The sequence below is a fragment of the Haliotis cracherodii genome, unplaced genomic scaffold (assembly GCF_022045235.1).
Source record: "Haliotis cracherodii isolate W230 unplaced genomic scaffold, xgHalCrac1.p SCAF_18, whole genome shotgun sequence".
Lineage (NCBI taxonomy): Eukaryota > Metazoa > Mollusca > Gastropoda > Lepetellida > Haliotidae > Haliotis > Haliotis cracherodii.
In genome coordinates this window covers 9,820,322-9,875,826 of record NW_027266273.1, presented here as the reverse complement: position 1 = coordinate 9,875,826, position 55,505 = coordinate 9,820,322, and the positions used below count along the sequence as shown (strand labels likewise).

General features: G+C 41.6%; 3 protein-coding genes across 5 annotated transcripts; 1 reads left to right on the top strand and 2 right to left on the bottom strand.

Moving 5' to 3' along the window:
• Nucleotides 1–12,557: 12,557 nt before the first annotated feature.
• On the bottom strand, nucleotides 12,558–18,470 carry LOC139465246 (E3 ubiquitin-protein ligase TRIM56-like). The gene is made up of 2 exons (XM_071246922.1): nucleotides 18,425–18,470; nucleotides 12,558–14,154 (listed from the first exon to the last, which is right to left on the bottom strand). The coding sequence occupies exon 2, from the start codon at nucleotides 14,131–14,133 to the stop codon at nucleotides 12,742–12,744; it is 1,392 nt and encodes a 463-aa protein (XP_071103023.1). The 5' UTR covers nucleotides 14,134–14,154; nucleotides 18,425–18,470; the 3' UTR covers nucleotides 12,558–12,741.
• Nucleotides 18,471–27,588: 9,118 nt separating this feature from the next.
• On the top strand, nucleotides 27,589–36,615 carry LOC139465245 (snaclec 3-like). Its single transcript, XM_071246921.1, has 5 exons — nucleotides 27,589–27,629; nucleotides 28,990–29,231; nucleotides 32,118–32,147; nucleotides 33,007–33,201; nucleotides 36,140–36,615. Exons 1-5 carry the CDS (start codon nucleotides 27,589–27,591, stop codon nucleotides 36,340–36,342), a joined length of 711 nt encoding a protein of 236 aa, XP_071103022.1. The 3' UTR covers nucleotides 36,343–36,615.
• An 887-nt stretch (nucleotides 36,616–37,502) lies between these two features.
• LOC139465244 (uncharacterized) lies at nucleotides 37,503–54,318 on the bottom strand. 3 transcript variants are annotated; one of them, XM_071246918.1, is made up of 4 exons: nucleotides 43,524–43,597; nucleotides 41,771–41,796; nucleotides 41,438–41,549; nucleotides 37,503–39,513 (listed from the first exon to the last, which is right to left on the bottom strand). In XM_071246918.1, exons 3-4 carry the CDS (start codon nucleotides 41,541–41,543, stop codon nucleotides 38,747–38,749), a joined length of 873 nt encoding a protein of 290 aa, XP_071103019.1. In that variant the 5' UTR covers nucleotides 41,544–41,549; nucleotides 41,771–41,796; nucleotides 43,524–43,597; the 3' UTR covers nucleotides 37,503–38,746. The 3 variants fall into 3 exon arrangements, with proteins under 3 accessions (XP_071103019.1, XP_071103021.1, XP_071103018.1); XM_071246920.1 differs by lacking the exons at nucleotides 41,771–41,796; nucleotides 43,524–43,597 and adding an exon at nucleotides 54,255–54,318; XM_071246917.1 differs by lacking the exon at nucleotides 41,771–41,796 and having other exon boundaries at nucleotides 43,524–43,610.
• Nucleotides 54,319–55,505: the final 1,187 nt, after the last annotated feature.

Here is a 55,505-nt window from a genome sequence, read left to right as displayed (position 1 = left end):
TCTCAAAGAAGGATTAAAATCCTAAAGATATCCTAAAGATATACGTGGTATAGGTACTCACAACCTCTAATAATAAACTGTTACGTTTGGTATCCCCAGCAATACTCACCATGGTCATTGGGCAAATGTAAAAATCACAAACCCTAACGAGATTCTGTCAACATGGTCACACCCGGTGATTGTGAAGATCTCAAATTCTATCAACTGTCAGACAGCATGGCTGTTCATATTCATTTACAACATCCTCTTATAATTAGTATAAAAGTGTCCCACACAAAACCTTCTTTTATTTATTCTTTCAAAATACAACACAGAAAGTGGGGTGTGGGGAAATGGGACATATTCCTACGTGAAATAATGAGACATTAGTAGTGGTGACGGCTATATCATAATTGTACTGTCTAAAGCATAAATTTGGCGAACGAAAAACGTTATATTTGCAATCAAATGGAATGACTCGTGTGGGCAAATGAATATGTTCGCAATCCACAAACAATCATTTTATTAATGGCGAACATTTACCAACCCGCGACAATCGTGTCAACACGCGGGTTCCCCTAGCAATAAACTCGCATCTAAATTCACTACTGTTCTACTGTCGGCTAGCCACAATGGCTAGACTGGACCCTAGTGGAATGGTTCATGCCATAAAAGTCTAGCAACCGAACACTAATTAAGATGGGCCGACCTTGTATTTACGGTCTGGTGAGCACAGCTCAATGGCCGCTCATTAACTCAAATTTCACATCTCACTGTTTTGTTTTATCTCACTATTCATTTGATAAATTTGTCAACTTCAACTGGAACCCGGTCCCGTGTTACACGCGTGGCACACGCGTGTGCAACGGGTTGCACACGCGACGCACACCCGTTGCACACCCGTGTCCAACGGGTGCTCACCCCGTGTGCAACCCGTTGAGCACCCGTGTCACATGCGTGTTACACGCGTTCTCAACGCGTGTTAGGGGAATGAACTTTTAGGCAGTAGTGTATGTCCCAGAGAGTCTCAATAGGGCTCATGTCAGGGGAATTACCAGGGGCTGTGGCCATTCCAATAATGGTATGTTTCTAACAGCCAAAAAAACTCGAATGCTCTTGGAAAAATGGGCAGGGGCTTTATCTTGCTGAAATAGGAATGTTTTACTCGGAAATACAAGACATTCACACTGTGTTTTGAGGTCATTGATGATCTCAGTCTGATATTTCTGGGAATTAAGAGTACCATGCACCTTTTTTAAGAATACCGGTACCATTTGCTGACATGAGTCCCCAAACATGAACCTGAGGTGGGTGTTTTACGGTCACCTGTGAACAATAACTGCGGTATCTCTCATTTTGGAGACGCCTTACTTTCATCCTACGCCTATTACTAAAACATCTGAAATAGATTCATCGGAGAAAAGTACACGGTTCCAATCTGCCACTCTGAAATGTGCGTGTGCTCTTGCCCAGCCCCGCCTTGCATTCGGGAGGGGTTTTCTACAAGGGACGTAACATTTCAACCCAAATTGTTGTAGACGTCTTGAGACGTCTGATCCTCAAACCAACACTTTTCCGCACAATACCCCTCAAAATGTTGAGAGTTGAGAATCTGTTTATCATACACTGTTTGCGTATCAATCTGTCTTCTCTTTCTGTTGTGCATCTTGGTCTGCCAGACCTGGGTGCATCAATAACATCTCCTGTGGCATCAAATTTTTTCATCAACTTTATCATACCATGTATTGCGACACTGCAATTGTATTTTTCGGCCATCACTTTCTGAATTTCCTTCCATTTCAGTCCAGTGTGCCTGAGGGTGACAATCCGGGTTCTTTCACTAAAAGTTAAATTTCTTTGCTTTGTCATATTTGCGGCAGCAGATATTGAAAAAATCCTTTATCTAAGACAATTCTGCAATAATAAACAGATAAAATCTTTTTTGGTAATGCCAATTTTTAATGGCACCGGACATCAAGTCATGAAACCCTTAGTACAGTGTAGGAATTTTGTAAGTATCTTTACATTAGATTCCAAACTGAGTAAATCACATTCTAAAGCAATTAATGTTTCGTAGAAATATGCAGTTTAGTTGTATCATAAACATTAGAATATACTTATACAAAAAGAATGTACTCACTGAGACAGACTGGCGATATCTGTAGCAATTACCTTAGCAACTTGAGCGGTAAGTATAATGAATCCATAATCTAACTTAATGTTCTGCATAATACCAACATTTGTTTCGCCTTATTTGCATGTAAAATGTGTGGACTATCTTATTTTGACAAGAAAAGACCATCTTTAATACTTTTGGGGGAAACGAATGCAACAACTGTTACAAAATTTGTGAATGTAACAAACTTTTGTTCAGCAGCTGTACTGACTCCGAGCCGACCAGTCCTTGTTTTAGCCCCTTAATGCCGAGCGCCAGACAGGGTAACAACAAGTACCATCTTTTAACGTCTTTTGGTATGACGCGGCCGGGGATCGAACCCCGGACCTTCCCTTTTTCGGGCGTGGGAGTACAGTGGGAGTAACGTGGGAGTACAGTGCGAGGAAAGTGGGAGTAACGTGGGAGTACAGTGGGAGTACAGTGCGAGGAAAGTGGGAGTCACATGGGATTACAGTGGGAATACGTTGGAAGTAAAGAGAATATATTTGTAGCTGGTGACACAGCTGGAGTTGAAAAATCTTCTTCATACAAAATGCGTGACACATATGCCAGTCACAGCTGTGGTAATCAGATGGATATAATTGGGTCTTTTTTAAGATGTTCAGGAAAGACTATTTTCATCATCTGAAATCTTAAAAAAAATCCTTTGTCTGATAAAATTCCAACTAAAGTAATATTGTTAAACTATAAACTGTGAAGAATGAAAGTTCTTGATTATGGTCAATGCTCGGCAGTATTCTGAGAACTACTTCTGAATCCTTACTTCATGTACATTGGGATTGCAAGCATGTTAAAGTGTTTTGCGCTAGAGAATAATGTTTTAATAATGCACAATTTTACGAAACAATATACATTTACAAAATGCTCTATTCTACTTGGGCACAACTCTTACGTTCTTTTAAATCACGCCATATTGGCAGACAAAACATATATACATGTATCATGTATTAAGAAAATACAATTGTCGTTTGAAAACTTTATAGATATTTTAACTGATATATTTTGCACAGAGCATGCTTACAAAAACAATTATGCACTAAGACAAAACTGGGAAGATTTGGCAAATAAGTTGTCCTAGTTAATATTTCTTTCTATTTTAAACAGAACCAGGTTCCGAGCCGACCAGTCCTTGTTTGAGCCCCTTAAGGCCGAACAAGTACCATCTTTTAAGGTCTTTTCATTGTGACCCTTATAAATTACCTCATCCTCATCAAATAACACTCTGCTCATTGCTACCTTAGTCGACTCGTCTTGATATTTAAAGCCCCTCTAGAGATAGTCTTGTCAACTGAAAGGCGTATCCCGTCTACTGGGTATACCGCCATCTGAGCTGAGTATCCTGTCTACTGAATATCCTCTCTACTGAGTATCATCTCTACTGAATGTCCTCTCTACTGAGTATCCTGTCTACTGAATATCCTCTCTACTGAGTATCCTGTCTACTGAATATCCTCTCTACTGAGTATCCTGTCTACTGAATATCCTCTCTACTGAGTATCATCTCTACTGAGTATCATCTCTACTGAATATCCTGTCTACTGAATATCCTCACTACTTAGTATCCTGTCTACTGAATATCCTCTATACTGAGTATCCTGTCTACTGAATATCCTCTCTACTGAGTATCATCTCTACTGAGTATCATCTCTACTGAATATCCTGTCTACTGAATATCCTGTCTACTGAATATCATGTCTACTGAATATCCTCTCTACTGAGTATCCTGTCTACTGAATATCCTCTCTACTGAGTATCATCTCTACTGAGTATCATCTCTACTGAATATCCTGTCTACTGAATATCATGTCTACTGAGTATCATGTCTACTGAATATCTTGTCTACTGAGTATCATGTCTACTGAACATCATGTCTACTGTATATCCTCTCTACTCAGTATCCTCTCTACTGACTATCCTTGATATTTAAAGCCCCTCTAGAGATATTCTTGTCAACTGAAAGGAGTATCCCGTCTACTGGGTATACCGCCATCTGAGCTGAGTATCCTGTCTACTGAGTATCATGTCTAATGAGTATCCTTTCTACTGAGTATACTCTCCAGTGAATATCCTCTCTACTGAATATCATCTCTACTGAATATCCTCTCTACTGAGTATCATGTCTACTGAATATCATGTCTACTGTATATCCTCTCTACTGAGTATCCTGTGTTCTGAATATCCTCTCTACTGAGTATCCTATCTACTGAGTATCCTGTCTACTGAGTATCCTGTGTTCTGAGTATCCTCTCTATTGAGTTTCATATCTCCTGAATATCATGTCTACTGAATCTCCTGTCTACTGAGTATCATGTCTGCTGAGTATCATCTCTACTGAATATCCTGTCTACTGAATATCCTCACTACTGAGTATCCTGTCTACTGAATATCCTCTCTACTGAGTATCCTGTCTACTGAATATCCTCTCTACTGAGTATCATCTCTCCTGAATATCCTGTCTACTCAGTTTCCTGTCTACTGAGGTGACTATCATGTCTACTGAGCTGAGTATACTCTCTACTGAGTATACTGTTTACTGAGCTGAGTATACTTTCTACTGAGTATCATGTCTCCTGAATATCCTGTCTACTGAATTGAGTATCCTGTCTACTGAGATGAGTATACTGTCTACTGAGCTGAGTATCCTGTCTTCTGAGCTGAGTATCCTGTCTCCTGAGCTGAGTATCCTGTCTACTGAGTTGAGTATCCTGTCTCCTGAGCTGAGTACCCTGTCTACTGAGATGAGTATACTGTCTACTGAGCTGAGTATCCTGTCTTCTGAGCTGAGTATCCTGTCTACTGAGCAGAGTATCCTGTCTACTGAGTTGAGTATACTGTCTACTGGTCTGAGTATACTGTCTACTGAGCTGAGTATCCTGTCTACCGGGCTAGTGTCCTGTCTACTGAGCTGAGTATCATGTCTACTGGGCTGAGTATACTGTCTACTAAGCTCAGTATCCTGTCTACTGGGCTAGTATACTGTCAACTGAGTTGAGTATCCTGTCTACTGAGCTGAGTATACTGTCTACTGAGTTGAGTATCCTGTCTACTGGGCTGAGCATACTGTCTACTGAGTTGAGTATCCTGTCTACTGGGCTGCGTTTACTGTCAACTGACTACCCTGTCCATCTGAGAAACATTGGTGCAATTCGTCATCTGATCACCAACGATGCAGCCGCAACTTTGGTAGGATATCTTGTTTTCTTCGATAATCGACTATTGCAACAGTCTGTTGACAGGAATGTCAAGTCATCAGCTGTACCGGCTGAAGAAAATCCAAAACACTGTTGCAAGAGCCATGTGCCGGACTAAAGTAAAACATCATAATACGCCAGTTTTGAAGCCTCCACGTTGGCTGCAAGTTCGTGAGAGTGGTGATTTCAAGCCCCTATCTTTGGCATATCAAGCACGACACGGAAAAGCCCCTCTACACCTTGAAGATCTCACAAGCCACTGTGTCCCTCCAAGACGTCTAGGGTCAAACCAACAGCTGCAAGTACCAACATCGAAGTTGAAGACTTCAGAGTATCTGTTTCAAAGAGGTGAGTATATGTCTACTCAGTATCCTGTCAAGTGAGCTGAGTATCCTGTCTAGTGAGCTGAGTATCCTGTCTAGTGAGCTGAGTATACTGTCTACTGAGTTGAGTATCCTGTCTACTGAGTTGAGTATCCTGTCTACTGAGCTGAGTATCCTGTCTACTGAGTTGAGTATACTGTCTACTGAGATGAGTATCCTGTCTACTGAGCTCAGTATCCTGTCTACTCAGTATCCTGTCTACTCAGTACCCTGTCTACTGACCTGAGTATCCTGTTTGCTGTATCTGTCTACTCAGTATCTTGTCTACTGAGGTAAGTATCTGTCTACTCAGTATCCTGTCTACTGAGGTGAGTATCAGTCTACTCAGTATCCTGTCTACTGAGGTGAGTATCTATCTACTCAGTATCCTGTCTTCTCAGTATCCTGTCTACTGAGCTGAGTATGCTGTCTACTGAGGTGAGTATCTGTCTACTCAGTATCCTTTCTACTGATCTTAGTATCTGTCTACTCAGTATCCAGTCTACTGAGGTGAGTATCTGTCTTCTCAGTATCCTGTCAACTGAGCTGAATATCTGTCTACTCAGTATCCTGTCTGCTGAGGTGAGTATCTGTCTACTCAGTATCCTGTCTACTGAGGTGAGTATATGTCTACTCAGTATCCTGTTTACTGAGCTGAGTATCCTGTTTGCTGAGCTGAGTGTCTGTCTACTCAGTACCTTGTCTTCTGAGCTAAGTATCCTGTTTGCTGAGCTGAGTACCTGTAAACTCAATATCCTGTCTACTGAGTTGAGTAGCTGTCTACTATGCCGTCTACTCAGTATCCTGTCTACTGAGCTAAATATCCAGTATAATGAGTTCAGTATTCAATCCACTCAGTTTTGTATCCAGGGCCCACTTGCACAAAACGATCTTAGCGCTAAAACTATCGTAAGGCTTTGTTAAAGTATGGGAGTTAGATCATCTTAGTGCTTAGATCGCTTTGTGCAAGTGGGCCCTGGTCTGTACGTACCCAACTGACTTCTCAGTCTCAAGTGTATTCAATTGAATTCCCCGTCAACTGAGCTGAGTGGGGGTGTCACGCAATTCGGAGAGCCACCCCGTACCTAGTCTAGCCGGAAAGTCGCCCTGACACGCCACTAAGAGACTGTCTGGAACATTAGGTATGACATACTGACAAGCCCGACCTCTTTACTGTAAGTACTCTTGTACCACACCCGTACAACAGGCTGAATGCGTTCGCATAAACCAGAGTGCAGCGAGGCATGCCGATTGACCTGGGCGGGTACCTATATTGGGTTGGTAGGTAGGTAGGTAGGTAGGTAGGTCGGTAGGTAGGTAGGTAGGTCGGTCGGTCGGTCGGTCGGTCGGTCGGTCGGTAGGTAGGTAGGTAGGTACATGTAGGTAGGTAGGTAGGTAGGGTTGTGTTGGGTTAGTAGGTAGCGAGGCATGGTAGGTAGGTAGGTAGGTAGGTAGGTAGGTAGGTTGGTAGGGTTTGGTTGGTAGGTAGCGAGGCATGGCCTGTAAATTATCGAGTCTGAACCAGACAATCCAGTGATTAAAGTCACGTGCTACGATCCACGCAATTTGGTAGGTAGGTAGGTAGGTAGGTAGGTAGGTAGGTAGGTAGGTAGGTAGGTAGGGAGGGAGGGAGGCAGGCAGGCAGGCAGGTTGTTGGTTGTCGGTAAGTATGTTTGTATGTCTGTACAGAGACACGTGCGTGTGGCACATGTTAAACAATATATAGCTTTCCATAACATACAATTACATTTAGTCACACATCCAAATAATTATATTGCACGCTGCATGTTTTGCTAGGAAAAAAATCTATAGTTATGGAATAGATTCAACGCAATAGTTTCATGCGCATAAGTGCATGGCATTACTAACTCAAACAATCGGGCTGTATTAATATTTTTATTGTTTGCAGGTTTGATACAGGGACACACAAGTCATTACGGCTTAATGTCGGTAAATCGTGTATTGTCAATACCCCCAACAAGTACGTGTTCTAATTAATTTACATACGTCCAGTCAGAAGACATAGACTTCAAACAGTGTTGATGTCTGCAGACAACTGCCTGGCGTTATCTCCAACTTATGTACGCTATTATCTGTCTGGAGACACAGTGTCTTCGTGGTACTGTCACGTGTAACCTTCCTGCAGTGATCATTGAATTCGGTCATCAGCACTCAAGATTATTTTACTCAAGTGTGTGTGTGTGTGTGTGTGTGTGTGCGTGCGTGCGTGCGTGCGTGCGTGCGTGCGTGCGTGTCCGGATTTATGTCGGATTATCAATGGTACCCCTCTGAAATACCATGACGCAGTTAAACATTAATACCCAACTCAGACACACTTTGTTGACTCCGAACCAACCTTGTCCTTGTTCTATCCTCTTAATGTCGAACATCACCGACTTTCCGCACACCGGGGCCGCAAGACGTTCTATACACTACGCCACGGGGCGGTCTCCAGGTAACCGCTCTATCCACTACACCCCGGGGGCGGTCTCCAGGTAGCCGCTCTATCCACTACAGAACGGAGGCGGTCTCCAGGTAGACGTTCTATCCACTACACAACGGAGGCGGTCTCCAGGTGGACGCTCTATACACTACACCACGGAGGCGGTCTCCAGGTAGACGCTCTATCCACTACACCACTTAGGCGGTCTCCAGGTAGACGCTCCATCCACTACACCACGGAGGCGGTCTCCAGGTGGACGCTCTATCCACTACACCCCGGGGGCGGTCTCCATGTAGACGCTCTATCCACTACACCACGGAGGCGGTCTCCAGGTAGCCGCTCTATCCACTACACCCCGGTGGCGTTCTCCAGGTAGACGCTCTATCAAATACACCACGGAGGCGGTCTCCAGGTAGACACTCTATATACTACACCCCAGGGGCGGTCTCCATGTAGACGCTCTATCCACTACATCCCGGGGGCGGTCTCCAGGTAGACGTTCTATCCACTACACCACGGAGGCGGTCTCCAGGTAGACGCTCTATCAACTACACCCAGGGGGCGGTCTACTGGTAGACATTCTGTCCACTACATCCCGGGTTCGATCTCTGTGTTGCCGCACTATCCACTACACCAAAGGGCGGTCTCCTGGTAGACGCTCCATACACGACATGCGACTATGTTTGTCGTAAAAGGCGACTAACGGGATCAGGTGGTCCGGCTCGCGGTCAGGCTCGCTGACCGCCGTCCTATAGCTGGAATATTGCTGAGTGCGGCGTTAAACGAACCAAGTATTGACAGAATTTCTTATCACATGGTAACGTGAGAGGAATAACCACAAAGCCATATTCATAGTTCATATTCATTTATGAATAATTAAATTTTCGTTCTGTTCCTTGAAATTCCTGTATTCTGATTAGCTGAATTGGTCACGTGTTATTGCATTCATTTCCCAATGAATGTAAAAAAATTAAGCCACGCCCACCCTGGCACACTATTTTTATTACTTCGGAATGTCGGGGAATCCCAATATTACAGCCGAGGGAAGTCCCTTTCTGCTCACGTGTATCTTCATGCACAGGACATTTAGCGACTTTCATGCATATTCATTGCCCAAACAAACCTTTGAAACTGAAGGCCGAGAATGTATGAAACAGCAAACGTGCAGGCTCGATCGCCTGTTTTTGTTCTGCTCGCCTCGGTTCAACTTTCATGTCTTCGCGACTTCGGGTTTCCTTTTTAACTAGCATTTTTCCAACTGTGTTTTACCGTAATCAGGGAAGTAATGTTTGAATCTGGCGGTAACTGACCATGTCATTTGAAACAGCCGCCTTCTCCCGGACATATTTCTTCCAGTTCGTTACAGTCTGACTGTTGCAGTTCTTTTCGCAACTTGTCTTAACTGACAGGTCCAATGAACATTGTTTTGATCCTGCTCTCCGTTGATTGGCTACTGACAGTGTAGGCGTGTCAATTTATGTGCATAAATTAAACAATCACCTGATTCATGTCACGCCACAGTATGTATTCCTACACCTGGAATGTTTATCAATCTCGTCATTTTTGTCTGTTTTGATATATACAACTGGTTTTGGTTAAACTATTGTAGATAAAACATGTTTTATGCTGTCGAATTTAATTTTAAGCATTGACTGTGTATTTTGCTACGCGGATTCATACAGTTTGCACAGTGGTTTTTCGATTCATACCTCAATGAACCGAAAAAAAATACACGACAATCCTTAAATCATATGTTTCTTCAGAAGATCAATTTCATGCATATCTGTAGTTGTAAAATATAGAAACATAACATTAAGCATTTATTTACACAATTGCAGACCCGTGAAAATCCGGATAAGTAACCCATGCCTGTCGTAAAAGGCGACTAACGGGATCGAGTTGTCAGGCTCGCTGACTTGGTTGATGCATGTCATTGTATCCCAATTGCGTGGACCGTCAGTCACTGGATTGTCTGGTCCAGACTCGATTATTTACAGACCGCCGTCATATAGCTGGAATATTGGTGAGTGTGGCGTTACACAACAAACAAACAAAACAAAAAACATATTTGCAGTGTCTGTTGATCATTACACAATATGTGTCCACAGTTTGAAAGAGTTGTTCAGCACTATCAATAACCATATGTCGACAAAACCCTTCCCGTATTCATAAGAAAACTCTGTCAAGAAAATAATAAAGTTATGTTAATTAATATTAATTTCACATATACACATATTTTCTCCTGGGCATTTCTCTTGTTAAGTGCCAATGTACACGAATCGAGTCTGGGCCAGATAATCCAGTCATTGATATCATGAGCATCGATCCACGCAATTTGGATACGAGACATGCATCAACCAAGTCAGCGAGCCTGACCACCCGATCCCATTAGTCGCCTCTTACGACATTACGACAAGCATAGTCGCCTTTTACAGCCAGCACGAATAGCTGAAGACCTATTCTACCCTGGATCTTCACGGGTCTTTAACATAGGCATACTAGCACCAGTGTATCGGCTTCGCATCAACAAATGCGCAACAACGTACCCTAGGAAAATATTAACCATATTTTACGTCTAGTTTATCTACTAAGGTATGCTTGGTATGTTAGATTCCTGAACAATGTAGGGGCGGTCGGGTAACCTAGTGGTTAAAGCGTCCGATCGTCACGCCGAAGACCCGGGTTCGATTCCCGACATGGGTACAATGTGTGAAGCCCATTTCTAGTGTCCCTCGCCGTGATATTGCTGGAATATTGCTATAAGCGGCGTTAAACCATACTCACTCACCTAAACAACGTTTCATCGTTTAAATGCATTTCAGATATAGTGTCCTACAAAATATTAATATCAATACACTAATTATCGAGTGCATTTATCCAGATAGTAACATGTCTTGACACCATGACAAATGGTGGGGAATTCAAATATCATTCTCAGCTCCTTGGGGAATATCCAACCTAAGTTGACCACCAGGCAGTAGAAGGGTTACAGTGACTTTGTTCGTTCAGAAGCACACACATTATTTCGCTTATGATCAACTTCACGGCCTCCGTAGTCTAGTGGTAGAGCGTCCACCCAGAGAGGGAAAGGTGCGGGGTTCGATCCCAGGTCGCGTCCTACCCAAAGACTTAAAAGATGGTAGCCTGCAACCTCCGGGTATCGCGGTACTTGTCATGTACGGTAAACGGAACAAAATGCACTCACTCACCTTTATGATTATTCATGTTCTCTATATCAGATATCATTTATTTTATCAAACAAAGCATATTTTACTGATAAAAGTTCATTATTTACATCAGTAGCTCCGAGTAAAAGCCGGGCCTCGCGCTCTGTTTGACAAGGGAGAGAACTCCATCGTATCGCGGTACAGAGAAAAGTTGTGTATTGAGGTCCGAATTTGACAAAAACAGGACATAATTCTACCAACCACTTGGTATGATCATGCCAGACATCAGTGATTTGTCCAGACAAGTGCAAAGACAGCACAAGTAAAATTCTAAATGTGTTATCAGTAATAGGTATTCAATGCATATTTAAGTCAACAACAAAATATCAGAAATGATATTCAAAGATTGTTTATAAAAAAAGTTGGATGACATGATTTTTCACAAAATGGGAAAATGTCAAGGGTCAACAATAAATATATAAAAAGCACTCCTAGTATGACCGAAGTATGTATTTATCTTTTGGCAACTAGTGAAGAAAGTATTTCTAAGTTTGGCATTAAGGCCCTTATGATCTCCCAATAGATTCTGGGCACAGAGCGGGAAAAAATGTGCGGACTACGTAACTTCCGTTACCTTATTAGTCGCCATGAATATGCAGATGATCTAGTTCAGGTCGATAGAGAAAGTTTACTTGGGGAACGGCGGGTTATATCGTTGGCCATTGACAGATGGGGGTAAGGCAATATCAAAAATGATGCCAGAAGTAAATATCAACGCATTAATAACTCCTTACTTACAGCAGACGGAACATTCCGAGTTAATTGAAATTGTTTACGAAGTGAGCACTTCCTGGTACTGATTTGAATTAATAGACCCGCGTGAACTATCGGAAATCACAAATGCCGCGATACGATGAATGCCGCGGTACCACGGGGTCCGAGTATATACGTGTTATCCTGTCTGGATATTAAGGGGCTAAAACAAGGACTGGTCGGCTCGGAGTCAGTATACTGTGTCTGAGTGGGGTATTCATGTTAACCTGCGGCATGGTATCTCAGTGGGCTAGCACTATAAATCCGGACAAGCAGCCACACACACACGTGTATGCACGTCGCTATAGAAATGCAATAATCTTAGGCGCGACGTTAAACCCCGTTTCACCTCACCATTTCATGATCAACTTACGTCAAAGACAAAGCAAAGAGTGAGTGAGTGAATTTTGTTTTATTCTTCATTTAGCAGTATTCCAGCAATATTACGAAGTGGACACCAGAAGAGGACATACATAGTTCCATATTGAAATCGAACCTGGGCCTTCGGCTTGACGAGCGATTACTTTGACTCCTGGCCTATTCAACCAGCCCACATACCAATATACCAGCTGTCCGTTAAGTTGCAATATGTGACATTTCCTTCGAACTTTCACGAACAGCTAATGTTGAATATCTTGATATCTCCGTTCCATTGAGCTACGTACACAACTCCATTGGCATCAATGTCAATGCTGTATGGGCCAGTTATCCCGTCCGCCTTTACCAGGTACTCTTTAGCACCATTCCCATCTTCAAAGATTTTCACAATCTTATGATTGTCACAATCCACAACCAAAATATCTCCAAACATATCCAGCGCAACTCCCATTGGGTACTGAATGGGCACGTCGCCTTTCCCGTGGTACTTGAAGATGACATCGCCAGACTCCGTCAGGCAGGTGATCATCTTCCGTTCACAGTCTGACGTGATAATCTTTCGTTCAGGTGTTGTACATAAATAGAAGGGATAGTCAAAAAGATGGTCACCCTGTCTATCCTTATCAATAGAGTGGAGGATAGTCCCTTTGTAGTCCACAATGTCCACGGAGCCTGGGAATATCTTGTACGTACTCACTGCCAAGGTTTCTGAATCCAGCATGCCAATACCTCTGTAGCCTTTTGAAGTTTTAATATCCTTGTCTCGTTTTAGGGTAGGGGTTACTTTGTAGATCCTGATTATCCTAGAATCTGGAAGGGTGACGCCGACTTTACCATTGCCTACTTTAGCTACCCCTCTTGGTTGAGATGGCGTGGATTCGCGACTGTAAAACGAAAGGTCTTCCCGTTTGTAAAACGATTTGACGCATTTGTTGGACCTGTCTGTGACGACAACGACAAAGAGTAACTCCACGTTCACAACAGCGATGTCGTTCAGTTTCGGATTCGTCTTGTCTCCTTCTACCTTCGTAGGCAGAATGCTTGTCTGGATAGTCCTCCCGACGAAGGGTTCATCACAGCAGTCGGTAGGAGAATCGGGGGAGGATGAACTCAAGTACCGTTTCATCACACTCACGCCTCGATCATCGTAAACAGCATCGACATCTCCAAATGGCAAATTATTCACAGTTCTCATTAACTCCCCAAAGTTGACACTGAGGTTTAGGTCAATCAATCTTGGTTGCTCTTCATCGTATGCTAGCCCAATTTGTACACGCTTCTGTGCCAACTCTCTTCCGGCTTGTGTTGCTTCTTCCAGAGAACCTGACCGTGTCAGTTCTCGGATATGATCAGCAGCATGTCTGGTTTCAACAACCGATGCCTCTTTATCCCTGATATCCAGAAGCAGCTTCTCTCTCTCGGTGCAGAAGATGTCATTGAGCCTCTCTACAAGGTCTTCCTTCTTTCTCTGCAAAACCTCCTGCGTCGTCTCAAGGATGTGCTCAAGCTCCTCCTCCACCCTGTCCCGCTTGGTGCTGAGGTAGTCCAGTCGCGTCTGGTAGCTGTCGATGTCTGACTCCATCTGCTGTATTGGGCTTGGAAGGTCATCATGAGTCTCCTGCATCTTTCGGTATTACCTCTTCAGCTGAAATTAAATGGGAGGAATATTAGTGAGTGTGTCCTGTATCGGCCTAGCTACCGGTATTACCTTTACAGCTGAAATCATATGGATGTTAGATTAGTGAGTGAGTCCTGTCGTTGGCGAGCGAGAGCATCGTTAGTTTCCTGCATCATTCAGTATTACCAGAATGTGTGTGTGTGTGTGTGTGTGTGTGTGTGCGTGTGCGTGTGCGCGTGCGTGTGTGTTGGCTTTAACGTCTCGAACAGTTTTTGGAACAGTTGCGGCCAGGCATTAAGGTCGTTGACGTTTATGACTTTGGAATTGAAGAAACATGACTAGATCTAGTGACGCACATGGCATTCAAAGAATTCAGTAACTGAGTGAGTGAGTGAGTGAGTGAGTGTGCTTTTACGCCTCTTTTAGCAATATTCCAGCAATATCACGGCGGGGGACACCAGGAAAGGGCTTCAAATATTGTACCCATGTGGTGACTCGAACCCGGGTCTTCGGCGTGGCGAGCGAACGCTTTAACCACTAGGCTACCCCACCACTCGATTCAGTCACAATAATTGGCGCAAAATAATTCGACCAACTGACAATTGCAAACTGAACATTTGTAATGGATCATGGAACATAATAATATTAAACGATGAACGCAAACTGATTAGGTTTAGAGATCTATGCATAAATATGGTTACTGACAAAAACAAGATGAACAAATTTAGCATTGCATGTAAAATCGAAGCAAAAGACGAATAGATCTAGTGATGTACACAAAGTGAATAGTTATTGTGACGCATTATGCAAATTGTAAACTACGGGTATAACGAACTCAAAGGGGCTGTAACTTTTGTTCGTTATAACCGTAGTCCGTTATAAAATATACAGCAAATGACAAAAACGGACAATTCGTTATATCCGTCAGTTCGTTATAAGCGTGTCCGGTATAAACTTAGTTTACTGTAAAGTCATACGTCGAACAGGTTCCCTAGTAATTAACACCAGTACAAACGCCTGACTATGCATGCCTTGTGCTGAATTGAACGGGACAGTGAAACCAATAGTTTCCTATCAGTCGTGTTGAGGACGATAGTCAGGTCATGCATGTCTCTCAGGCCTACATAAGGAAGTATCAGTACCTTTTCAGTCCCCGGTTGTATAGAAAACCAGGAAACCAACTGTTAACATTGTCATCTGAGGAAGTGAACTACACACTACCTATCACACAATGACGGTTTAATAAATTTGCACTTAAATGGGTTTTTTAATTCGGTTCCTACGTCATCGCTAAAGCGTTATCCTGCTCATTTTATTTCTAAATTTACTTTTTTTATTTGTTAACCGTCCTGTACTCTTCCATTCTGTGACCTTTGATCAATCTCTTTAAAACATATTCTCCAAGTGCTATTATAAATAATGAAGGTATAAATTAAATATTCCAAACGTCAACGTCTCGTAGTTGCGTTGTACTTTGAAAGCGACGTGCATATTATATCCTCGGAATATTTATCATGAAGCTTACAGTTATTTAAGCTTTTGTCCAGTGGACACAGTTTATGGATAACAACTTCTTTAAATTAGTGTAATGGCGACGTTTCGGTATAGATCCTCATACTGTTGTCAAACAAGGCTGAATAGTGAACAAGGTACCGACAATAAATACATGACACTTTTTTATGGATAGCAACTTCTTTTAGACTTTGTTATCCCGAATTCTAAATGCCTATCAAAGATTTCGCACAGAATACGTATGGGAGGTGGAGGAAGGAAGTTAATAATAACAACAGACAGCATGGTCGACAGAAAACACATGATGGCGAAGCCAATAAACAGAGAGCCAATTAAATATGAGCCAATTTTCAAGTATTTACTTTTTCTCCAGCAGTTACTAATCTTTGAATTGATACAATTTATACACGAACAAACTGACACCTCTCTTTCTCGATATATGGCTTAATACGAAGTAACGCCATGTTCGAATCTTTATCCACACAATGCTCTGCTTTATTCGAATTTCGAATAACTCGATAATTTTCCAATGGTCGACATGACACAGGTGCCGATGTGTTGCTGCACAAACAGGTAAGGCTTGTCAGATTAGATAAGTATCCTTGGATGCTATACTGTAGTATTTTATCTGATATCTTTTTAACAGGACCAAGTATGTGACAATAAGCACATAAATCACGCGTTACGCGATAATGAGATGACGCCTTGTCCACCTCAGAGCACAATCATAGACATCAGATTAGATAACAGTAGAGGATGTAGGCCATATGATAATAAACACAAAGAGAACTTGACCTACAGATGTGAAATATTCATGCACAATAGTGAGTGAGTAAGTTGGGTTTAACGCCGCTTTTAACAGTATTCCACGGCGTGTCAGCTTAATGTGGGAGGAAAGCCCAAAGTGATGCAGGTCTCAGAAATTTACCACTTCGAGCACGGGCATGGAGCAGATAAACCTAGAAACATAATCTTGGCGAACCGGGACTCGAACTCATAGGTTTCAGGCGTGCCCAAGGGACGCAACTCTACATAGCGAATCTCACCGCCTTAGACGATTGCTCCAACCGCAACCCCGCATGCACAATAGAGAAACATCACTATAAAACATCTATGGAGAATATAATCAGTCCCGGCGAAGATGAAGGATTATTGACATGCACAGATAGTGTAGTGTTTAAAGAGCGACTGCGTTCTACGATCAAGTGCCCAGCTTCAGCCGAGGCCTTGATATTGTAATTAGAGCCCAGTGTTAAACTGGGACACTGTCTTTGTGTAATGAGGAGTATCATTAACTAATGGTTGGTGAGGACTGCACATCAAAAATAAAGCCAGTGGTTTTTTCCGAGGGTACCGACATCTTGTTTTCCAAAACCTATTCCGTTTTTAGTTGTCGATCTAGAATCTTTCTTCAACTTTCAATTATTATAGACATTGGGGTTAATTGGTCAAGGAAGAGACTGGTAAATGTTTATTTAAAATATTTTAGGATTCCTTGCCAGTCGGGTGATCCGTTGCTGACAGTTGTGACATATAGAGGCAACGAAGTACGGCAAAGGGATACGGTAACTGATTCTAGTCTCACTCAAACTTTATTGATACGGTTCTTTTCTTGACATTAATTAATGACGAGTGAATAAATGTTGTTTTATGACTCATTCTTTGATATTAACTTCATGTTACAAACCAATGGTTTGTGTACCTAGATTCGGTTATATCCAAACCCCAGTCGTAGATGTCTGTCGCTGAATGCCGTGAAAAACACCATTCACACACCCAAGACGGTGGGGATCTTAACAGATTACCTTTCTATAAATGGCTCTGAATCCTGGTTCGCCCCGATTATGTTACTAGGTTTGTCAGCACCATACCCGTGCACCTGGGTTTTACCGAAGTGCATCACTTCGGGCTTTCCTCCCACGTTAAGCTGACACGCTGTGACATATCTGGAATACTGTTAAAGGCGGCGTCAAACCCAACTCACTTACCTTATATGGCCAGTTCATGATTACCTGTTTGATATCAACATGATATAATAAAATGCCAAACAAACAGACCATATTTAACCTGTTAATATAGCAAATGTCAACTTCGAGATAAAGGTACAAAATTGTACAGAAAGTCAAAGTTGGGACCGAATCCGAGATAAGCCGTCAAATTAATATGTATTTATTTGGTGAGGGGGTGGGGACTGGAAAATAGGTTCGGGATATCGGTACATTCGACATAAAGGATTTCGTGACAACGGGCTGACTGTAATTTAAAGCCACAAAACCATGTTCTTAATTATAGAAATCTCTGCAAAAAAGACAGTCCGTTGTACCATTCCGACTATGTCATAAACATGTGTTTATGATTCACACATTTAGGATTTATGCCTGTCCTACCGGTGAGACTAACAAGCAGAAAAGGAAAGCGAATAACCGTTCTTCGTAAATCACCTGTTACAATTCACGCAAATATAAACTTTACCAATTTCTAATAAACTTGCTGTTGGTCTTTGTTAAGGGAAGGCATCGCCTACGAATCAATTAGACACAGTGAAATTTAACACACCACATGTGACATGGCCCTGAAATACACAGCGGGTCGTCGCCCCTTCAGTCTATGTGGTCACTGTGTCAATACACTCACACAGAGGCCAGCATTGATAACATGGCGTAGTTTAGTTACCAAGTTTAAAAAAATCAAAATATCGATTCAGGGTGGAATGCTGTTACTTCAAACGATTAATTTATATAACAATAACTCATTGACCCTCTGTGTTAACATGCAAAAACCTTACCTCTGTCAGTAACATATATTATATGGCGGTGTGTTTGGATTGCTCGTGACGTACTTCCGGGTTGCGATATCAGCAGGCTTCATAACGCGAATCTATGATTCATAGGAAATAAGGCGACACTGAGAAGGTCATTTAGACATGCCTCTGTGTTTTTGTTTTCGAAACAACTTTCCGGGTAGGCGTCAAGCATGAATATCAAAAGTTGCTGAAAACTAAAATATCAAAAGGTGCAGTGAGGTGAAATGGGGTTTAACGTCGCGTCCAAATTTATTGCACTTATATAGCGACGTGCATGCACGTGTTTGTGTGTGTGTGTGTGTGTGTGTGTGTGTGTGTGGCTGCTTGTACTAGTCCCAACTGATGCCGATTTATAGCCTAGTGGTTAAAGCGTTCGCTCGTCACACCGAAGACCCGGGTTCGAATCTCCACATGGGTACAATGTGTGAAGCCCATTTCTGGTGTTCCCCTCCGTGATATTGCTGGAATATTCCTCAGAGCGGCGTAAAACCACACTCACTCACTCTTTGCAGTATGTGCGTGGTCTACTCACACCAACCATATACCTTCCATTTACAATGCCACTTAAAGGGGCACTTTCCTCGGGCCAAGTGGCAGTCTGATTCGAGTGACTCAAAACCAAGTTTGTATATTTTGCCCTCAAATTGGATGATGAAAATAAATCTGCCAGGCACTGGCTGCTCTGACTCCAGAAACTATGTCTCATTTTATTCGAACCTCTTATCTCTCAAAATTCAGTCCAATTCCTTCTGCCAGCGGGGGACACGGGTGGCCCAGTCGTCGAAGGCACCGTAGCTCACTGTGCAGAGTTGCGTCCCTTGGACACGCCAGATTCCTAGGATGGTGGGTTCGAATCCCGTTTCCCCGGTTATGTTTCTAGGTTTGTCAACACCATACCCGTGCTCGTGGGTTTCGCCGAAGTGGTAAACGCCTGAGACCTGAATCACTTCGGGCTTTCCTCCCACATTAAGCTGACACACAGGTAAAAGCGGCGCTAAACCCAAATCACTCACTCAATCCTGCCTGCATGTACATGGACAGCTTCAATATTTAGCGGACGTCTGAGAGCCATTGTTCGATTGACCATTACTTCATTTCAACAAAACAGAACCTACAAGTAGTAACTCTGTAGGTATGGTAACGCTGAAATTTGAGTGGAAAATCAGCATACAATAATTTCGACAGTTTTCGTCTCTACAAATGTACTATGTAACGCGTTAGGCCTTACGAAATTTTTTTATGTAATTATAAGATGTAACACGTAGTGTAACACATCGGTATCACGGTGTGTAAGTGACGTCATGACGCACGTGCGTGCATGTACGTATGAGTGAGCGTATGCGTTTTTGACAGTTCAGACATGAATGCAGCATATAAGGTTCTGAATGTTACCCGTATGTTACTATATGTTACTTATATGCTATCAGTATGTTACTATATGTTACCAATATGTTGAAAGAATGTAACTATATGTTACCAGTATGTTACCAATATGTTAAAAGAATGTAACTATATGTTATCAGTATCTTACTATATGTTACCAGTATCTTACTATATGTTACCAATATGTTAAAAGTATGTAATTACATGTTACCTGTATGTTACTACATGTTACTTGTATGTTACTATGTCACCTGTATATTACTATATGTTACCTGTATGTTACTACATGTTACCAGTATGTTACTATATGTTACCAATATGTTAAAAGAATGTTACTATATGTTACCATTTTGGTACTATATGTTTCCAATATGTTAAAAGAATGTAATTACATGTTACCTGTATGTTACATGTTACCTGTATGTTACAACATGTTACCTGTATGTTAAAAGAATGTTACTTTATGCTACCTGTACGTTACTATATGTAACTTGTATGTAACTATATGTTACCAGTATCTTACTATATGTTACCAATATGTTAAAAGAATGTAATTACATGTTACCTGTATGTTACTACATGTTACTTGTATGTTACTTTGTCACCTGTATGTTACTATATGTTACCAATATGTTAAAGGAATGTTACTATATGCTACCAGTACGTTACTATATGCTACCTTATGTTACTACGTTACCAGTATAATACAATATATTACCAACATGTGAAAAGAATGTTACTATATGCTACCTGTACGTTACTATATGTTACCAGTATGTAACTACATGTTACCAATATGTTAAAAGAATGTTATTATATGCTTCCTGTACGTTACTATATGTAACCTGTATGTAACTATATGTTACCAGTATGTTACTATATGTTACCAGTATCTTAATATATGTTACCAGTATGTTAAGAGAATAATGTAATTACATGTTACCTGTAGGTTACTTCATGCTACCTGTATGTTACTATGTCACCTGTATGTTACTATATGTTAATATGTTACCAACATGTTAAAGGAATGTTATTATATGCTACCTGTACGTTACTTTATGTTACCTGTATGTTACTACATGTTACCAGTATGTTACTATATGTTACCAATGTGTTAAAAGAATGTTATTATTTGCTACTGGTACGTTACTATATGTTACCTGTATGTTACCATATGTTACCAATATGTAAAAAGAATGTTACTTTATGATGCCTGTACGTTACTATATGTAACCGGTTTCTTACTATATGTTAACTGTATGTTACTATATGTTGCCTGTACGTTGCCCGTATGCTGCCTTAAGTTTCCTATATGCTGCTTTATGTTGCCCGTATGCTGCCTTAAGTTGCCTATATGCTGCTTTGTGTTGCCCGTATGCTGCTATATGTTGCCCGTATGCTGCTATATGTTGCCCGTCTGCAGCTATATGTTGCCTGTATGCTGCTATGTGTTGCCTATATGCTGCTATATGTTGCCCGTATGCTGCTATATGTTGCCCGTATGCTGCTTTATGTTTCCTATATGCTGCTATATGTTGCCTGTATGCTGCTAAGTGTTGCCTATATGCTGCTATATGTTGCCCGTATGCTTCTTTATGTTTCCTATATACTGCTTTATGTTTCCTATATACTGCTTTATGTTGCCGATATACTGCTATATGTTGCCCGTATGCTGCCTTAAGTTGCCTATATGCTGCTTTGTGTTTCCCGTATGCTGCTATATGTTGCCCGTATGCTGCTATATGTTGCCCGTATGCTGCTATATGTTGCCCGTATGCTGCTATATGTTGCCCGTATGCTGCTATATGTTGTCCGTATTCTGCTTTATGTTGCCTCTATGCTGCTTTATGTTGCCCGTATGCTGCTATATGTTGCCGATATACATCTTTATGTGTCGTATATTCTGCTATATGTTGCCCGTATGCTGGTATATGTTGCCTCTATGCTGCTTGATGTTGCCCGTATGCTGCTATATGTTGCCCGTCTGCTGCTTTATGTTGCCCGTATGCTGCTATATGTTGCCTCTTTGCTGCTATATGTTGCCCGTATGCTGCTTGATGTTGCCCGTATGCTGCTTTATGTTGCCCGTATGCTGCTTTATGTTGCCCGTATGCTGCTATATGTTGCCCGTATGCTGCTTGATGTTGCCTCTATGCTGCTTTGTGTTGCCCGTATGCTGCTTTATGTTGCCCGTATGCTGCTATATGTTGCCTCTATGTTGCTATATGTTGCCTATATGCTGCTTGATGTTGCCCGTATGCTGCTTTATGTTGCCCGTATGCTGCTTTATGTTGCCCGTATGCTGCTATATGTTGCCTCTATGCTGCTTGATGTTGCCCGTATGCTGCTATATGTTGCCCGTATGCTGCTATGTGTTGCCCGTATGCTGCTTTGTTTTGCCTCTATGCTGCTATATGTTGCCTATATGCTGCTATATGTTGCCTATATGCTGCTTTATGTTGCCTATTTGCTGCTTGATGTTGCCCGTATGCTGCTATATGTTGCCCGTCTGCTGCTATATGTTGCCCGTATGCTGCTATGTGTTGCCTCTATGCTGCTATATGTTGCCCGTATGCTGCTATATGTTGCCTATATGCTTCTTGATGTTGCCCGTATGCTGCTATATGTTGCCCGTATGCTGCTTTGTGTTCCCCGTATGCTGCTATATGTTGCCCGTATGCTGCTATATGTTGCCCGTATGCTGCTTTATGTTGCCCGTATGCTGCTATATGTTGCCTCTATGCTGCTATATGTTGCCCGTATGCTGCTATATGTTGCCCGTCTGCTGCTATATGTTGCCCGTCTGCTGCTATATGTTGCCCGTATGCTGCTTTATGTTGCCTCTATGCTGCTATATGTTGCCTCTATGCTGCTATATGTTGCCTATATGCTGCTTTATGTTGCCTCTATGCTGCTATATGTTGCCTCTATGCTGCTTTATGTTGCCTCTATGCTGCTATATGTTGCCTCTATGCTGCTATATGTTGCCTATATGCTGCTATATGTTGCCTATATGCTGCTATATGTTGCCCGTATGCTGCTATATGTTGCCTATATGCTGCTTCATTTTGTCGTAAATTGGACGACGTTATTTTTGAGAGGGAAGTGTCTAGAATGAGTTGTTCCCCAATGATGTAGCTAGACAACGCAGATGAACGCAATGGCCGAACGATCGCACCTAAAATTGTGAAAGATATGACAATCGGTATTGGGAGCAAATGTGCAAAAACTGACGTGAACATTTTGAGAATACCAAACTGAACCCCCTGTACATAAAGTGGACTTGTCCGACATTGCCGAGGTCGGATTGTATTCAGGGAGTCATCATTATCTAAATACGGGTAAATGTCTTAAAAGCTTTACAGTTTATAGACATCCTTAAAAAGGCTGTACAAAATGTTCATATCTCAATAAGAAATATACGTGGTCGTTGTATATCGTACAATAAAACACTGCAGGGAGAATAATCCACTCGGGTTTACTTGTCATATAATCACTGTCAAATGTATTTGGTAACCTTGGTAGACTTACTTGACTAAATGGCTAATTCTATATATATGGTAAGTTAAACTAAGAAAACGATTAGTGAATCACATCCGATTGCAGGACGGAGAATGCAAACACTGTACACACTCAGTCACCTTATTTATTATAACAAAGAATGTTGACTTTGTTGAACACAATCCAGCTACCTGAAAAGCTATGAACGATCCATTTCAGACTTTTATATCAAATCACAAAAAGATTTACGGCTTATCAATGAAGACAAATATTTATAATATCGTTCTCTTTAAATTGCCTACCGGTTTGACACCACACAATTCTTGGAGCATTAAAACATGTTTATATCACTACAAAGACGAACAAAAGTAACTGTACCAAATCATATATCAGACTTGACAAAAAACGATTAGAAGATATTATCCTGCGTCTGTATTCTTGAAATAAGCATATAAACAGTTAGTTATAATGCACGGCCAGCGAAAATACATCACCCACGTGCACAGCAGGGACATTAGGGTATTTGTTAGTATCCACTCACTGTAAACACAATATGGTTGACATTAAAGTGACAGTCACTGCGGGGTGGTCAGGTAGCCTGGTGGTTAAAGCGTTCGCTCGTCACACCGAAGACTCGACGATTCGATTCCCGACACGGGTACAATGTGTGAAGCCCATTTCTGGTGTCCCCCTCCGTGATATTGCTGGAATATTGCCAAAATCGGCGTAAAACCATACTCACTCACTCACAGTCACTGCGCGGTTAGAATTGAAGTGATGACAGTTAATAGCGCGTGTGACCCCCTTTGGTTTCAAACACGCCTGCATACGTCGTTTGCAGAGGTCGTTTGACGTCGGGCTACGTCATACGGTGTTCGACGTTATTCTACCCCAAACGCCTGTATAAAAATCACGTCTTTTTTAAGGAGGGTTAGGTGGTGTTCTCATCTAACGATCGAGGTTGTCCCAGGGTGTTCCATTTGCGACATATCAGAAGAGTGAGCGGACCAAGAAAAGCATAGACGTCGTATTGAAACAAGTGAATGAGTATGGTTTTACGCCGCTTTTAGGAATATTCCAGCAATATCACGGTCGGGGACACCAGAAATGGGCTTCACACATTGTACCCTTGTGGAACTCGAATCCAGGCCTTTGGAGTGACGAGCGAACGCTTTAACCACTAGGCTACCCCACCGCCACCATTTTGAAACAGGACCCGTGGGTTCTGTTGTAGTAATGGACGCACAATTGAAGACAATATCTCGTCGATGTAACGTTGTGCTGTGAGATTAGTTCCCGACCAAATCATCACGCTGCATCTTCCATCTGGCACACTCTCCTGTACTCAGCGAACCGTGCGCTCTTCCCAACAACGATACGCACGTACTCACACAGGGGGCACGGGTGGCCCAGTCGTCTAAGGCGACGCGATTCGCTGTGCAGAGTTGCGTCCCTTGGGCATGCCAGAAACCTATGATTGTGGGTTCGAATCCCGGTTCGCCCCGATTATGTTTCTAGATTTGTCAGCACCATACCAGTGCTCGTGGGTTTCACCGAAGTGGTAAACGTCTGAGACCTGCATCACTTCAGGCTTGCCTCCCACATTAAGCTGACACGCCGTGATGTAACTGTAATACTGTTAAAAGCGGCGTTAAACTCAACTCAATCACTCACTCACTCACTCGTACTCACACATATCTTCTGAAGAGCTGGAACCAGCTTTCATCAGAAAGCATTACTCTCTAACAGTTCCTGTTCTCCCATCGTTGTAATTGTGTTGTAAAGGTTACAACCGTGTCTGTTCAACGATTAGTTTTACATGATTTGGGAACATTCGTGTTGAAAGCGAAATTCTATAAAATATGATTTTGTACAGTGTCTTTTTCTCGTCAGTGTAGTTGATAACGTAAGAAACCTTTGACGTTATCGGCCACTTTAATGTTTATAGTCCCGAAATGAATCGGTTTTTTTAAAGAGTATGTGGCCAATTAATAAAAAATATATTTTACATCAACAATCGACCTTTGAATTCTTAATATGAATATTTGTGTTACTACAATCTAATCTCCGCTGTATTTAGATCAATATCAAGAAAGTGTTGTCTATGCGGAATTGGCTCTAACAAAGAACATTGTTTGACGTAAAAATAAAAATGCAAGCTACAGGCAGATTTGTTTCGGTGTATCCATAGGGATTGTGTTCAATATTTACGCGTTGGTATCCAGGGTAGAATAGAATAAAACAAGGTTCGCTTGATAACAATATGTGACCAGGTGGATTGTGTGTCTCCCTACCAAGACGGTGTTGATCGTTCTTCATGCTGTCAACCACTGGTCTTGGTAAGATTATTTCAGACAGCCGTCCTACATTCTGTTGACAGACCTTACTATATGTAACTTAAAGTCGCCACCTTTGGGTCAGTAATAGTGAAACATTCGTTATATGATTAATAGTATAGTGAATTCTCAGTTTAGAACTTTACTCCCACCAGCAGAGGTGATATCGTATATTAGTGTATTGTCTAGTCTCCAAGATATGTGTCACAGGTTTGAATCCCGCATAGCTAGCGTCAGGCCAATTCTTGGAACCAACGCAACTATATGATTATTAATTTGTTAAAAGCGGCATTTACATTAATCTAAAATCATTTGTTTTAAATCGTTTCCGTTTCCATTTGGAAAATTAATTTCAATTCAACAAATAGCAGCATACGACACCATACTGCAACACATAGTAACACACAGGCAACATACAGCAACATACAGACAACATACAACATCATATAGCAACATATAGCAACATACATGCAACATACAGACAACATCATATAGCAACATACAGCAACATACCTGCAACATACATACAACATACAACATCATATAGCAACATACATGCAACATAAAGCAACATACAACACCATACTGCAACACATAGTAACACGCAGGGAACATACAGCAACATACAGACAACATACAGCAACATACAGACAACATACAACATCATATAGCAACATATAGCAACATACATGCAACATAAAGCAGCATACATGCAACATTTAGCAACATAAAGCAATAAACAACAACATACAACATCATATAGCAACATATAGCAACATACATGTAACATAAAGCAGCATACATGCAACATTTAGCAACATAAAGCAATAAACAACAACATACAACATCATATAGCAACATATAGCAACATATAGCAACATACATGCAACATAAAGCAGCATACAGGCAACATTTAGCAACATAAAGCAATAAACAACAACATACAACATCATATAGGGAGTGAGTGAGTGAGTATGGTTTTACGCCGCTTTTAGCAATATTCCAGCAATATCATGGCGGGGGACACCAGAAATGGGCTTTACACATTGTACCCATGTCGGGAATCGAACCCGGGTCTTCGGCGTGACGAGCGAACGCTTTAACCACTAGGGTACCCGACCGCCCCCAACAACATACAACATCATTTAGCAACAAATAGCAACATATATGCAACATAAAGCAGCATAGTGAGTGAGTGAGTGAGTGAGTGAGTGAGTTGGGTTTAACGCCGCTTTTAACAGTATTCCAGTTATATCGCGGCGTGTCATCTTAATGTGGGAGGAAAGCCCGAAGTGATGCAGGTCTCAGACGTTTACCACTTCGGTGAAACCCACGAGCACGGGTATGGTGCTGACAAACCTAGAAACATAATCGGGGCGAAAATAGGTTTCTGGCGTGCCGAAGGGACGCAACTCTGCACAGCGAATCGCGGCGCCTTAGACGACTGGGCCACCCGTGCTCCCTAAAGCAGCATACAGGCAACATGAAGCAGCATACAGGCAACCTTGTGTGACCTTGTGTTTTTACCTCTTAAAACGTTTGATACGTTAGAGCCTGTTGTTACAGAAACTGAAAGTTACGCTTTGGAAAGTCTTGAAAGTATGCATGTACTGGTTGACCTTGTCTCCACTTTGAACATTGTGACTTCCAAGCCAGAGATCGCTATCGAGGGGAGACTAAGATTCGAACCTACGACTAGCCGATCCTGACACGACCAAGTGACGCAACTCTGCGGCAAGAGATAAATAATCAACATGCTTCGCTGTAGTGGGTAAATGGAAAAGTGGTTCTGGGTTGGTTTAATATCGATCATTTTGTACACGAGAACAAGGAGAAATCGAAAGCCTTCCCGGGAGCCTCGGAAGAGATGCAATCACTAAGTGATCGACACTCGTGGAGTCCCGGCACCGTCTGAACACAGCGGACATGAGACAACTATTGCTGCTGTGGGCTACGTGGATTTTAAGGTAAAGCTGTTTTGATTTGTACCTTCCAATAATAACTTGTATAAAATAAGTCTCCATGGTGTTGGAACCAGGAATGTACCAGGATGTAAAATAAAGTAGTTAACTAGTATTCAGTTAATATCATATTTTGTGCCTGTTATTAACATTGAAATATCATACACCCAAACAGTGACAAAGTAGACACAATTCAAGGAGAACAACTTCTCTAATTACTGTAAAGGCGACGTTTCGGTATAGATCCTTGTACCGTTGTCAAGCTTATACCACCTTCACAGTAATTGAAGAAGTTGTTATCCATAAATTGTGTCTACTATGTCATCCACCAACTTCTAAGTCATGCATATCAAACAAAACACAATGTTCTGTGTGAGTTTTAGGGTCAAACCTTCCGCTGAATCACATGTTTTATGTAAGTAAATTGATGTCCAAACACAAGCTTTTTTTATTGATAGAACTAAAATTGCCAATCACTGATACCATTAGGATGGTACCTGATATTTTGTTATTTACTCCTGAAGATAGTTATTACAGCAAAAGGATGTGCGTATGACAAGAGTACAACGTACGAAATCCCTAGTTTCAGTAACCAGTAATGTATATATTAGTGAAATAAAAGTGTATTTGCTTATATTCAACGCTTTTTTCTGGTTCAATCTTTTATCAATTAAAAGACTGAGCTTTTTCAAAACATACCACACCAATGATAGATTCCAATGGTTTTAAAATGATATTTTCCTGTCAATGTTTTAAGCAAATTAAGCACACTTTTAATGGTAATCAAAAAGCATGTTGGCGAGGTTATTTCGGTGGAGGCGAAACTGTTATATAAATGAACAAATTTGTTTGCAAACGTTTGCGTCTGTATTAGGTTGTGAAACAGGTTGCATTGAACTATAAACTGCTAAAAGCAATCGTAGTTAATTTGAAGTTTCAGTTATCAGGGCTTTTTGATTTTGTACACGATAGTGAAACATTTTATTTTTAATCATAATGAAAAAAAGTTGATGGCATAAAACATAAAAATAGAGCCCAACGATTCGTTGGAGTATTCTGGTTCCATGTTTTACGGTAACTGGTGAACAGCAAGTCATGGCATAAGACCGAACAACACGTTGAACAATGCAAACTTAAAAGGTGTTTTATAGCATCTGCCCAGTAGGTTCTCAAAAAAGAAGAAAATAGTACACTATAAATGTCTTATGATCCCTCGGTCAAAGATGTTCTGACGTTTAAGATAACCTTTTGGCTTCATTTGATGAAAATGAACAGGCAACGTAGAGATTCGGTTTGACCTTGCCCTCGCGTCTAAGTCTCGCGTTGACATTGACCTTTTTAAATAAAACCGTTCACGGTGTTCCAGCGCTTCGGCCGTGCTGTACGACCGGAAAGGGGGTTTTGATGACCTTCTTAAAGACGAAGGTGTCCTGGCTGTGTACACTGCGAGCACGAAGACCATGTGTTCCAGTTACTGTCTGGCCTGGCAATGTCACTCCTTCTTCCACAACGATCTGACGTACGAGTGTCATATACTCAACGAAACGTTTTCCACCAACACGGGGTCCAACAGCGACCCTGGATCTAAATATTTTACCATTTCAGAAGGTACGTATGTTATATAAAGGAGTTTGCTTGCATTGCAGTGAATGGGGTGGGTATGAAACTGCGTATCTGTCTTAATCAAGTCGTATGTTAACATTAATATAAAACAATCAAAGAGGTTGAAAAATGTATTTCAGGTATGGTGCTACCACAAAATCAATTATGGACTTGTTTGATCAAGGTTACATTAAAGGCATCAGTAAAGCTGTCAAAACGTGTGTTATGGTAGACGTGTGGAGGACATTTCCAAATTGGAGCATCAGTGACAAAAATAATGTCCAATGCAATTCTCTATTTTGACTCGTACTGTATGTTTTTCAGATGAACAATTGACTTGACTTTGCATGTGTTTGTGATAGGTGCTACCGGTGGGACGGAATACGTTCCCCATTTCGCGAACACCTGGTATGATTCACTATTTGATAGTGAATCATAAACACATATAGTCGGAATCGTACAATCGACTCTGCTTTTGGCAGAGATTTCTTATGAATATGGAAAAGGAATTTTCAAAACGTAGGATAAACATTTTTTTTTGTAGTTGTGGTTATATAACAAGTTTTTTCTTTAAAAAACATCCGTCCCATGTTTCCTCATGTTGACCGTGTTTTGCAGTTTTAAATAACGCCTTCCCTTAATGTATTTTTAGCAAGGAACACTTCCTCTTATGTGGGTCAATGTAATACAAAACAAACAACTACTGCACTACAAAACGCACAATAAACGCTGTTTTCATTATATTATAGCACTCAAGGTTGGGTACGTTTGTGAACTAGGGGCAGGATGAACACACAATGCCATTTAGAAGTGGTCAAATGTCATATTTGGGATAACACTTTCTTAGTGAAGTATAGATTCTAGTACTTTTGGGGGTTGAGTCCCATTCGGGATTCGAACACACTCTGCCAGAGTGGGGCACCTAATCGCCATACAATACAGGATAGAATAGGTCCACAGAATCCTATGTTTGTCGTCAGAGCCGGACAATGGATCGGGTGGTCAAGTCGTGGCTTGGCTAATCGGCTAATGGCGTGGATCGTTCCTCTATGTTTCAGTCTCCGGTTTGTCTGGCCAAGATTAAACTATATATCCCTGTGTTATGGGTTTTCGGACCCTTAATAAACATTCGTAGTATTCCTGTTAATCACAAGAACGACTGTAAAACATCTCCCTCACTTATAAAAGACGACTTCATCTTTAAAACAGGCCATCATCCGAGTATTTACAATGTCTGTGTGACGCCACACCCCTTGTTATGGCGCAAGTAATCGCGATAAACATGGCCGTCCGAAAACGTATGATGTCCGGGAACCTTTGACCCGACGAAACTGGTTGCTTAGAACTGTTGCGGACAAACAGCATTGTATAATGTGTCAGTGACACATCGCGGAGTTCAGGGGACGTACATTTCTCAACTAAAACCATACCACGTACAAAGGATAAATTCATTTCAATCTTAAATTAATCGCTGTGCAGAGTTGCGTCCCTTGGGCACGCCAGAAACCGTGATCGAATCCAGGTTCGCCCCGTTTATGTTTCAAGGTTTGTCAGCACCATACCCGTGCTCGTGGGTAAACGTCTGAGACCTGCATCACTGCGGGCTCTCCTCCCACATTAAGCTGACACGCCGTGATATAACTGAAATACTATTAAAAGCGGCGTTAAATCCAAGTCACTCGCTCACTCGAATCTTTGCATAAAATTGAATGATTGAGGACGCTTTAATGCTTTCGTCAAAACCATTATGTGTGCTGGCAATTGAATGGTCAAGATAAGTGTTGCCTGTGTTAACAACAAACCGGATACAGACGAGAATGGTTCATTGAATTTTGTATGCAAGGTCATCCTGGACAGATTTCCACAGGCATATTGTGTGTTTACACTGCTCGATAAAGCCAATTCCATAATAGCCAATTACGTTGAATATTAATTGCGACTTTCAGTCAATAGTCTTGTGTTATGGTAGTAATGTACATTAACAATGCATCACGGATGGCTGCGCCTGAAGCATTAACTTTCAGTAACTCTCATTTCAAGTGAATAGAAAATGGATTCTGAATACTTCCTCATCCCTGACATTTATCAAAAAGTGATTTAACGAGTATAAAATAATGTTTATCCAGTTAGGACCGCGCTTACAATAATTGTGAAAGTATTGATAGTGCTGTTTGGAGCGCTTTAAATCCACCTGGCTAATCAAAACATGCATAATTATGTTTGGGTAGAAATAGTGAATCTCACCCGAGTGGCTTTTGATATCAAATATATCAACACGAGTTGATAAAAGTGGAAATATTCCGAGGCTTGCCGTGGATTTTTGCCACTTTTATCAACGAGTGTTGATATATTTGATATCAAAAGACTCGAGGGTGAGATTTTATTTATCATCCAACATCATTCTTTCAACTTTTGCAATTTGTAGACAATAATTAGCAGTGTCTTCAGAGTAAAAAGTACTGCAAACAGCTTCAGTAGCAGAGCCATTAGTGATGTCATTTGATTGTGACGTCATTGTAACAGTGACGTCACAATGGTCTGCAAAGCATTATGATGTAATTTCATTGCAGCGATATCTACAGTGTAGATATCGCTTGATCTCATCCAAGCCATATCTCCTGTGGGAGCTAGTTTTGGATGATAATAGGTCTTCTGCATCCCATGCTTGCCATAAACGGTAACTAACGGGATCGGGTGGTCAGGCTCGCTGACTGATTGATGCATGTCATCGATCCCAATTGTGTATATCGATACTCATGTCAATCACTGGATTGTCTGGTCCAGACTAGCTTATTTACAGAACGTCGTCATATAGCCGTAATGTTGCTGACAAATCTTCTTCATGAAATGTATCTTCAATGTTGTCCTTAATTGTGGTTATTTCCGTTTTAGGAAACGATGTGTCCAGCAATGCGCCTAGCGGTAAGTGTTCACAAAATATTCAAGGTGCTAGGAGTTGTCCTTCAGTGAGTGAGTGAGTGAGTGAGTTGGGTTTAACGCCGCTTATAACAGTATTCCAGTTATATCGCGGCGTGTCAGCTTAATGGGGGAGAAGAGCCCGAAGTGATGCAGGCGTTTACCACTTCGGTGAAACCCTCAAGCATGGGCATGGTGCTGACAAACCTAGAAACATACCTAGAACCGGGATTCGAACCCACAATTATAGGTTTCTGGTGTGCCCAAGGGACGCAACTCTGCAAAGCGAATCGCAGCGCCTTAGACAACTGGGCCTCCCGTGCCCCAACACCACACGCATCCAAGATTCAAACTCGTACTGTAAGCTTGTGGTCTGCCCGGGTTTGGGTGTCCGTGTTGGCTGGAGGGTAGGGGTAGATATAATTTCTGACTGACAAGCCTCCAGCATAATACGAATATCTAGCATCACCATTTGCCGCTAATGTGTATTAATGCTATTTGAGCCCTCCTATTTTCGTGGCAATATTTCAATTTTTACTGTAACATAACCCAAAACGAACTTCTTGTTTCTTTGTTTTCTTTGTTTGTTGTTTAACGCGGCACTCAGCAATATTCCAGCTATATGACGGTGGTCTGTAGACTATCGAGCCTGGAACAGACAACCCAGTGGTTGACACCATGAGCATCGATCCACGCAATTGGGATACGATGACCTGCATCAACCAAGTCAGCAAGTCTGACCACCCGATCCCATTACTCACCTCGTACGACAAGCATGGGTTGCTAAAGACCTATTCTAACCCGGATCTTCATTGGTCACTATCTCCTTGTGAATATTCTAATTCATGTTGTTATATTCACTCAGGAAGCTGTTCTGCTGCGGCTGAGAGCGACGGCTTCACCTACGATGCAGATAGTGGACTCTGCTTCAAGATCCACGACACCACCGCGGACTGGGACCAAGCCAAGTCTCAGTGTGATAGTGCAGGCTATCGCCTCATTGTGCTGGATACTGCAGTGAAGGCAGGGTTTATGGCCAACTTACTGGATACAGATTCAAGTAAGGTTTTTTTATCAACATCGACAAAATATCATACATCCGCGTATCCAGTGGGCGTTCGGGGGTGCGTCGACACCCTTTTTGAAGCATACTAAACCCTTTTTATTCGTAAGTTTTATACGTGATCGGGTTTAATACGAGTATGGGGTAAACGGAATACAACATTATATTGGTGACATGTTTTCAACAAAATTACACGACTACACGAATTAACAAATCTGTATCTGCGTGTGACATGCGACCATCTCTCTTGAATGTCAGTCACAACGACTTGAATCGTTCGGACTCATATCATAGCTCCAGATAAGCTTTTGGTGTTGTGGGTATTTTACATGTGCACTTAAAAATCATTGGGTATCAGTAATTCTATCTGGGTATTCAAATTTCTGTTATCCACTAGTTTTTACACATGTGGGTATTTAAGTTAAATATTTAAAAACACTCTTCACCTAGACCCTACAAACTGGTGTCGTGTGGGTTCGAGAGCTTTATAGGACTCAAAAATACCACGATACTTCCACAAGAAAGTGTGATGGCAAATGATCATGATGTAACTGTCATCGATGAGTTTGGCAAGGTTGACGGAATGCCCGTTTATAATTTCAAAATAAGTTGCTGATTTGCTAATCGAATACGCAGGGTTACTTCACAATATTTCGATGATACGCACAAGTTCTATTTTTTTTGTAGCGTATCTGTAATGTTCGTTGAGTATTTGATACGCTTGGATTATATTTTACTGCGTATTTCTGCATTTCTGATGCGTATTTTACGCAGATACGCAGCTTATCTGAAGCTCTGGACTATTGAATATTGAATAAATATCTTGCGCTTCTGGCGGAGTTAACTTCGCACTCGGTTCTGGAAATATATAGACACATGTTGGGGCCATAGAAAGACCCGAATCCCTTAATGAGATTCAAACCAAGGACCTTGTGATGCGAGGACAGACGCTATGTCCACATGCTGACATCGTAAATATGTTATCTGTGTGATGACTTCACGCCCTGCTTCACTTTTGATTTTGGTTGTTTGTTGTTTAACGTCGCACTTAGCCATATTTCAGCTATATGGTGGGACTGATATATACCGATCCCTATTAATACATTATTGGAAAAAAGCAGAGTTGTTTGTGTTGATAAAATAAAGCGAGAAATATTGTCCTGACCGACAATCAATCATGCAGCTCCTGAAGACCGCCTCCGTGGTCTCCGTTTTAGGACAATATAGATCTTGATTATCGATCAGATCGTCTTGACTGGGCGCCACCATTTTGTTTGAAGCAAATGCAAGTGATACTAAAGGTGGAATCTGATTGGTCCATAGGAGAGGCTTAGAAGGGACATAACTCTTATTAGCCACTGGTGGCGCTACGATCGAGCCCAGGAATTCTAGCCTAGTGTGGCAAGGGTTGAAACAAGACTTTTAAAGTCAGTTAACTCTCTTGCCTCGGGAAGATGTTACCTGGCGCTCGGTATTAAGGTGATGAAACATGGACTGGTTAGCTCAGAGTCAGTGTAATGTGTTGGGTATCCATGATAAACTTGGGCAGGGTATAACCATGGTCCAGCACTATCAAACCGGCATAAGTCCGGACTAGTACAAGCAGTCACACACGCACGTCGCTGTATAAGTGCCATAATCTTAAATGCGACGTTAAACCCCATTTCACCTCCAGTAACAGCCCCAGAAATAACTGGCGTTTTGGGTTGGGAAACTATTTGCAACGCCGTTACCTGCACGTGGACGCGGGAACAGTCATAATCAGGTCCGTGTTGTTGGTAATTTCGGCTATCCATTTAACACATTACAAATTTAAATGTAAGGGACAGAAAGCTTTTCATATTCATAAAAAATCCGTTCTAAAAGCACAGTACGACTATTCCATGAGCCTGTATTTACTAACCCCTATCAAATAGTGATGATGCCAGGTGTTCGCGAAAAGGTGACGTAACCTGCTCCAACGGTGGCATCCGCCACAAACACTTGCTAAAGCAAGTCAATTGTTCATCTGAAACAAATACGTGAACATATGGTACATATGAAACTGACGACACGTCTCTCCTTTAGCAAGCCTCAATTGCGTGGATCGATGCTCTTGATATTAATCACTGGATTGTCTGGTCTAGACTCGATTATTTACAGACCGCCGTCATATAGCTGGAACATTGCTGAGTGTGGCGTTAAACAACAAAGCAACCAACAAATCGACCTTTAGCAAATCGCAACCAAAGTAACCAAATTACAACATGTCATCCTTTGGGGGGGGGGGGGGGATATTTCCAACAAAATATCATGATTAACAGACGCGAATTACCAAATCACATAATGCATCTCTCTCCCAAATTAAAGGAAATACCCGCGCTTGACACTGAGGTAGGTACATTAACCACAGATGGTGTGAGTGAGTGATGTAATGGGAGGGGGGGGGGGGGGGGGGGGACTTGATACGTTGTACCAACCCCTTAACCACTGGGCTACTCAACTGCACCTATAATGAGAGGCAGAGTATGTATGTACTCGTATGTTTCGAGGTAAGACCGAAACACCCGGAACATGTTGCAGCAGATTGGACCGGTGAAAATCCGGGGTAGAATAGGTCTTAAGGAACCCATGCTTGCTGTAAAACGCGACTGCTTGTCGTAAGAGAACGGGATCGGTAAGTCAGGCTCGCTGACTTGGTTGATTGATGTATTCCAAATGGGTGAATCGATTCCTATCACTGGATTGTCTGGTACAGACTCGATTAATTACAGACCGAGGTGATATAGCTGAAATATTGCTAAGTGCAGCGCAAAACAACAACAAAGAAGAAGAGATTGCAGCAGCTTGATTGTCATATTTGTTGGGGGTAGCAAGATGGTTACGGTTGAAACACGTGGGGTGTGGTGGGAGGGTGGTGCAGGTTTTACGTTGAAACTCCGTCTTCTCCCTTCAGGCCACACACAGGATGGTTACTGGATGGGGCTGTCATACGCTCAGGGCTGGGAGGATGGTACATCTCTGGTGTACCCCAACTGGGGGGATGCGTTCCAGGTGCTCGACACTGGCAAATGTGCCCTCCACTTCCGAGACTACAACTATCAGTGGAAGTCCGAACACTGCAACTCTTCAAGAGGCTTCATCTGCGAGGCCTCCTGAAGAAGCGTCCAGGGCAGAGCTCAGTCCAGTTAGACCAAACACCGACCGCCGCCATCTAGCAAAACAGAACCATACACAGCTGGAAAACTATCAACAAGAACTGTTATGCTTTGCTGAAAGATTACCGAGAGAAATTGTGTCTAATTCTAGGAAAACCTATCCAAACACTACGACTGGTATAAAACGGAATCTCTGATGTCCCTGCAAGGTCATGTACAAAGTCAATTGGATGATTCTTCTTTGGTCCTGAAAATAAATGAGGGCAAGACCGTTTCGGGTCTAATCATTTCTGAAGACTTGACAGATATTTAGTACAGAGGGAAAAATGGCCAACCGCCATTGACAATTCGGGTCTTAAAGCTGAAAGCCGAACGATGACTGAATTCATATAATCTAGGCCATCTATTAATCATTCAAGAACGTTGTTTTTTTGTTCACTTTTCCAATTTTAATCGAGCATTTGTCAAACTGTTTCGAATCGTAATCGTCGGCTTGAAACAAGTGCCGAAAAGCACGAAAAAGCCGCTTTCTGATTGGCTAATGTCGACTTTTTGTTGTTTCATTATTCGGTCAAAGTTCGCGAAAGGTCGGTCTAACGCGACCCGCGATGGCACGTCCTCAGATCTTTGTTTAGCGAGAGCGAGAGCTTAGGTCAGATCTTAAAGCGAGTGGATCTGGGTGGGGTGGGTATTACCCGCTATTAGCAATGATCCCGCAACATCACGGAGAAAAACACACATTTCAAGTACAGAAAACTACGTTTATACCGAACTCAAAAAGACTTCTAATTTTAGTTCGTTATAACCGTAATTCGTTATAAGCATATATACAGCATAACTACAGTATACAGTCGGGACTAAAAAGTTAGTTCGTTATATCCGTTAGTTCGTTATAACCGTAGTTTAATGTACAGTAACCTACGTTTACACCGAACACGCTCATAACGAACTGAAAGATGTAACGAACTGGTTTTTGGGCACGTCCATTTGCTGTATATGTGCTTACAACGAACTGTGGTTATAAAGAACTAAAAGTAGTGGTCTCTTTGAGTTCGTTATAACCGTTGTTTACTGTATTTTCAATGAGATGTGACTTCGTAAGATCAAGTTGACTCTTAACAAAGATCCAGACGACAAAGATCCAAGGATGTATTTCGCACATATTTATTTCACATATATCCTGAGATGTAGCAAAAATATTCAATAAATAAAGTATCAGGCTGTTTATATAACAGTGTTACTTACCAATCGGTTGTTCAGATGTGACATACCATGGCGCTTATTAACAAAGTGGTCCCTTATGGGTATTGTTGTAGCGGGTCAGATTGAGTCTCAATTATGATTTGAAACGCTGGACTCGCTTCTCAAACAAATTTGGTCTTGGGCCAAACAGAAAATAAAACTAATCTGCTTCGGAACACGTTAAGAATGTTTCCAGAAAATACACGAAAAGACGCGATGCCACAAGAACGACTAGCATACAGAGCCTAGCTGCCACACCAAGCTTAAAACAAAGGAAAATGTCATATATTACAGTCTCGTGGTAGCTGAGAGGTGGCCAAAGGCATATAATAATCCTTGGGAGTTTTGTAAGTATGTGACGGGTTATTTGTTCGACCTCCATTCGACCACACACACACACACCCTAGGAAAGAACCACTGCCCGTGCGTTCTCCACTGTCAATATTCGCATGATTTCCTTTCGATACAAATTCAAGTGCTTCGCCACTTTATTTGTTCTACGTGCATGAGGAGCGGTCGGGTAGCCAAGTGGTTAAAGCGTTCGCTCGTCACACCGAAGACCCGGGTTCGATTCCCGACATGGGTACAATGTGAGAAGCCCATTTCTGGTGTCCCCCCGCCATGATATTGCTGGAATATTGCTAAAAACGGCGTGACACTATACTTATTCACCCACTCTTCATGCATAATACACTAAAACTCCTGTTAACCTCTTAAAACATAATTGTTTTCAGCCCAAGATTAAGCAACTTTCATTCTTTTTAGTCCTATTTTTCTCAAGCTGTTTTTTGTCGAAATCCTCACCAGAAGATAACATAGTTGGTCCCATCAAGCGATTGAATAACTTTGAAACATTCAAACAAATGTGCCTTGTGCCATTCAGAAAACAAAACAAATATGCTTCAGAACACGTTTTCAATGTTCCAGAAAAATCACGTAGAAGATTAGATACCACAAGAACGACTAGCATACTGAGCCAAACTCCCAAACCAAGCTTAAAATAACAATATACGTCACATATTACAGTCTGGTGATAATCGAGTTGTGTACAAATGATGTTATAAAAGTCAACACTTCTAATAAATACACGTTGTTGTGATATTGCCTTCACATGTATACTATGCGAGTTCATGACTTTGCAAGATAACACACAGACCTAATATTCAGGAACTCAAATCGAAGGTCATCTTGCATGTAAAAATAATACTAGCATTTTTCCTGATAACACAATACAAAGCATCAGCCTGTTCCCTTTGCCAGCACAATACTGTCAGACAATCACCTACCCGTGCATCACCATGGTGGCATACGGATAATTCCGAAACGTTGAGTTCGGACAACGTTTCCCCAAGATAAGGGAAACGTTTCTGCCTGCAGGCAAAATCAACGCACTCAAAACTATATCTCATAAACGCGTCTTTGTACAGAAACTTGTTTAAGTCCGTTTCATTCTCCAACACGGTCACAGACAAACAAAATGGCGACGGTGCAATTGGTACTTCCGGACACGTCCAACTTCCGGTAAGTGCTTGTTTGGCCGAGACTATGTCGGTCACGACACCTTTAAAGTTCGTATACCTGTCAACGAACCAATACGGTAATAGTTTCTGTCGTCTAGTCCTGACGTCAACGAGAATGTTTTCACTGAAACATCTGACAACAGATTTACCATTCAGCATGTTGATAAGCGTCTGGGTGGTTCGCACATATGGTTGTTTCACTTGGTACAGTCTAGTGAGGACTTTGTAGGGGAAGTAGGACAGCTTGTTGACTTCATAAAGCTGTGACCAGTCAAAAAGGTAGTGAGTCGAGAATGACATGAATTTGCTCCCCTCGTTCATTAGCTCCATGCCTTGACAGAAATTGTTGTACATGGAATGGCTGTTTCCATCGTCGATTAGTCTGCACAATGTCAGGGGAGTGATGGGACCTGCAGAAGTAATATTATTATTATACAATGCATATAAGATACCGCAAGTATCTGCTCAAATGTTTATTTGTTCCCCTACAAGAGGATCGGTACCCATTCCAGTTATCATTCAGGGCCCTGTTCCATAAAAGTGATCTTAGCGCTAAGTCGATCGTAACTCCCATTCTTTAACACTGACTTACTACAGCCGTAGCGCTAATATCGCTTAGTGGCCCTGATCTCCCGGCGATAACAACAAATAGCCTTGTAAACATTGTCGGTTCAAAGGCTGAATTCCAGTATGGTCACGAATGGGACACGATCTCAGCACCTGGCGCTTTAGACCGCTCGCCCAGTCAGATTGCCCTCACTCAGCTATATGGTGTTGTTGGTTTGTTGTTTAACGCGGCACTCAGCAATATTCCAGCTTTATGACGGCGGTCTGTAAATAATCAAGTCTGGACCAGACAATCCAGTGATTGACATCATAAGTACCGATCCACGCAATTAGGATACGATGACATGCATCAACCAATTCAGCGAGCCTGACCACCCGATCCTGTTAGTCAGTCGCCTCTTACGACAAGCATAGCCGCCTTTTACGACCAGCATGGGTTGCTGAAGACCTATTCTACCCTGGACCTTCACGGGTCCTCAGGTTCATGAGGGCGGCCTGTAAATACTCAAACATGCCATGACGCACGATTGCATGACACAGCGTGCTGGTAAAGAAGAATAGATATCTTGAATCTTTTATATCTCCCAGTTGTACACAGTTATAATGAACGTTCTCAAACCTTAATTTGATCGATTGTATAGAGCAGGGTTCACTCCCACGCTGCATCATGCCAAAATACGTTAAAAGATTGTACTTGTTATCCTTCCGGCCCTCGGCGTCAGCAGATAAGACCAGGACTGGCCGGCCGGAGTCTTATACTTTCAAAAAATTGTCTTAGTGGGGTATCCAGTTAAAACCTGGGGCATGGCATCTAAGTTGGCTAGCGCTAGAAAAACCGGCACAAATCCGGACTATTGCACGCACGCACGCAAGCAATGTTCGCACGCACGCGGCTTTTTAAGAGCAATAATCAGGACATCAAACCCCATTTCACCTTACCTCAGATAGGCGGGCAGAGGTAGTGATGATGGTGATTGTATAGGTAGAGTGCAACATGCGTCCAACAAATGTAATCCTAGTTAATAGTAACTGTATAATTTACTGAATCAAAGCAAGTAATTATGAATACAAATCTGTGTACGGAGTTGAACACAATTACTCTTGTGAGACGTCAAAATCACCTACCAAATACTTTTGTTTGTTTGTTGTTTAACGCCGCACTCAGCAATATTCCAGCTATATGACGGTCTGTAAATAATCGAGTCTGGACCAGACAATCCACGTACTGGCATCATGAGCATCGGTCCACGCAATTGGGATCGATGACCTGCATCAACAAAGTCAGCGAGGCTGACCACACGATCCGGTTAGTCGCCTCTTACGACAAGCAAGCATGGGTTGCTTCCCAGGATCTTCATTGTCCATCTACCTAATAAATGGATTTATCAACAACCAAATCAATTGAATATGTGCCTTTATTACTTGCCCGTGAAGAGATCACCCGTTTAATAAACATACAGCTGTCGCTCGTCAGATAGCAGAACCTTTTCACTCGTTTCATAAAACTGGTATTACACGGGGGCTCGTTTAGTATTCTATATTTAATTACTGTTGCATAAATATGTACAGTGTAAAATATCATTTAATAAAAAGACTGGAAGAAGCTTTAAAGAAACTGTTTACTTCGGCAATCCAAAAACGAAGAAGTCTGAAACAGAGGTGAGTGAGACAGAGAATGAATGGAGTTTTACGTCATTTTGATCTCTATTCCCACTAAATTCAAAGCACGCACTTGATCCCTATTCCCACTAAATACAAAGCACGCACCTGAATTGGCACAGCGTCCTTTGTAAGGTATGCATGGCGTCACGTCCTCCTCGTTCTCCAAGTGTTGAGGATTAAAGGTGATCCCGAAGGCAACGTTCTCAGTCATCAGAATCTGCAATAGAAGTTCCAATGTATCTCGGTACAATAACTTTGCTTGTTTGTTGTTTAACGCTGCACTCAATATTCCAGCTATATGACTGCGGTCTGTAAATAATTGAGTCTGGATCAGACAATCTGTCAAATAGCTGGAATATTGCTGTGTGCCGTATTAAACAACACACAAACATCTTACCTGCAATCCCTAGGTCGGGATGAAATAGTTTGAGGATTTACCTTTATGCCTTGATCTGGACCGCAGTCTGTAAGGGAAAAGACACATTGTCAAACAACAAGCTGCGATTGACCACTTTGTAAAAGGTATTGTGAGTTCATAGCTTCCGACCACGGAAAAGGTGCCACTTTACACTTGTCTGGGGGATACACAAAGTACGTGATCTAGACTACCAGTTGTCGGACTTTCATTTCTGTGGAAGCCTCGGTGGCTGAGTGGGTTATATAGCTGACTTTGTGTGCTGGCGATAAGGTGCTCACTCTGGCAGTGTGGGTTCGAATCCCGGACGGGTCTCAACCCAAAAAGTACGAGAATCTGTACTTTAGTATAAAAAAGTGTCATCGTATCCCAATTGCGTAGATTGATGCTCATGATGTCAATCACAATATATATATATATATATATATATATATATATATATTATTATTATTATTATTATTATGATACAGCACTTATCCAGGTACCAGTTGGTATCTGCTCAAATGCGGTTTATTTGTTCCCCGGCCAGTGGTGCCGTATGCATTGTCTTGTCCAGATTCAATTATTACTGACCGCCATCGTATAGCTTGAATATTGCTGTGTGGCGTCGAATAACAACAAACAACTGTCTATCAACTGAACGTTATCTGAAACTACACATCCGTTATTACACGCCATTCACAAATCTCACGCGCATTTGCTTCTTACGGATGTTTTAATAACGAATTTATATTCCCCAAATATCCATCACGGGTGATTAGTGGCGCTGTACATATACAATAGGCACATGTTAAAAGTACAAGTTAGAGTACGTTGTCAAATGTTTAGTGGGGCAGATGGGAAAATATTTCCTTGTGTTCGCTGCAGAAAAAAATGACAGTGTTCGATGATGTGGTGTAGGGGAGGCTACTCTAAATTAACTTCGATATTTACACGCTCTCAAGACATCAAACGTGTTCATCACCCCACTAAACCACCGCACAATTCGATATTTCTCTACGTTAAAGACAAGTGAGATAATACAATGAAGAGACAGGTTTGTCTTTTTCCAAACCCTTCATCCAATGCCTTATCAACAGCAAATTAAGCAACCACCCAACCAGACATGGGTGCGTGTAATCTCGCACGTAAACAAACATTCGTACCTGACGTCTGTCAGAACACACTCCAAGGGTACAAGGTTTAGAGTGCAGGTGGATTATTAATGACCGCCTTTCACTTATTAATTTTCCATTCCCCTTTTGAACAATATGCAAACGAAAAACGTATTAAAGAATATTGTTTATAAAAACGTCATTGTCTAAATATTGGTCTTCAAAAATGTGAATTGTATTTCATGCATTGTCTCTTGAACATAGGTTGATGTCTTGCCTTTTTTTTTTTAAGTGACGCAACCATATTATTATTAACACTATCGCTGGACCATTAGTAAACGACACTGAATGGTTTTTTTGTTCATAAACACTACATAAAAAGACACCCGTTGTGACTGATTAGTGAATTGCGTCATTGCAAATGTATTAGAGGAACCAGCTTGGCACCAGACGATATATCATGATTCAATATTCGAAATGCCGACTGAGTAAATCAAATAACATAAATGTAAACATTGAGCGAAATCCGAGGCTCTTGTTTGGAGATCACGGCTCAGTGGTCATATATATTACGATCTGGTTCAAATGTTACACAAAGATAATATATTGAATACAATTATAATACAACTTCTGGCATCAAAATTAAACTCAGGTTGCATTCATAATATATTGCCATTCTTACCTGCTTTGAATATTTCGAAAAATTCATCCGTTCCGTGTGCGACGCCGCGAACAGATTTACGACAGTTGCACCAGCTCGTGATGAACCTTTCAGTCACACGAGTCTCCGCCTTCTCATCCTGATAATATTGTAATATCAGGTTGAAGTTCAAGGCCGTTTGTACGATGTGCCGACTGTCATGTACACTTGCCGGCTCGGGTGGTTCCGTACGTTTCCGGCAAAAACGGAAACCTTTCGTTACAAATCGATGTTTTAGGCTTGTTCAATGTAATGTTTCGTTTTGAATATTGTTAGGAATGGAATAACGTGTGTGCACACTTCCAAACATGGCTACTGGACATGTTTGTTAAGCTTGTAATTAAACATGAAACATATGAACACCAATGCCATTTAGAAAGTGGTCAAATGTAACAAATGCTACACCTAAAGTGGCAATTAGGTGCCTCACTCTGGTAGTGTGGGTTCGAATCGAATCCCGAACTACGGCCTTGCAAAAGCACTAGAATCTGTACTTTATTAAGAAAGTGTTATCCCAAATATAACATTTGTTACATTCGACCACTTTCTAAATGGCATTGTGTGTTCGTATCTTTCAGAGGGATACACAAAGTACGTGATCTGGACTACCAGTTCTATTTTTGTGGAAGCCTCGGTGGCTGAATGGGTGAGATCGCTGACTTTGTGTGCTGACGACGAGGTGTCTCATTCTGGCAGTGTATATTGATATGTGCCTTTTAATTATGTGGTATTTTTTTAAACTGAGCAGCATCGCTATAACCGACAGAGGTAAATGTATTTGCTTTGCTATGTGTGCGTGCGTGCGTGCGTGTGTACGTGCGTGCGTGTGTGTGTGTGTGATTGCCATGTTGGATCTGTTTCTAATTGGAATATTCCTTCAATAAAATTATCTTATCGTATCATAGGAGTTATCCATAGCGGAGCTACTGAATTATTTTATGTCCGCTTCTCTAGATAACGTCATCCAAGGGATTTAACTCTGTCGACATTGATCACACGATTATCCCTTGGTGGAATCGGTGAAACATTATGACGGTGTCCAGTGCTCTCCCTTCATCGAATATTCAACACAAATGATATAGTTACTTTATAGTTGATATACTGTAAGAGAGAGAATTTCTAGATGTCAACTTTTATATCATGAAGAGCACAGCGTTTAACAGTATATGCTTACTCTTTCACCTAAGTTTTCTCTCTTATGAGTATCGCTTCTAAACGCCATTCAAAGACGTAATATGCAGTAGTTCTGAAAATACAATTTTCAAACGTGCTTGATTCGATCACGAATGTATGAACTCTGTGAACCTATTTATTGCCGCAAGTCGAGGAACAATGAAACCGCGAAGTTAAAGAATTTACGTTGATACCCTTTTCTAACAACACTTCTGTAGATAACCTTTACAAACATCACTTCTGTAGATAACCTTTACAAACAACACTTCTGTAGATAACCTTTTTAAAGATCACTTCTGTAGATAACCTTTACAAACATCACTTCTGTAGATAACCTTTACAAACATCACTTCTGTAGATAACCTTTACAAACATCACTTCTGTAGATAACCTTTACAAACAACACTTCTGTAGATAACCTTTTTAAAGCACACTTCTGTAGATAACCTTTACAAACATCACTTCTGTAGATAACCTTTACAAACATCACTTCTGTAGATAACCTTTACAAACATCACTTCTGTAGATAACCTTTACAAACATCACTTCTGTAGATAACCTTTACAAACATCACTTCTGTAGATAACCTTTACAAACATCACTTCTGTAGATAACCTTTACACACATCACTTCTGTAGATAACCTTTACAAACAACACTTCTGTAGATAACCTTTATAAACATCACTTCTGTAGATAACCTTTACAAACATCACCTCTGCAGATAACCTTTTTAAAGATCACTTCTGTAGATAACCTTTACAAACATCACTTCTGTAGATAACCTTTACAAACATCACTTCTGTAGATAACCTTTACAACATCACTTCTGTAGATAACCTTTACAAACATCACTTCTGCAGATAACCTTTTTAAAGATCACTTCTGTAGATAACCTTTACAAACATCACTTCTGTAGATAACCTTTACAAACATCACTTCTGTAGATAACCTTTACAAACATCACTTCTGTAGTTAACCTTTACAAACATCACTTCTGTAGATAACCTTTACAAACATCACTTCTGTAGATAACCTTTTTAAAGCTCACTTCTGTAGATAACCTTTACAAACATCACTTCTGTAGATAACCCTTACAAACATCACTTCTGTAGATGACCTTTACAAACATCAGTTCTGCAGATAACCTTTACAAACATCACTTCTGTAGATAAATTTTACAAACATCACTTCTGTAGATAACTTTACAAACATCACTTCTGTAGATAACCTTTACAAACATCACTTCTGTAGATAACCTTTACAAACATCATTTCTGTAGATAACCTTTACAAACATTACTTCTGTAGATAACCTTTACAAACATCACTTCTGTAGATAACCTTTTCAAACAACACTTCTGTAGATAACCTTTTGAAAGATCACTTCTGTAGATAACCTTTACAAACATCACTTCTGTAGATAACCTTTACAAACATCACTTGTGCAGATAACCTTTTTAAAGATCACTTCTGCAGATAACCTTTTTAAAGATCACTTCTGTAGATAACCTTTACAAACATCACTTCTGTACATAACCTTTACAAACATCACTTCTGTAGATAACCTTTACAAACATCACTTCTGTAGATAACCTTTTTAAAGCTCACTTCTGTAGATAACCTTTACAAACATCACTTCTGTAGATAACCCTTACAAACATCACTTCTGTAGATGACCTTTACAAACATCAGTTCTGCAGATAACCTTTACAAACATCACTTCTGTAGATAAATTTTACAAACATCACTTCTGTAGATAACTTTACAAACATCACTTCTGTAGATAACCTTTACAAACATCACTTCTGTAGATAACCTTTACAAACATTACTTCTGTTGATAACCTTTACAAACAACGCTTCTTTAGAGAACCTTTTCAAATAACAACGTCCTACGTTTCAGTTATCACCTGAACCATTTCGACCAGCCCGTTTAATGATTTTCCATGCAATTTCATTGCAACTTCACTTGACAACATGCAGGTCGCGTTGAAGCTATAAAGGTAAGGGCGACGGGTAGTGTTTGAATAAAATGTGTCATGCTGCCATCAGGACCCACAGGCTTTTGAAGCTGCAGACCCTGACTAAACTCATCATGCCATCATTTGATAAACAGCAGCATATTGTGACAAATAAATCGAAACGTAAATTTACTACAGGCAATATGGATCCATACCAATTTGAAAACGACGGGTCCGACACGAGATGTACATGCCACGGGCCTTCGGGCATGTGCTTATTTCGAACACTGGTGACGGGTGGCCCACTCGCCCAAGGCGTCGCAGTTCACTGTGTCCCTAGGCGTGTCAGGAACTTGTGATCGTGGGTTCGAATCCCAGATTCGCCCTGGTTTGTCAGCACCATACCTGTGTTGATGAGTTTCAGCATAGCACATTGCTAATGTGTGCACTTCAGGAAGTAATGTACGTTAGTGAGTGAGTGAGTGAGTTAAGTTTAACGCCGCTTTTAACAGTATTCCAGTTGTATCGCGGCGTGTCAGCTTAATGTGGGAGGAAAGCCCGAAGTGATGCAGGACCTGAGACATTTACCACTTCGGTGAAACTCACGAGCACGGGTATGGTGCTGACAAACTGCACAGCGAATTTCGGCGCCTTAGACGATTTGGGCCCTTAATGTACGTTGAGCCCTTGCCCTAAAACTTTACAAAATAATACTATACTCTAAGGTTTAACTATAGAGTACACGACAAATATGGTTATAATGTCATTGGAAAACCACGATATCGTGAAGTGGTGGGGAGGAAGCAGGTAACCTCACCTCACCTAATTATGAAAGAGATCTTGGGCGTTTATCATCGAGCATGAGTATGATGCTGACAAACAAATCGGCGCGAATCAATGATTCGAATATCCCCGCGTATTCGAGTCATGGGATCCTGGCACTTCTAAGGGGCGCAACTCAAATGCGCCACCCGAGTCATAAGTGTGACCTTACATTTATAGTGGAGCTCTGGTCATGTTTTGGGAATGTGTTTTTAGCATGTGTTTTTTTTTCCAACGTAATTCAAGGATTCGAACCTGGATGATATTCGAATCATAGGATCCTGGCACGCCTAAGGGATGAAACACCGCTTAGACAACTGTGGCACCCGTATCATAAGTGAAAACTTCATTTATGCATTGCTTTGCTGTGATCGTTTTGTTTGAAGTGTGTTTTCAGATTGGCCTTTTCAACGATTTCTTGTTTCTGCATCTATCATATGCACGGGTTTAATGTCGTCAGACCAGAGCTAAAATGGAAACTGGTTGCTCTCCCCTTCAAATTACAGTGCACAAATAAACTGAATATGTTAATATACCGTATTTCCTCTCAATAAACCCCGCCCTCCAAGAAGAGCCGGTTACGAAGCAGTGTACAACACAATAAGCACTGACTAATTGGCGCCGGGTAGGTTAGATTTAAATTCCTTTTCCCTGAAATAAATAAAGACTTAGAAACGAAGCATCCCGTTTTAGCACTTTCTGTCTTTAGCACAAAATGGCAAAAATCGAATGTCACTTCCGCCTCCGTGGTCTAGTGGTAGAGCGTCCGCCCGGAGAGCGGAAGGTCCGGGGTCTATCCCAGTTCGCGTCATACCAAAAGACGTTATAAGGTGGTACTTGTTGCTTCCCTGTCTGGCGCTCGGCATTAAGGGGCTAAAACAAGGACTGGTCGGCTCGGAGTCAGTATACTGTGTCTGAGTGGGGTATTCATGTCAAACTGCGGCATGGTATCTCAGTGTGCTAGCACTATAAATCGGCATTAGTCCGGACTAGTACAAGCAGCCACACAAACACACACACGTACATGCACGTCGCTATATAAGTGCAATAATCTTGGACGCGACGTTAAACCCCATTTCACCTCACCTCACCTCACCTCGTTAGGTTAGGTTTGATGTTTAACGCCGCAGTCAAAAATATTCCAGCTATATGACGGCGGTCTGTAAATAATCGAGGCTGGACCAGACAATCCAGTGATTGATATCATGAGCATCGATCCATGCAATTGGGATCGATGACATGTATCAACCAAGTCAGCGAGCCTGACCACCCGATCCCGTTAGTCTCCTTTAACGACAAGCATAGTCGCCTTTTACGGCAAGCATGGGTTGCTGAAGATCTATTCTACCCTGGATCTTCACGGGCCTAAGCGAGGGGCGCTTATTAGAGGAAATACGGTATATTCATGGCAGTCATTTATACTTGACGCATTCAGTATATTTCTAGGTTAATTATTTGAGTTTTTCATATACCACTGTTATAAAATGAATATTGTTAATGTGTAGTTATTGCGTACGTGTGTGTTTCTATAGTCACTGTTGATAACATTCTCTTGTTACAGTGATACAACAGTCCTGTGTTAGTACGCCTGTACCTGACACGAACGATGTATACGCTGCATCAACTGATCCATTACAAATAGAAAAAGAAGGAGGGAGGGGGCGGGGTCGTTTAAAGGTACGTTTAGTTTAAATGGGGTTTAACGTCGCGTTCAAGATTTTTGCACCTTATAGCGACGTGCGTGCGTGCGTGCGTACGAGCGTGCGTGCGGGTGTGCGTGCGTGATGATTGTGCTCGTCTAATGCCGGTTTTATAGTACAAGTTTGAAATACCATGCCGCAGTGGAATACCCCATCCAGACACTGTGCACTGACGCCGTGCAGACCAGTCCTTGTTTTATCCCCTTAATGCCGATCGCCAGGCAGGGTTACAAGTTCCTTCTTTTAACGTCTTTTGGTATGACACGGCCGGGGATCGAACCACCGACCTTCCGCTAACAGTGCAGACGCTCTATCCACTAGACCACGGAGGGGGCCCAAAGTAGAGGTGGTAGGTTAATAAGTAATTACAACGTGTATAATTAAAAATAGCATAGTACCATTTGGAAGCTTTGGCCCATCATATCCGGTACGATTCCCCACATAGAGTTACAATGGGTACTATTCTAGTGCCACCCGCCATGCTAGGGTCAGGGTTGGCCCATCAGTCTAAGGCGCCACAATTCACTGTGCGTCTAAGGCGTGACAGAACCCTACGATCATGGGTTCGAATCCCAGACTTGCCCTGATTGTGTTTCTAAGTTTGTCAGTGCCAGTACCGCGCTCGTCGGTTTCACCCAAGCGGTAAACGTCTGAGACCTGCATCACTTCGGCCTTTCCTCCCACATTAAGCTGACACGCTGTGATATAACTGGAATACTGTTAAAAGAGGCGTTAAACCCAACTCGCACACTGATATCACTCTATGTTCCCCGCCCCATCAAATAGAACCACGTAATATCGCGATTATAATAATTTTAATGAAGAGAGCTGCATGTGCACTGTAACTTATAAAGTGAAAAGCCGATAAGTAATATTACTTACACTGATGGCAAAAATTGTCAGTGACGCTTTTAAAAAATGTCAATTCTGCTGACGATAAACTTCACTGAGTTTTGATGACGTGGTTACAAGGCGGGTGGACCTGTGAAGATCCGGGGTAGAATAGGTCTTCCGCAACCCATGCTTGCCGTAAAAGGCGACCATGCTTGTCGTTAAAGGAGACTAACGGGATCGGGTGGTCGGGCTCGCTGACTTGGTTGATGCAAGTCATCGGTCCCAATTGCGTGGATCGATGCTCATGATATTAATCACTGGATTGTCTGGTCCTGACTCGATTATTTACAGACCGCCGTCATATAGCTGGAATATTGCTGAGTGCGGCGTTTAACAACAAACAAACAAACAAACAAATACAATGCGGGTAAGGGTCGGCAGTGGTGAACGAAAATATCCTGGTAAAAGTGCCGTCACCTCCTACATTCTCTCACTCATAGGTAGGGTTCATGATTCGATATGTATGTTACACGTATCTACATCATTCTGTTAATTCAGCATGACAAATCTCTCCAACAAATATTCTAACGCTGCTTCCAAGATCTTGTATTATAAACGCATGTGCCTGGCAACGTGAAACCGTTCGCCTAAACGCAGCGCACTCCTTCTTGTAACCACCACACCCATGTACTAATCGGTTTGTCTCCGCTGATCAATGTAAGTGTCCGTTAACGTGTTCTAAGCCGTAATTGAACGCTGTTCTTGCAGCACGCCCATGTATACTACAGTAATAACATTGATTGACACCAGTTGCAATCTGACATACTGACGTTAAAGACATGCTGGAGGACGTAACAAATATCATTAAGACGATCTGAGTAATATCTATTAAACATACTATCAACGACTCAATATCCACAGCACACTTTGGTACCAGCGACCATTTTTAAACTGAGGAGCAAAAGAAACTATACCTCTCAGTTCATCTATCATATGTTTGATTTTCTAATGAGTGAGTGAGTTGGGTTTAACACCGCTTTTAACAGTATTACAGTTATATCGTGGCGTGTCAGCTTAATGTGGGAGGAAAGCCCGAAGTGATGCAGGTCTCAGACGTTTACCACTTTGGTGAAGCCCACGACCACGGGTATGGTGCTGACAAACCTAGAAACATAATCGGGGCGACCGGGATTCGAACCAACAATTATAGGTTTCTGGTGTACCCAAGGAACGCAACTCTGCACAGCGAATCGCGGCGCCTAAGACGACTGGACCACCCGTGCCGCCGATTTTCAAATGAAAATATCCAAGTTAGCTGTATTACATCCCCAAAAAGGAACTGTACTTTGTACTTAAAGAACACTTCTTCATGGTTTTAATTTTTTTTATACAACTTTTTAAAACTTTTACAAATTAAAACGAAAGATATGCCGAAAATCAAGACATTTGCCTTTTTCGACATAAATGTATATTTCAAACATGGTAGGGGTTATATCGCTGCAAATTCATTTCTTGCCCCAGTCTTCCGTGAATCAATTTATTTTTACACAAATTTACCCAGCCATTGATTTTTTTACAAACTGTTGCAGAAATGATTGATGGTTAAATATAATCAAATTTAACGACACCTCTTTCAATTTTCAATTATACATGTTCATAAAAAAACTCGGTATACTTTCTTTGGCCCGTATGTTTACATTAGAAACCCCACGTGGTCAGTCATCCAAAATACAGCAAGCTTTATGAAAACGACCTTACAAACACAAAACAATATCAAAGATCCAATAAAACACAAAGTATGATATCCGTTCAAATATACATCAAACAGTAAGATATCAACGATGCAAAGACATTTATAATATTTATTATATTTGAATCCAGAAGATTTAGTTTTGTTATAACTTTTTTTTAGAAATGCAATAACATGTAGAATAATTTCTGTTTATTATCGACAAAATCGCAATCGAGAAATAGCCTTTGTGTACTGTTTATGTATCAAAGAATCACGTATGTCTGTAAACCCTACATATATATGACATATCATGTATATATACCATGAATGAACATTGTATTGTAATGAGTGAGTGAGTTGGGTTTAACGCCGCTTTTAACATTATTCCAGCTATATCACGGCGTGTCAGCTTAATGTGGGAGGAAAGCCCGAAGTGATGCAGGTCTCAGACGGTTACCACTTCGTTGAAACCCACGATCACGGGTATGGTGCTGACAAACCTAGAAACATAATCGGGGCGAACCGGGATTCGAACCCACAATCATAGGTTTCTGGCGTGCCCAATGGACGCAACTCTGCACAGCGAATCGCGGTGCCTTAGACGACTGGGCCACCCGTGCCCCCGTATTGTAATATTAGACGGGTATACGATGTAATAAACAGATAACAAATATTGAACACGGCACTGAAAGAACGCAATCAGATTTTGTAAATCACGCTGATCCGGTAGTTTTTCGTATATGTACAACACACTGACAGTTTTGCTTCATCGACACATGCATATATTAAACACAAAAATACGGTTATGTTATTTTCACATTTTCACGTTTTTCGGGAAAACATAGTTGTGATATTAATATACGAAAAAGACATATCTGGTAATTTACGCAGCTTTAATTAACATTTAACATTCATTACGAATCGGGTAGCATCAAAACTTCACTTTAACAGGGCGGAAGAATTCAACAAGAAACCTTATTACACCGTTATTAAGTAACTGATTGTTCAATGATACACTGACCTGTTCTTGAGGACACAGATTTTGAAGTTACGGAAAGAATGCAGGTAAATCTCAAAAATTGGGAGCAGGAGTCTGTCACATATTTGAGTGAGTGAGTGATTTGAATTTGAACGGTATTCCAGTTATATCACGGCGTGTCAGCTTGATGTGGGGAAGAGAGCCCTAAGTAATGCAGGCCTCAGACGTTTATCACCTTGGTGATACCCACAAGCACGGGTATGGTGCTGATAAACCTAGAAAAATAATCAGGGCAAACCAGGATTCGAACCCACGATCATAGGTTTCTGGCGTGCTCAAGAGACGCAACTTTGTACAGCGAATTGCAGAGCTCTTAGGCGACTGAGCCACCCCAATCAGATCTTAGTTCTCGCTACCGCTAAACTAAGATCTGAGGACATACCATTACGTGTCACGTCACACCGACCTTGCGCGAACTTTGACCGACCTATGGAATGACCAATCCCATCATCAGAAGGCGGCTTTCTCGTGCTTTACGGCACTAATTTCAAATTGGCGACTACGCTTCGAAACATATTTTGACAAATTCTCGATTACAAATTTGAAACCTGAACAAAAAAACATCCTGGAATGGCTAATAGATGTTCTAGATTGTAAGGATTCAGTCGTTAAACCCGTAACTATCGTTCGGAATACACCATGTTAAAGTTTTCGAGGTTGCATGATTAGAAATCACATTCCGACTGTAACTTTCATAATCTGGTAAGCGACGCTCTGATTAGTCGGATGAAAGGTCGTTCTGACGTGACCTCTAATGGGATGTCTTCAGATCTTTGTTTAGCGGTCGCGAAAACTAAGTTCTGATTTTTATGAGATTGGAGCCACCCGTACCCCACCCTTCTGTGTAGAGATGATGGCTGTCTATCACGCCTTCGATGACCAGGCCACCCACACCCTTAGTTCTGAAGGACGAAGGTGTCAAGCTGGTATCGATTCGCTGTCCCAACAGTTCAATCATTGTATAGAAAAGCATTAGAACAGACTTGGAAACTGACGGCTGATGCGTTTTCGCCCTTGGTTATCACAATTTATGAAACATTTCCTAGTGTGTTGTAGAATGGATGGGACGCGATGAAGGTGTTCATTGGAAGGTTAATGGGATTGGATCAAGTTATGCAACTTTGAGTCAGTGGGTGGTTAGGGTTTCACATCGCTTTTAGCCATATTCCAGCAATACCGGAAATGGGCATCACCAAGAGTGCCCATGTGGTAAATCGAACCCGAGTCTTTGACGTAACAAGCGAGCGCTTTAACCACTAAGCTACCTCACCTCCCTGACAAGTATAATACTGAGACACGAAGCTTATATGGTGTTAGGGGCGGTGGGGTAGCCTAGTGGTTAAAGCGTTCGCTCGCCAAGCTGAGGACGTTGGTTCGAGTTCGAATGCGTGAAGCTTATTTCTGGTGTCATATTGCAGGAAAATTGCTAAAAGTGGCGTTAAACCATAGTCACTCATTCACTCTTCTAGCCGAGAAAAGATCCCTGTTCGTTTTTATTTCCTTGTGCATTCTCTCTCTTTTTTTTATCAGTATTGTTCTTGTCAAGGGCGTATCACTGTATTTCGAATTTGTCGTTTAGGAAGTGTCTGCCCTTGCTTGCACTTGTCATTCATTGTTGAGTTGTGAGTGTGTAACAATCAGGTAGTCACGATATGAGCTGTTTAATCTCCATCTTGTTCCTGGTTCAATGGAGTGTTTTTAAGTGTTTTCAAATAGGATGTAAACGTTTTGTCAACACGTCGTTCAGTTAATGTTGTTCAGTCACGTAAGTTTTAGTCACGCTTTGTAACTTATGATTTTACACAACACGTCGCCACACAAATTGGTACTTTCTACCACTTAACCTGCTAACATTTCTCTGCCTGGTTCCCTGAGTCGGCTGCGCATGTGCTATAGCGTAAGCGCAACCTACCCAGGAAACCAGGCTGACTTTTACCCACGTGGGGATTCCAGGTTAGATTGTAGTAACACGTGACCTATGCTAATCCTATAAGAGGCGACAAATGAATCGGGTGGTCAGGCCTGGTGACTTGGATGATTGCATGTCATCGTATTCCGACAGCCTGGCATGATTACTTACAGGCCCTCGTATTATATAGCTGTAATATTGCTGACGGTGTCTTTCCTCTCGCATTTAAACTAAATACCGTTACCTTACTGAAATACGGCTTTTAATACTACATTAAACCCTCCTACAAACGGTTGTGTCGCAGAGAAGGTATACATTTCTTACGCAAACCTTTTTATGCACACTTATTTTACATTAAGGCTTAGTCAAGTTTTCAAGACGTTTAATGGAAGACGTGGCGGACATTTCCAAATTTGACGCATCAGTGACACAAATTATATCCGAAGCAATTCTCTATTGGCAGGATAACCTCGTGGTTAACCTCCTGGTTAATCGTTGGTAATGCCGAAGACTCCAGTTCTACTGCACACTGCTGGAATACTCAAGTACTTCAACGTTTGTGGCGTAGAGTAGTTGGATGGGTGATCGCAATCGGCAGCTTGACTGCTATGAGTTTCTACGGCTTCGGTCCTGCCCTACGCAGAAAAACGTGTAGCACGTGTGGTGCCTCCATGGACAAGTGGCTTTGTTCGAAATATCGCTCTGTTCATCCAGCAAGTACCCGGTATAGGATGAAATCAGTTGTCCAAAAAGGCTAAGAACTGCATAGCTTCGGGGTTGCCTCACACTTCAAAT

Bases quoted from the DNA above. Each gene is read 5' to 3' on its own strand.
- LOC139465246 (XM_071246922.1), bottom strand. From the start codon at position 14,133: ATGCAGGAGACTCATGATGACCTTCCAAGCCCAATACAGCAGATGGAG.
- LOC139465245 (XM_071246921.1), top strand. From the start codon at position 27,589: ATGAGACAACTATTGCTGCTGTGGGCTACGTGGATTTTAAG. The intron at 27,630-28,989 runs GTAAAGCTGTTT...ACGGTGTTCCAG, and splicing joins TGGGCTACGTGGATTTTAAG to CGCTTCGGCCGTGCTGTACG. The intron at 33,202-36,139 runs GTAAGGTTTTTT...TTCTCCCTTCAG, and splicing joins CTTACTGGATACAGATTCAA to GCCACACACAGGATGGTTAC.
- LOC139465244 (XM_071246917.1), bottom strand. From the start codon at position 43,550: ATGAATTTTTCGAAATATTCAAAGCAG. The intron at 41,550-43,523 runs GTAAGAATGGCA...CTTCTATTGCAG, and splicing joins TTTCGAAATATTCAAAGCAG to ATTCTGATGACTGAGAACGT. The intron at 39,514-41,437 runs GTGCGTGCTTTG...TTACTTCTGCAG, and splicing joins AGGACGCTGTGCCAATTCAG to GTCCCATCACTCCCCTGACA.